Consider the following 72089-nt stretch of genomic DNA (forward strand, 5'->3'; position numbering starts at 1 on the left):
TGATAGGCTTTCTTAACCATAGAGGTTATACTGCGCTTTTGTGATGCAAAAGTCACTTCACCACAAACATAGCAGAAGTTATCTGCACTGTTCACGCAAGTATGAGGCATCTCTGCTCACTTTGGCTAAACAGAAACGTGTCCCTTTGCAAAATCAAACACTGACAAATAAGAGAGCATGACACTGTATGATTTCTAGAGCTGATATAGGGCAATTTGTTCAGCAGAGTGATGTAAGCTTCGTTATGATTGCATCATCCATGACTTCTAGGAATAACATGATGCAATTCATATCACGTATGACGTAATACCAGCTTCAGATTGCATCATTCATTGTTTTGCCTAAAACGCAAGTACTGTCCAAACCCAGTCATAGATTTATTCATAGATCCAGTCAAAGATGTATTTTAGTCATTTCTGGTTTAAACTGAGATCCCTTCCCTTTATAACTCACTTATCGTCCGCTATTCCCAAGTCAAGGGTCGTATATACTGACCCAATAGCATAACTTGAAAACTAGAGCCAATCAACAATTTTCAGCATCATTTTCGTTCTCAGTGACCCAGAATTAGTAAAGTTTGACGACATTTATTTCAGAAGCATTTCGCCTGTAGAGCAGTGTAATCAGAGTGGAGTAGAGTGGAAGAGTTACTTCTCGTGTCTTGCTTACAACACTCCTGCTAATACATCCCAGCATGTTTCCTTTTTTTGCAATAGTGTTACACTGTTGACTCACATTTAGCTTGTGCTCCACTATGACCCCCAGATCCCTTTCTGCAGTACTCCTTCCTAGGCAGTCATTTCCCATTTTGTATGGGTGCAACTGATTGTTCCTTCCAGTCAAGGCTCTGGAGTGGTGTACACTCTAGTGGGAACACACACTTCTGCCCTTCCTTTATCCAACCTGCAGAAAAAACATATCCCCTTTTGCCCCATCTTCTCCAACTTGTCCTTGTTCTAGTCCTGTCTCCTTCCTGTCCTGCTTTCCCCGCCCCCCAGCCCCCCCCCCCCCGTCCTATTTTCCACAGGTAACCCCATCCCATCTCCAATCCTCAGGCATCTCAGCCCAGTCCCAGACCCCACTTATTGGCTCCTCATCTGATCTGTCTCTCCCCCACACCCTGACCTCCAGTCACTCTCTGCCTTCCCTATACAATTCCTCATCCCCACTGACTTCCAACCTCAATCTCCCTCCCCAGGCTCCTCATCCAATCTCAGTATCCCCCCAAAGCTCCATGTCCCAGTCTCCTTTCCCAGGCAGTTGCAGTTCTTCCCCCACACACTGACTCCTCAGAAAATCTGGTTTTTTTTCTCCTCCAACCTCCCGCCCCCTGGTTCTCAGTTCCAGTCTCCCCCGAGCTCCTCATCTGATCTCATTTCCTCCACCACAAATCTACTGGCTGCCTGTCCCCCATTTCCCTGCCACATTTCCAGTCTCCTTGCTCAGCCAGATCCAGTCTGCCCTTAGTAGGCTTCTTCTCCAGAGGCTGGCAGAGCTAATTCCCAGAAGATACCAGCAGGAGGCGCCACAGGGGTGAGTCCCACATCGCTACACTATCCCTTAGTCTTTTAATCTGAAAAATATAGAAGGATTTTTTATTTTAAAAATTCTTTGGTTTCAACTGACAAATATTTATCCTCCTCATATTATACCAGCTAAAATGATAAGCTGCTTCCAGTAAAGACACGCTCGAAAGTGCAAGCCTGTTCCGGACTGCACAGCCAGAATGAGGTACATGTTAGACAGAGACATATGGGGGCAGAATTATGAGTTATATATTGACTCTACTTTCTGTAAAGGTGTGCTTATGTTGACCCCCCCCCCCCCAATCCATACCTGTTCCAGCACCCACAGTTGTGAAAATACCACTCCCCTGATCAGAGATTCTCCAATTTTCTTCGAAAGCAGTTTATTAACTCCAGTTTAGAGTTTATTAACTGGAAGAGTTGTGGTTTCTCATGCTAACCAAGACCTACACTCTTATAATCATTATGAAATTATCAATAACAACTTTAATCTGTAGGTTAAAAAACCTGCTGGTAAACAAAATACCATGCATATTTTTCATTTGTTTCTTTCTCCAAATGCCCTACCCTATGTCACAGATCAATGGTCTGGAAAATTTCAGTTTAAAAAAAACAAAAACATAGCTCCATCAGTAATGGTGTCAGAATAATCTGAGGTCAACATCTGCTATTTTCTCCCTCCTTCATATCCCCTAACTGCAAAGTTTATTGCAAAGTTTTTAAATATTTAGGAATCAATTTTGTATGCAAACCTTTACTCATATTAGCAGTCTGATTGATTTCAAAGGATCTACTCATGTAAGTAAGGAAGACTCACAAGTAAGACTTTGTTGGGTGAGGTCCTGTATATAGAGATATTTTTAAGCTTTCCCAGTTATAAGATGGATGCATTTTACATACACTGAAAAAAACTATACTTTTTCAAGGGTACTTTTGCAGTTCCAGTGGTCTAGAGAAATATAACAAATAATCATCTTATATTTCCTATTAACCTGAAACACACATTTATCCCAAGTATCAGAGGGGTAGCCGTGTTAGTCTGGTAGAAATGTGTAAAAGCAGCAAAGAGTCTTGTGGCACCTTATAGACTAACAGACGTTTGGGAGCATGAGCTTTCGTGGATGAATACCCACTTCGTCAGATGCATCCGACAAAGTGGGTATTCATCCACGAAAGCTCATGCTCCCAAACGTCTGTTAGTCTATAAGGTGCCACAAGACTCTTTGCTGCTTTTACACATTTATCCCAAGTTCTCTCACAGATATGTAATAATCATAGCATTCTAAACAGAATGTTATATTATCAAAACTCTGTTAAGAGAACATTAAGTTATCTTCTAGCATGCACTCAAGTACAAGCCACTCCAAAAGCAAGGTGAGGTGCGTGATGGGCTTGGCCCTGTCCCCCACTCACAAGCCAGCAGCAGTAGCTATCCCTGGAGGGGAAGAGCCGCTGCACTCTGCTAAAAGGTGCTGCAGTAAGTATCCCACCATGTGGATCTGAGAGACTGAGTACACTTGATACATTTCTTCCCGGAGCAGGCATGCTTCATTCAGTGAGCAAACTTTTAGTAGATTTTAAAGGTTTCTTAAGTAGCATGCACCCAAGTTAGCTACACATGCAGGCAGAGTGCCATCTACCTGCCTATGGATTGTTGGTAGATTGTTATTAAAAATAGGACTGAGTTGTTTTTTAAAATCTATTGCAGATACACAATGTACAATTCCCAAAGGCTCATCATTTGGCCAAATCATAGACATTTTTCACCAGGTCATTCCGACACATTTCACCAAGGGCTCTTCTCCTTAATTTTCTACTTTCTAATCACATCTCTCTATTAGAACTGTTGAAAAGGTCAGACAATTTTTATAATGGGAAAGGTACTTTTTGCTCTCTCTCAAAAACAACATTGTTTTTGATGAAGCATTTCAAAAATATCCATCCTAAGACAAAGTCATGGCTGAAACATTTCAACCCAACAGATAAACATTATAAGTGTCTGAAAACAGGAGGTTTAAATGGCAACTTTAGCTAAAGCTGATGCTAGCACTCCTGTTATATTTAGTGTATGTCTTCACTAGCAATGTTAAAGCGCTGCCGTGGCAGCACTTTTATGTGGCTGTGTAGATGCAGCAGCAACGCTGGGAGAGGGCTCTCTCAGTGCTGTAAAAAAACCACCCCCCACGAGGGGAGTGGCTCCCAGTGTTAGTGCACTGTCTACACTGCCATGTTACAGTGCTGAAACTTGCAGCACTCAGGGGGATGTTTTTTTCACACCCGTGAGCGAGAAAGTTGCAGCGCTGTAAAGTGGTAGTGTAGACAAGGCCTAAATACCTTTTTTTCCCACAGGCACTGCACCATACTGCTACAAGTAACAGCAATATAGAAAATGATGGCCTAAAGAACACAAGGTTTGATCCTATATCATTGAAGTTATCAGTACAGTAGACATTGACTTTAACGGGAGCTAGATCAGGCAACAGAGGTGAAACCCAAAACATGAAAGATAGCTGAAATGTAAATGTCTCCCACAAGATCCGTTTTCTTGTTTGCAGAAGTGCCTTCTTCAGGAATAAAATATGGATGTGATATGTTTCTAGACCTCAATTTAGCCAAGGTTGAAATCTTGCCAGCCCAGTTAAACAGCCATAAAATTGGATTTGACAGTACAGATACTAATCACAAAAGAGTACGACTGTTATGATACTTATGAACTTGCTGGATTCTAACTAGATCAAAGTGCCAGAAGGGGTTACTCAGCACCTTGATGAAACAGGATGAGAGACCGGGTTAACCTAACTAGGCCTTTAAAAAAACAAGTATTGTGGAAGCCCTGCAGAATTCCAGCTGTCACTCATTGCAAATTCAGGAGTCATTTAATGTCACCACTGCTGTAGGTGGGCAGGAGCTGAACTCCAGCAATTTCACAACTTTACTTTTTCTGAAATAAAAGCCCCTTCCTCTTTCACTTGAATGTGAAAATGGCGCTTGGATTAAAGGTATGAAACAAAATGTCAAACAATACTCTTTGTAAGGGAGAAGAAAAGGGGCGGGGGACGAAGAGAGAGAGAGAGAGAGAGAGAGAGAGAGTGTGTGTGTGTGTGTGTGTGTGTGTCAGAGAGAGAGTTGTTGCATCATGACAGATACTCCCCCATGTTTCTATGTGATGCTCGTCTCCTTTCAGAAGCTGATTACCCTTATACTGGGATTTTATTAAAATATTTTTATTTTGGGATAAATTCAGGTGAGGGTCAACAAATCAGACACTAATCTGATTGTAGTCAGAACGCCTCACTGCTCAACTTTAGTTTGTGTTATGCAGTGTTGTTGTAGTTGAATGGGTCCCAGGACATCAGAAACACAAGGTGGGTGAGGTAATAACATTTATTGGATCAACTTCTGTTGGTCCAATAAACGATATTACCTCACCCATCTTGTCTCTTTAGTTTGCACTGTCCTTTTCAGCAGGGAGGCAGCCAGATATTGCATAGGGAAAGCAGTCTAGAAACATATTGAATGATGATGATGATGATTGATGATGAGTGGTATGGGACATGCACTGTTTCACATGGACAGGTCTTTCTTCTATGTACAAAATGACTGGAGTCACAATTAAGCTTAAAAAGTGCTGGCAGCATCTGTTTCCTCACATCTCAGTGTGATATATGTGTAGTAGTCAAGTGATCTCAATACACTGGTCAAAAGGGTTAATTGTCCTAGAATGTGAAGGAGAAAGTGTGATAGTATGAGGGGAAAGTGGTCACTGAGGCAACATACATTACTGAATCAATGGCCAGCAATTGAAGAACAGACTCACACAGCAGGCAGCTAATGATGAGACAAAGATTACAGCTAGCCATGTCTTGCTGGTATGAGCATCAACTTACACATAACAGTGCTGATGTTGTACAAAACACAGAGCAGAGGGGCCACAGTGGTAAGACTAGTAATAGAGAGGGAGGGAGAAAGACTGGGAAAATAAATTGTATAAGCTCAGATAATATTAATTCACCAGACTAATTCCTTTAAATTCTAGGCTGGGATTTGAGGGATTTATTTGAGCTGTACTTGGGACTTTAATGCTTTTTTGTCTTAGATGAGCTCTCTGTTGCAGAGCAGTCCATAAAATTTAAGGCTTTTTTTTTCTTTTCTTTTTTTTTCAAGTTTACAGTGTCTACCCTTATTGTCATGTTCATGGGGCCAGTAACACACATTCAGCTATGACTGTTGAACCTATAAAAAATGTGTCATGTTGAATTGTGAAGATGAAGTATAACACAGTGAGATATGTTCAGCTTCCTAATGCCTTAAGAATATTATGTTCACTGTATAGTTATCACACACTCATTTCTGCGAGGCATGCTGTTTCTTGTACATGTCAGCTGAAACGACAGGAGCTCTATTCAAAGACAGATGATGCACCTCCTGCTGTGCTAGCAAACAGACACTCAACGAGACTTGACTTTCACTGCTAACAGGCATGGACATGGAACTTTGTATATGAAGCCTCAAACTGAATGAATGTGTTGAGAAGCCCAAATCTTCAGACTCCAAGCAGGAGTCTCTGCTTCTTAGTCAGCCAGCTCAAAATGTCTCAGTTGGCCTTGTTCTTTCCAGATCTTTAATGCAAACTGTGAATCCAGGAAAGACTTGAAATATGCAGAGATATAACCTGACTACAGATAAAAGACTTTGTAACCTCTTGGAGATCAAATAGCCTTTGTTTAATAAACTAAGTGATTTAAATCCCTATTAAAGACAGATTTAAGGGGTCAGGAGACAGAAGAAATTCACTTTGGTGTTACAACCTGGTGCTTTTAAATGCCAACATAACTGGAATAAGTAAAATACTGTGTGTATTGAACTATGAGTATTCCTTTATAGTAGGGCTGTTGATTAAATCACAGTTAACTCACACGATTAACTAAAAAAAATAATCACGGTTAAAAAAATTAATCGTGATTAATCGCAGTTTTAATTGCAATGTTAAACAATAGAATACCAATTGAAAATTATTAAATATTTTGGATGTTTTTCTACTTTTTCAAATATATGGATTTCAATAATAACACAGATACAAAGTGTATGCTGCTCACTTTATATTATTTTTATTAAATATTTGCATTGTAAGAGTGATAAACAAAAGAAATAGTATTTCAATTCACCTCATAGAAGTACCGTAGTGAAATCTCTATCATGAAAATGCAACTTACAAACGTAGATTTTTTTTTGTTACATAACTGCACTCAAAAACAAAACAATGTAAAACTTTAGAGCCTACAAGTCCACTCAGTCCTACTTCTTGTTCAGCCAATCGCTAAGACAAACAAATTTGTTTACATTTACGGGAGATAATGCTGTCTGCTTCTTATTTACAGTGTCCCTGAAAGCGAGAACAGGCATTCACATGGCACTTTTGTAGCCAGCATTGTAAGGTATTTACATGCCAGATATGCTAAACATTTGTATACCCCTTCATTCCAGAGGACGTTTCCATGCTGACAATGCTCGTTAAAAAAATAATGCATTAATTAAACCTGTGACTGAATTCCTTGGGGGGAGAATTGTATGTCTCCTGCTCTGTGTTTTACCTGCATTCTGCCATATACAGTATTTCATGTTATAGCAGTCTCGGATGATGACCCAGCATGTTGTTCATTTTAAGACCACTTTCACTGCAGATTTGACAAAATGCAAGGAAGGTACTAATGTGAGATTTCTAAAGATAGCTACAGCACTCAACCCAAGGTTTAAGAATCTGAAGTGCCTTCCAAAATCTAAGCGAGAGGAGATGTGGAGCATGCTTTCAGAAGTCTTAAAGAAGCAACACTCTAATGCAGAAACTACAGAATCTTAACCACACAAAAAAGAAAATCAACCTTCTGCTGGTGGCATCTAACTCAGATAATGAAAATGAACATTCATCAGTCTGCACTGCTTTGGATAGTTATTGAGCAGAACCCATCATCAGCATGGACGCATGTCCTCTGGAATGGTGGGCGAAGCATGACAGTGCATATGAATCTTTAGCATGTCTAGCATGTAAATATCTTACAACACTGACTAAAACAGTGCTATGCAAACACTGTTCTCACTTTCAGGTGACACTGTAAACAGGAAACAGGCAGCATTGTCTCCTGCACATGTAAACAAACTTGTTTATCTGAGCGACTGGCTGAACAAGAAGGTAGGACTGAGAGGACTTGTAGGCTCTAAAGTTTTACATTGTTTTATTTTTGAATGCAGTCATTGTTTGTGCATAATTCTATATTTGTAAGTTCAACTTTCATGATAAAGAGATTACACTACACTAGTTGTATTAAGTTAATTGAAAAATACTATTTCTTTTATTTTACAGTGCAAATATTTATAATAAAAAAGTGAGCACTGTACACACTTTGTATTCTGTGTTGAAATTGAAATCAATATATTTGAAAATGTGGAAAACGCATTTAATCGCGCAATTAATCGTGATTATTTTTTTAATTGTTTGATACCTCTACTTTATAGTTAGCATAATGGCTTGAAGTGGATCCAGCTGATCAGCTTAAGTCATTAATTGGAAGTCTGCTCTGTTCCGATCAAGGAGACTGAATGGAAACGGTGTGGGGATTTTGGCTTATTGTTTCTGAAGTTAAACTGAGGCATAAAACACATCTATTACGTTACTTCAGATATTATATATGGGGTCCGCAAACAGCAGTGCTGAAACAATTTTTATAGTGGGTGTGCTGAGAGCCATTGAACCAAACTACAAACCCTGTATATAATAGAAACCATTTCAAACCGAGGGGTGCAGCAGCACCCCCAGCACCTATGCCTGCAAACCTTAATCAGTCATTATGGAGGAAAAACTGTCATTTAAATCAAAAGAGTTTTGCTTCAGAAAAGACCATAGGTTTTAGCCCCCTTCATGTATGCATTACCTATGTGCGACCACCTAATGTCCGGTGGATGAGCATCTGTCGAAATGCTGCTGAGAAGCAGTGTCATCCAGAGGCGTTGCTGCCAAAATGCCGCTGATTTTCGACAGCATTTCGGCAGCGATGCCTCTGCTTCTCAGCGGCATTTCGGTGGCGACGCCTATTGACATTGCCGCTTCTTGGCGGCATTTCAGCGGATGCTCGTCTGCCGGCCACGGTCCTCGGTGGCTTGTTGTCTGGCGTCTGCCAAACAAAAAAGGTTGGGGACCACTGTCCTAAAGGATTTGTTCTCAAAGAGGCAACTGAGAGAAAGAAGCCTAGCATTTTGGCTTCTTCTGGACCTCTACAAGAGGATCTTTATAGTATTCTCAATAGTTTATATAATTTGAATAAATCACTGAGTCCAACTGAGTCTTTGCCTAATTATCTCATTCCACTATATCTTTTCAGTCACTATTATCTATACAATTATGTACATTAATAATCAACTCTATTACAGAATAAGCGTCTACTCTATAGATATGTTTTATGCTAGAAAATATAGCTACGGGGCCTGATTCTATTATCATTTATAGTGGTGTGAATCAGGAGTAACTCTATTGAAGTGAATGGAGTTACACTGGTTTAAATTGGGTGTAAATTTGAGGAGCACAAACCCGAATAAGGAGAGTATTTTACAGAGCAATATTTAGCAAGTGTATTCCATGTAATCAGTGTGAATTGGAATCTTTTTTTCTTAGGAATATATTTTAACATATTTACTTCAGGGTATGTCCTTTCTTGTAGCTCCCAGGTTCTGTTTTGAAATTAAATTTTATTTTATTTTATTTTATTTTGCATTTAGAGAGTCACACACTTTAAAATTAAACTGAACATTCAAGAAAATCTCACAGCACTCATTGCATATCCTTAGGTTCTCAGACAGGAAAAGGGAATGTTTCAATACCTTCTACAAATCTGAGCTTGAACTTGATATAATTTAAGTACAGCTTTAAAAAAAAACAGCAGTTGAAAGCACTGAAGAATGAGATAAGCAATACTTGATGTTATCTGTGACAGGAAGAGTCTATCTACATTTTCATACAAAAATGTCTCATTTATTTTTAAAACATTCAGAGACAGATGGGTTTTCTTTCATTTTTCTGTTTCCCTGCAAATTGACTGGCCTGCTTTTTCTAGGCATGTCATCGGGAAAGGTAATGTATTTACAGACTGAGGTATTGGGGAAAATGATGCAAATGAGGAGAACTGAAGTAAAGCTGAGCTTTTTCTTCCATTTGCTATTCAAGACATTTGACTTGAAAAAAAGCTGCCACCACTCTTGCAATCCACTGAAATCCTTGCTTACAGGTCAGTACTGGTGTTCAATAGTCCACATCTGGCATTACTCAGAATACAATCTTTGTGGGGCAGGAAATCCAGATCTGAAATACCTTTGAAAAAGTATGGAAGAGGGCTCTGGCATTCTCACTTGAAAATGTAACATGATGATGTAAACAAAGGGATGGATTTTGCCTCACCCTTACAAAAGTGCAAGCAACCTTCCTCCTCCTCTTCACATCTCTACACAGAAGCAAGCCACAACTGCAACCTGTAGGTACTCCTGAAGGGAGATGGGACAACACTGCATCCTTCAAAGGAATGGAGCAGTAGATATGCTCCCAAGAGTTCAGGAGACATCATTCCTCCTTGAGGTTCTGAAATGCTCCAATAAGATCTGTACACCTCTGCAATTCCTTCAGCAAAATCTTAGATAATATTAAGAGGAAAGTTTCTTACTGTACAGCCAAAGAAACACACAGTCCAAAGTATCAGAGAGGGGAGAGACGCATATCACTTTATCCAATATTCTGCCAGTGGAAGATATGACTCCATACTACATACATATTCTCAAGTTCTTTATGCAGTCTAGTTTTAAACATCTCACGTGATAGGACGTCTATCCCTTACCTTAAAATACTATTTTAGAATAAGAGACCTTATTAAGAAGTTTTTTTTAAATGCTCAAGCTCGCCATAAACCTTGATGACCAAAGGGGTATAATAAGCCAGGCTGGCATAAGGGAGTAGCGAGCAGGGCAACTGCCGGGGCTCCACACCACAGGGGGGCCCCACGCGACTGGGGCTCGGGCTTTGGCTTTTGCCCCACATGACCAGTGCTCAGGCTTCGGCTTCAGAAACATTGCGGAAACCCAATGTGTGAGCAGGTAAGGGAGAGATGGGGGGGGGTGCGCGCGCGCACTCGTTTGTTTCTGCTCTGGGCCCCAGTGAGTATAAAGCCAGCCCTGATAACAAGAAACTTTTGGTTCTATTTCTTTGGTCACCAGTAAAATCTCCCCACTTGCTCCTTGGTGTTTATGTGGGTTACATTTATGTCCTTCAAATAGCTGCAGAGAAGCTGTCAATGTAGCCCTCTTTAGTCATCATTTAGCCAAGTTACATATTTTGATTTTTATAATATTGTCTCCTAAATCAATCTCTCCAGCTCCTATTCTGAATTCCCTCCAAGAGCTGTCAACAGATTTTATCTCCTATCAGATCATTTGAGATAAATAGGGTTCATATATTTGATCATTCCCTATATGTTCTTGGAAGTTGGTGAGGGACAGGACTTCCTAAATTAACACAAAACTGCATCAATATCATCTTTGTAATTGGCATTTAAAGATCTATCAATTCTGTCAGTGCACCCATGCATCGAGCTATCATTTTTAGAGAGCCCATTCCAATAGAATTTTTTTAGTTTCTCTTTGAGTTTCTGTTTTTGTTCTAGATGAATGGCTCTTTATTGAGGTCACAGGGTATTAAGAGGATTTTTTGTATCAACTCAGCAGTTTGTTTAGTTGTTGGGCAATGTTGCCTTTTTGATCATTTTGGTTATCTTTATTTACAGACCATTGTATTTTAATACTAGGTTGTGATTGGAGACAAACGAAGAAATGCTCAATCTCTGATGTGAGCAGGTATCTTTCCCCAACTGCTATAACAAAGTCCATACACTGTGTAGAGCAGTGGTTCTCAATCCACGGCCTATAGGCCGCTTACAGCCAACTCAGCACACAGCTGTGGCCCATGTGACATCCTCAAGGCCATACAAATAGTATATGGATTGTGTGGATGCGGCCCACGATGGTACATAGGTTGAGAACCACTGGTGTAGAGTCAGAAGCTAACCCCATTTCTAGGCTCCAACATCATTAACAAAAATTCGTAATTTAGCTCAAGCTGTCTCCCTTGGGCTGCCTGCGCCTACATTTCCTATCATGAGGCTGCTCAGGCCACAAGAAGAGTTTTTGTAGGATTTGGGGAGTTTGAGCTTGACATTGCCATGCTAGGTTACGTGAACCAGTGGTTCTCAGCCAGAGGTACACGTAACCCTAGGGGTATGCAGAAGTCTTCCAGGAAGTACGTCAACCTTTCTAGATATTTGCCTAGTTTTACAACAGGCTACCTAAAAAGCACTAGAGAAGTCAGTACCAAACTAAAATTTCATACAGACAATAACTTTATACTGCTCTACATAATATACGCTGAAATGTAAGTACAATATTTATATTCCAATTGATTTATTGTATAATTATATGGTAAAATGAGAAAGCAAGCAATTTCTCAGTAATAGTGTGCTGTGACACTTTTGTATTTTTATGTCAGATTTTGTAAGCAAGTAGGTTTTAAGTAAGGTGTAACTTGAGGGTGGGGGGGATGCAAGACAAATCAGACTCCTGAAAGGGATACAATTGTCTGGAAAGGTCGAGAACCACTGTTTTATTTTTGTACAGGCACTTTCTCTTGCAAACTACTGGAAACGGGAGGGATAGCTCAGTAGTTTGAGCATTGGCCTGCTAAACCCAGGGTTGTGAGTTCAATCCTTGAGGGGGTCATTTAGCAATCAGGGGAACTGTCAGGGACAGTACTTGGTCCTGCTCTAGTGAAAGCAGGGAGCTGGACCCAATGACCTTTCAAGGTCCCTTCCAGCTCTATGAGATAACTATATCTCTTTATTATATTATAATCCTTATTTAAGCCACTGTAATATGTCAGTGTGGATTTCAAATAAAAATGATAGCCTGGAAGAAGGCTATTCATAATGTAATGTTTGGTTCTAGCCAAAAATTACATAGAATATTTAATTTTAAAAGAACACTTTAACCTAGACATTTTGTTTAAAGCAGCAACAGAAATGCAAGAGGATTATCAAAGAAAATCAGCATTAAGATTGTTTACTTGTTGAAGATATGCCTGTTGTACACCCTGCAGGCTTCATATTAGAGCATTCCTCTAAAATGTAAGCATGTGCCTATATTAGCACAAATCAAACAGGTTCAGATTTACCTTGAAGGGAAATAATAGCAAATCAACTCAAAAAACCCTTTGGGCTATAGAAATAATGCAGCAATAAACACCCATCTGTCATCTAATTCTACCTATTCTACCTAATTCTGCATTAAGATGGGCATGTTAGCCATTTGAATCCCAAATGACATCTGATCTTGAATAAATAATTATTGCTTTCCTGTTCCCATGGGTCTGAAAATCAGAGTCCAATTTTCAGAGGTGCTGATAACTCATACTCTGATTTAAGTCAATGAGAGCTGCAGGTGCTCAGCACTTCTGAAAATCAATTTTAATAAAAAGGGACAGAAACAAAACAATCAGAAGGTAGAATCCTTTTAGAACAGCTATGTAAATTGTAATCTCATGGTACTATTAAATAAAAGGAATTCTTTATTTACATATTTGATTTGCTTGTATTTTAAATTATGAAAAAAACAACTTGCATTTGAACTATAGTTTTGAAATTATTATACAAAACACAAATGGGCTTAATGTGTGACATTTCCTAACAGATTATCACCCTCCATCTATATAAAGAAATGCTAAGAATTGCTGTTCCATCAAACACTTGAATTTACACAAACAGCTCTCTGAATACTTTAGAAATCATTTTCAGTTGGCACTTTTAGAAAAAATACTTCAAAACCGAGTTAAGTTATGCTGTAACTTGAGTGACTGCAACATCTGACCCCCAAAAAGCCCAACCATATTTTTCAAGTGTCAATCTACGTGCCAAATATGAATTTCCTAACCTTCAGCTTTAAAGAACCACAGCAAAAAGGTTAGAGTCAAGACTATAGTGCATTTTGTGAAGAGATATCATAGATTCAGAGATATCAGAGAGGGAAAAGACTTGTTTAAGAGACATTGCTGAAATAAAATCATATTTAGATGAAGTTTCCTCTCCTGTTGCTAACATTATTTTAAATAATTGAAACTGAGAGAAAAATTTACACTAGTTTACTTCACATTATTGATGCTTTTGTATTTTGTTAGAAATGAGCCTGCACTGGGCTCTGAACTTCCTAGCTAATCCTTCTCTATAATGGGCTGAATGAATTTTGGGAACCTTCACATCCTGATCCAAACCCTGTAGCCTGGAGCTCTCTCTACATGAAGTTACTCTGAGCCACCACATGCCCTCTGCATGGGATTAGCTAAACACTTAAAAGGAAACAAATCAATTTAAAAACCACACTGTTGTCTGAAAATGTTTCATCTACCACTATTACACCCAACACCGAATGTCACTAACTAGAAGAGACTCAAGAGAAGAAGTATTCCTTTTTTTTCTCCCTAGTTTGCTTCCTTTGTGCATTTGACAGCGGTTTATATATAGACAGCAACACTGTTTCCTTTTTTGGTTTGGGTCTTTAAACACAGCAACAGGGGAGAGGGATTTTTTTTTGTTTTTTTTGTTTTTTGTGTTTTTTTTTTTTTAAGGAAAATGCAAATGTAAAATCACAAAACTTTGCAGGGAAGCTCCAGAGCACGGCAGAACAGAATACATCGCGCTCACACATACGCACACACACAATGTACCAGACACTTACAGTGGGAGTCAGCAAGCATAAACAGGAAGTGCTTGCACTCAGGGGGAATGATAGGTGGGTAGAAAGTGGGATGCTTCATCCCAAGTACTCTGCTCTGTAATGGCTCCCAAGATCTGTGTCTTCATATACAAAGCGATGCACAAACATGCACAAGCTATTTCTCCTACAGGCTATGAAAGATGAGAGAGGTTGATGTTATTTCTACTTTTAAAATTCCTGAAAGGCATTCAGATGATGTTGTCATGAGAACTGTATAAAGTACTTGCACAGATCAGACAGACAGATCTGCTTCAGCAGACAATCACCCTATGCTAATGCTCTCAATACAGTCACTTTTCAGAACAGATCTGTAGCTGGTGTAAATCAGTGTCGCTCTACCAACTAAGGCTCTGGCCCTTCATATCTGAAAACTTGATGCTTCCTGAGCTCCTTTTCTTGACACGACACTTAGCTCATGAAACAAGAGTTCATCATAAATCTTCATACATCAAGTATCACTGTGTTGCTTGCCGATGGCATGCCCTAGGGGTTAGGCCAAGCCTTTGCACTCACCCAGCCTCTGGTCTGAAATGTCCAGGCAATCTGGTCATTAAAGGTTCAGCACTCTGGCTGAGTCCTGGAGAGTCCACTCCTCCGGGGTTGTTAACAAACCCAAAAAAGAAATTAACACTAATGAACAGTCCAGTGGGCTTGGTAAGGCTCTCTTTCTTCAGAGGACTTCTGGTAAGTTGTGGCCCCAACCACCAAAAGTGGGTCAGCACTGGGCTTTCCTCTGTTCCTTCAGGGAAAGAGCCATCAGGCAGCGGTCATCTAAGAAGTTCTTGCCCTCTGCCAGCCCGTTATCAGAAGCTGAGGACTAGGGGCCTGCTCTCCTCTCTGGTATGCCCTCAACTGTGCTGTGTTCTCTCCTTTTAAGCTCCTCCTTCCAAATCTTAGATCTCTTGCAGGTGTGACGAGGTGGGGCTGACTGAGCCCACAACAGTTTATTAATCCTGTGTGCTCAGCATGGGGCTTATATACTCCATCACACAAAAATAAAAATAATTGATTTTAAATCTCATAGACCTCCTCCCATAAAAGAACAAGTAGTAGCAAGGTACAAAACTCATACATTGTTGGCAACATCACAGCACTGAAGTGCCTGTGAGGAAACTGGAAATGGAAAAAAAAAAAAAAGTTTTAATCCTGCATCCCTGCACAGAGCTGATGCAGGAAGGAAAGAAGAAAAGGCAAAACATTAATGAATCATGGGACTTTCTTTTCAGCAATGGACACAGAAGAGCTACTTGCCTATTAAAAGCAAGGCTGTTTGGAGTCTAGACACTTTGGCAATTGGCTAATTCACTGATATGAAAAAATTACCCCTTTAGAGCCACCCAAATCTATTAGACTCCTGAGGATGTGCTGAGAAAGAGAGAATTATACAAGGTTGATGCCACTTGCACTCAACTCTGAAATGAATAATCTACTATGTACAGTGATGAGATACACATATTAGTTATACAAAACTGGCCTAACAAGTATCTAACTTACCAGTATCTTATAGAATCCAGGATACACTCAGAATGATTTTATTACTCATGCATCATTTGATGTTTGACATACATCTTAGTTATTTGCAGTTTATTGCAAATATATCATTATATATGCTACAGTGAAATGAATGCTTATTAAAATCTAGCAAATAAGATTTAGGGTCTTTGTCAAAAATCACTTGTTATTTTCCTGTAACTTAAAGTCAAGAATAAGGTAAGGCATAAATATTGCACACAAAAAAAACCCATATAGAATGAATCTGTTTAAAGAAAAAATATTTTCAAATATTTATTCTACCTTTTGAAAAAGTTTTAAAAACAGGATGGATGAGGTACAAACATCATATTTTGTGAACCTTTAGAATCCCAATTTACAGGGGCAATAGTGCAAGATTTCTCCTCTTCCAGTACAGATAGAAAGATAAACATACTCAGATATCTGTATTTAATCAGTCTATGTCCAATGTACTATAGAGAATAGGTAGTAGGATGATGAAGTGTCACAGTATGTGGATATCTCTAATTTACCATTTGAAAAAGCCTACAGTTAACAAACAGGCTTGCTAGTAATGTATTTAAAACCATACCTGACATAATAAATGAAACAGAATAAATGTATACAGCAAGTGAGACTTCCAGGGAACAGGGGGAGACTTCGCACTTTTGCTGACAGTGACTTTACTGTCAGTGGCCTGTCTCTCTTGAAGGCAGCTGTCAATCACAGGCCATCTTTCTCTCCCACAGGAGTTCATTGTGCCCGCAGACAGTTGTGGAATAACTGCTCCTGGGCGTCAGAGCGGCAGATGGAGTGTATCTGTCAATCATTGTCACTAATTATTAACTTCTGTCACTCAGAGAAAGGCAACATATCTCTGCCTGATCCTCTGTGATTTGATCTGCTACGCCACCTCGGAGACAGACAGTTCAACCTTTCATTATGTGTCACACACACAGCGCTGTGCTGGGTCAGTCCCCGTGACTCAGTGTTCCAGCAGAATTCTATTTTAGCCACATAACATTACAGGAGAAACTTACATGAAGAATGCTCCTCTGTGTTCAAATACAACGGTCACTCATTTTCAGTAAACATTTTGAAGTGAGATAAATGGAGAGGTGCCAGCCTCTATTAGGATTCAAATGAACAAGCTAAACGAATATGCCAATTAACTCATTTTCATATGATGTGTCTGCTATTTATTAATTATTAAAACATTAATTATTTTATCTCAAACAAATAAATAAATACCAAAAATAATGCTAAAAGGTATACCAGACTGAAATTTATTCTGGCAATGGAATTATCTTATTGTATAGATACCATATAGATACCAAAGTGACAGAGGCCTTATAAATAGCTACAATAGATAGATATCATTGTCCCTTCTTTAGATAGCTCAGAAAAATTACTTTGAACATTATAATCAAATCATTTCTTGACTGAACCTACATTTGTCAGAATCCTTTCCTTACTCTGCAATTTTAGATGCTATTGTTTATTTCACTGTTTTAATAAAAGTCCCCATGATGACATCAGATGTTCTCAGCTCACTGCTGGAGAAAGCCTTCTTCAGGCCTACACGTAATCTTCACAAAGGAAGGCTGGACTGGAACCTATCCATGCTTGCCCACTACAGCTTAAAGTTGTGACACTGCTCAAATACATAACTAAGCAGATTGAAATTAATTTTGACCCTCACAGGTGAAGGCTAAAATTTTCAAAAGTGCTTAAATGACTTAGGCTCCTAAGTCATATTTTCAAAGGAGACTGAGGGCCAGATTATCAAAAGTGTGTGGCACTTAAATATGTAGATAGACACCTAGTAGGGTTTTCAAAAGCACCTAGGTACCTAACTTCCAGGATTCAGACACCCAGGTGCTTTTGAAAAATCTCACCAGGCAATATCTGTATCTTTAGGCACCTAAATACTTCAAAAATCTGGTCCACAAAACACTTAAGTACCAATGACTTCCAGTGAGTTTAGGTTCAAAAGTACCTAGGTAAAATCTGAAAATGGGACTTGAGTAAAATTTTCAAAAGCACTGAACTTCTGAGTCACACATAACACAGTTTATACAAAATCTAGTTACTTTTTTTAAACAAGGAGTTAAAACTTGTAACTTACAAATATTAGTTGCAATCTATTCCATGAAATACAGAGTAATATTTCTATTTACTGTTATCTTTCGACATCCTTCTGGCTGCTGCAGCTAGTCTTCAGCTGAGAAGATAACCCATCTCACATTTGTGAGATGCAGGCTGTCCCATTTGTAAAGCTCTCTTTCCCTTTGGAATGTGGCCCAGCGTACCACAAAACCAAAACCTTCAGCTTCACACCAATCATGCAGCCTATGGTTCACTTCCAGTATTATCTGTATTCTGCCTTTTCTTGCTCATGGGACTGGAAGGATCTCTGTGAAGATCACTTGAACTTTCCTTTTCTTTACTTCTCTTCCAACACCCTGAAGTCTTCTTTAATCTGTGCAGTTCCATGAGATATCAAATACAACTGGTTTAGTTTCTGATGAGATTATAAATTTGGTTGATAAAGATACCTGTATATATGCAATGTACTTAGACTTTTATAAGACCTTTGATTTAGGCGCATGACACTGATGAAAAATTAGCACTATACAGTAACAGTAAAGCACATGTGAAATGGATTAAGAACTGTCTGACAGGTCTCAAAGAGTAGTCATCAATGGGGAATCCTCACTGAATGGAGGTGTTTCTAATAAGGTTCCACAGTGATTGCTACTACGCCCAATGCTTTCAACATTTTTATCACTCATCCTGAAACAAATATAAAATCACTGCTGATAACATTTGCAGATAACACAAAGATAGGTGGACTGGTAAATAAGGATGAGGACAGGACAGTCATATACAGTGTAATCTGGCTCCATTGATAACCTGGGCCATTCAAAAAAATTGTTTTAATACAGCCAAATGCAAAGTTATACCTTTAGGAACAAGGAATGCAGACCATACTTACAGTCCATCCCTGCCCCCAGGGACTGGAAAGTAGAGGCTCTGGAAAGGATTTAGGAGTCATAGGGGATGAGCACCTGAACATGGAATCCCCATGCAAAACTGTGGCACAAAGGGCTAATTCAATCCTTGGTTCTATAAAGAGGGACGTATCGAGTAGGAATAGGAATAGGGACATGACTAACTTCTGTATATAGCATTGGTGAGGTCACTATTAAAATATTACACCCATTTCTGGTGTCCACATTTTTAAAGAGATGTTGAAAAACTGCAGAGTGTGGAGTGGGAGGGGGACACAAAAATTGTTTCAAGGCTAGAGAAGATGCCTTACAGTGAGAGACTTAAAGAGCTCAATCTATTTAGCTTATCAAAAAGAAGATTGAGAGGTGATTTGATTACAGTATATAAATACCTTTATGGGCAGAATATTCCAGCCACTAAAGGTTTCTTCAATCTGATGGAGAATGGCATAACATGAATCAATGGCTAAAAACTGAAGTCAGACAAAATTCAAATTAGAAATTAGGCAAAAATATATGAGTGAGGATGATTAACCACTGGAACAAACTACCAAGGGAAGTGAGGGATTCTCCACCTCTTGATGTCTTCAAGTCAAGACTGGATGCTTTTCTGTAAGATATGCTTTACTCAAGCACATGTTATTGGGCTCAATGGGAGAAATTTTATGTCCTGCATTATAAAAGAAGTCAGACTAGAAGATTTAATTGTCCTAGATAGATTTTTAAGGCCAAAAACCTATGAATCCTTCAGCCCAATACCATTCAACCTACCTACCACATCTGACTGGCTATTCACAAAATTATATTACTCAATCTCTCCTGTCTTGCCCAAAGAACACAGCACCAGTTTGGAATCAAGTCTCCAAAGCTTCATTTTAGAATTTAAGTTTCTTGATTAAATATGTTCCTGTGAATTCATACTTAAAGTTAGGATGAGATGGGTTAGAAATCTGCCATTAATCCATCATTCTCCCCAAGAAACACTGTAGGGTTCTGATACTGTTCGATCCAGATCCAAACTACCTATTGTTTTAGTTTTACTTTTGTTAACCTGACCAATGAGGTTCTGCAAACACATAACTATACTAGTTTTGCTCATCTCTATTCAAAATCCTCAATCACATTTCCATCATCTTCCAATCCTTCTGAATTCACTACACTCAGACATCAGAGTGACAAGAACAGGATAAATGATAGGAAGACTAAAGGGAAAACTTCTGGTGAAAATTTCATTGCAGTCTCTCAATTAACATTTTTACTCTTTCAGTTCATGCTCTTGTGCACCATTTAAAGAAAAAATGTCAATGTCTTCTATTATAAGGACTTTTTGCTTCAGCTCTTACTGGAAAAAGAAACCAAGTGACAAATAGAGACCATCTCTACAGAATACTTCTCTATTTCAGCTCCTGACAATCTGCTGTCATTACAACTAGAAGCACATTTTATTTGCTTTCATAACCTTTGACAACTAGAATCACTAACAATATTTTTGTTGAAGAAACTTTTATAAAATATTACAATCAATTCAATTGCATTAACACATTTGAACCTCTAAGTTCAACACAGTGGAAAACACAATACTATTTTATTACATCAGCTGTCTGGTCACATATATATCATCTATAACTAAAATCAGAAGTATGGTGAGTCCTCTTTATCTAGAGTTTGCAAAAGGAATTATCTGACAGCTGAAAATGAAAAACTACTAATAAGCATTATGGTTTATTGAAAAATTTAAACAATGAGATTAAGGAAACTTTTGCAATATTAAGGAATGTATATGATACTATTTTACCTTGCTTGAAGAATTCCTCTGGGATTTCTTATGCTGTTATACCACAACTAAACTGTAGTATTATGTTAAGGAGTTCTGCCATTCTTCCTATATTCAGAACACATTTAAAATTAGGAGGGAATTGTCCTTCAGCATATTGCACTTCGCTAAATTGTTTATCTTTTTATTGGAACCATTTACCCCTCCAAATAACCAGAATAGAGGAACGAGAGGCAAAGCTCTACCTAACACTTCAATCTTTTAGTGCCTTAGGAGATACATTTTTAAAGACTTTTAAAAACATTTTTTCTGAAGGCACACATTTAAGGATTGTGAAAAGGAAGCCTTTGTGGAGAGATTTTGCTGAGTGGGAAATCAGTGGAGGGGGTAGAGCCGACGGGAGAGAAGCAGAGAAAAGCCCAATTACCTCACTTATTGCTAACAGAAAGAACGGAAGAAAAAGAAAAACCACTGCCCTACACTCACTCAAGAAATGAGCTGAGGGGGAGAGAGAGTTGGGAGGCCAGAGTAAACAATGAAGTTGAGCAAACACTAAAAACATGTTTCCATGACTATTAATGCAAATAAAACCAATGATTTTGATGCTTTAGTATTTACAACTAATATCTGGGCGAAATTTCATCCTCAAATAAATATACTTGTTTGAGTGCAACTGAGTAAACATGGTCACATGTAAATACAGAGGCTGGCACAAAAAGCAACACCTATTTGTGCCAGAAATGATAAAAATGACAGTCTTCAAACCAAGGAACAGAAAATACCGTTCTATTTCAGTGACCAACCGCACAGATCAGATAGTGAATACTGCTTAATACTCACAACTCCTTTGTAAGCAATTTTTGGGCTCAAGTTTCTTTGCACAATGTTCACTGGACAATTATGAATAGGGCACTACCAAATTCATGGTCCATTTTGGTCAATTTCACAGTCAAGGCTTCTAGAGTCATGAAATTTACATGCAAATCTCAAATATTTTTATAGATATCTATGTGTGTACACACACACACACACACACAGATACAGTTGAGGAAAAAGGCTGGAAAACATGAACCCTAAAGGCTCAAAAACAGAAGGTGGAAAGGGACACAGAATTTGGTATTGCTTAATATTCCAAAATTTTAGGGGACCTGACTCATGATTTTTTTAGTGATTGGGGTTGGCAATACCGTCACTAACTTCTCCTCATAGACTAAGAATTTGTCTGCTTTTCTCCTAAACCAAGCAATCATCTGGTGATCCATCACTATTTCTTGGCAACACAGCTTCTGCATCTCCTTTACCACAAAATTTCAAGCATACATACTTGATGCTTCTTATGCCATTGTGAGTGGAAAGCTGTTTCAGTAGAAAAATCTAAAAACTAGCAATTAGGAGTCCTGGGTTCTATTGTTGGATCTTATAATGATGATCTATAAAAACTTGGGCAATTCACTTGGCCTCTCTGTGCCTTAGTTCCACCTCCCCCTCCCTTTGTAAGCCTTCTGATTCTTCCCTCTAACCTGCAAACATCTACACAGTATATAGCAAATGACCCTCTGATAGGGTAAAAGACATGAGAACCTTTGAACACCAATCCAGATTTTGATATTGTATTCCTCATGATGATATTTGAATTCCTACTTTAGGAAAGACAGAGGAAGAACAATACAATTAAGAACATCTTAAAACTATCATTGTTAAAAATGAAATAGTGTGGCAGTTGCACAAAACAGAAGTTCCCCTACCAAACAGGTACAGAATCGGAGCCAAACAGATCCTATTCAGTTTCAAGGCCATGTCTTGGGAGAGTATTTTACATGCAAACATCCAGCATTATGTTCAGTGCAAAGGTTTTAATAGGCTACTTATATATAGTATTATAATTTCTATGTGGTCATTAACATGATGGACAGCAGTAGTGGTAAATATCATTTATCAGACTATTGCTTTTCCCAGGCTAATAGGTAAGTACCCCTCTAATATTGGAGAACAATCCTTCTGTACTATCTATTTCAAAGCATCTCACACCCAACCTAATGAAAGGGCCACTGTAGCTCTAGCAAGTCTTTTTTTTATTCCCCAGAGAACTGAGAAGAGCAATAAAAAACCCTTCTTACCAAATAAAGCAGAGATGTTTTGTACCATTACAGAAAATGCGCCAAACCTGATAGTCCTAATGTTTGATTCTGAATATGACTGTCATGAAACAAGTGCAAGCCTTCAGCAACCGCGGCTGCCTGATTAGTCTCACAGTCACTCCAACGAGCTATCAGCTTCCCAGCATGAAGTTCTACTGCATCACTGCTCCAAGCCTTTAGGCAAAGGATTCTAATAATGAGTCACAGTGCCGTGACTGAGGCCACACTTCTGCTCTGGTAAGCTGCTTGCTGAGAGGGACTGCATGCTCCCTCATTATCATTTTATAGGGTTTTTTTTATTTGTTCTTTTGTATTCATTTTCCTTCCCCCAAATGCTTAGTACATTACAGTCAGAGTACTTAGTGTTACCACCAAGGCAGAAGGAATATGCCCTGGTTTAATAACCTTCTATTATGAGGTACTGTTATAAAAAAACCTTATGATCAGTCCAAGCATTATAGAAAGAATCAGGTTTGTCCTATACCAGCTTCTGGCAAAATCGATAAATAGACACTATTATAACAATGTGATTGATGTTATCATGAGAAAATATTTTATACATCTGTCTCTCTTTCATGTATGGTGTCCCAAATGAGTCAGTTATTCGGTATGAGATTTGTGGGTGTAGCTATGCAGTAATTATGTAAGTTATATGGTAAATAGAAGGTAAAGGAGAAAGGAACTTAGAGCAGGAACACAAGAGACATATAGGCCTAGATTTATAAGAATAGCTTAAAAAGTTAGCATATTTATAAGCCTTATACCCAAACAGGAGTAGGGTATAACAGTGATCTTAAGTCACAAGATGACACAAGGCTTTGTTTATTGTTTTGCAATAAGCACAAGTGTTGAAAGTTGTTGATAGGTAGCCACAAGAATGCAGTTTGTACCAATCTGGGGTATTTTTGGAGGGGAATATCAGCAGATGTTTAACCACAACAGTAATCCAATGGACATATATGTTAATAAGCATAACCTAATTAATATACTAACCTATAGGATAAGGACACCCTAATATTATGAGGGCGAGGAAGTTAAGGTATGGTGAAGGAGGAAAGAGCTACACGTAGATATGCATGATGGACATCAAGGCCTATAAAATATCCAGTCTTAAGTACAGCTGTTGAAGTTCTTCACTGGCATGCCAAAGTCAGACTAGGATTTGCCTCAACCCTTAGAGCTCTCATCACAGATAGAGTGAGTATATACCTGTAATGGTGAAGGTCATCCTAGAGTGCTATATTATAGATTCATAGACTCTAGGACTGGAAGGGACCTCGAGAGGTCATCGAGTCCAGTCCCCTGCCCTCATGGCAGGACCAAATACTGTAGACCATCCCTGATAGACATTTATCTAACCTACTCTTAAATATCTCCAGAGATGGGGATTCTACAACCTCCCTAGGCAATTTATTCCAGTGTTTAACCACCCTGACAGGATCTTTTTCCTAATGTCCAACCTAAACTTCCCTTGCTGCAATTTAAGCCCATTGCTTCTTGTTCTATCCTTAGAGGCTAAGGTGAACAAGTTTTCTCCCTCCTCCCTATGACACCCTTTTAAATACTTGAAAACTGCTATCATGTCCCCCCCCAGTCTTCTCTTTTGCAAACTAAACAAACCCAATTCCTTCAGACTTCCTTCATAGTCATGTTCTCTAGCCCTTTAATCATTCTTGTTATTCTTCTCTGGACCCTCTCCAATTTCTCCACATCCTTCTTGAAATGCGGTGCCCAGAACTGGACACAATACTCCAGTTGAGGCCTAACCAGCGCAGAGTAGAGCGGAAGAATGACTTCTCGTGTCTTGCTCACAACACACCTGTTAATGCATCCCAGAATCACGTTTGCTTTTTTTGCAACAGCATCACACTGTTGACTCACATTTAGTTTGTGGTCCACTATAACCCCTAGATTCCTTTCTGCAGTACTCCTTCCTAGACAGTCTCTTCCCATTCTGTATGTGTGAAACTGATTGTTCCTTCCTAAGTGGAGCACTTTGCATTTATTTGTCTTTATTAAACTTCATCCTGTTTACCTCAGACCATTTCTCCAATTTGTCCAGATCATTTTGAATTATGACCCTGTCCTCCAAAGCAGTTGCAATCCCTCCCAGTTTGGCATCAACTGCAAACTTAATAAGCGTACTTTCTATGCCAATATCTAAGTCGTTGATGAAGATATTGAATAGAGCCAGTCCCAAAACAGACACCTGCGGAACCCCACTTGTTATACCTTTCCAGCAGGATTGGGAACCATTAATAACTACTCTCTGAGTAGTTCTCTCTCTTTACTTTCTGGATTTCTTTATTTATTGAACTAATCATTGTAGTAATAAAAGTTTTACAGTTACAAAAGGTTTTCTCTGAGTATGACCATTGTTGGCTCCCAAAGCAGTAACTCTGATAATACTGGGCCTGAACTAGGGACAAGAACCTTCCAAATGACAGAATGCTAATGGGGAATTTCAATCAATAATCAATAGATCAGGCAACTGGGGATAAAGGATTATATCACTAGATTCTATGATAACAGAAGCATTAGAATGCAGATAGAGAGACCAGAGAATATGGTAGAAGTGAAACAATACAGACTAGTACAGTTCTGAGCAACTGACTCTTTAAAAGATAGACGAATGAGAGATTCTAGAAAATAATAACTATGACTAACCTGACCAATCACTTTAAGGAAGTGGAGGTTGGGTAGGGAGATATGATAACTGCAAGTATCTGGATAGTGTAACACTGAAAAGGGAGAAGAATTACCTAGGGTGGTCCAAGTGGTAAAACAAAATAATAGGATTAAATAATGTGAAGGCAAATTCAGGATAAGCAACAGAAAAGAAAGCTATTAAACTCTGGAACCTCCATCACATATGTTATTTAAAATGCATAAAGATAATGAGACTACACTACAGCAAACAATCCTGCACTGGCCAGTGGAACAGACAAGAGCCTAACACAGCTTTTACAGGTTTCAGACTGGTAGCCGTGTTAGTCTGTATCAGCAAAAAGAATGAGTACTTGTGGCACCTTAGCTGCATGCATCCGATGAAGTGGGTTTTAGCCCACACAAGCTTATGCTCAAATAAATTTGTTAGTCTCTAAGGTGCAAAAGTACTTCTCGTTCTTTTTACAGCTTTTACATTATTTCCTAAAAGCCTCTACACCCAAGATAAACCGCTCCACAGAGTTATGGCTCTGCCTATGTTTGTGAAAAATATCAACTTTTCCAAATCACTAGTGAGTTCATAGTTTTTTTCATTCTAAAACTACAAAGTACTCACTGCAAACACAGTCAGAAAAACAGAGCCCATGTACTCATAATTAGGTGTGGGATTTGGCATCTGACAAGGATTCTAGAGTTAGCTAAAGTACTCTCTTATCTGCATGCTTTCTGTACGCCACAGCCTGAAGGAGTACATGGAAACAGGAGAAGGAGCACAGTAAGAAAATATTGGAGGGTGAGAGGGAAAGAGCTCAAACCTTTTCAGCCCTCTCTAAATAAAAACCAGGGGGTATGTGGGATGTTGTACAAACAGATTGACAGAGGAATTCATATATTTGTGCTGATCTGCAATTTGGCAACTAGAATATATGATTGTTGAGGAAAGTTCTACCTCTCTTGTTACTTATACGGTTCTCATCACAATAGTGTTGGAGCACCAGAGAGTTCTTATGTGAACAAAGTAAAGAAGGGAGCTCTGAGGAACCTGCAATTTCAGCTTATTGACATTTAACTATTTAATCATATGGACTGCATCCTATAAATTTCACCTTGCGCTGGAATGAAGCTTCAAACTCAAAAGAAGCTTACCTAAATCCAGTTTTGCAAGATTTCAGGTGAAAACCATAAATAATTCCCAGCTCAAGAAAGGCTCCTGCAAAATTCAGTCCAGGCTGATCTGAAAAGTTAGTGAAACTCTGCAAATTTGACCCAAGCTTTGGGTTAACAACAAAAGCCTGTTGTGCACCTCTAAATAAAGTCACTGGTACATCTAGTCAGTGGTCACACTTCCCAGGCACCTCCCCCCAACCCCACTTTTTTTTTGGCTTATTCTTTATTAAGCTGGAAGTTAGACCAGACTGAGACTAAAATGCTCAATTCCCCTCATGAGTCACTAATTTTACTAGTTCTCATTTTCTTTTACTATTAAGCATTCATTCAGAATGCAAAGCAGGAAGAAATGGTAGAAAGCACTTATTTTGACAGTATCACATGTTTTCCAGGAAGTCCACACCAACATTACTATTGTTACGTACAAAATAGAGAAAGGAAAGTATAAAAAATAAAACAAAATATTGGACCAGATCATCCTCCGGTATAAATCAACCACTGAGGCCAAATGAGTTACACAAATTTATATGAGTGGAGGATCTGTCTCATAATAAACAGGACAAGGATTAAATGAAACCAAGCAAAGGTTTGAAGCACAGTGTTATTAAAAAGTCACATGAGTATGAATTAAGCTAAAGAGGCAAATAGGTAAAATAGGCAAGAGAAATACACTAGGGAAAAATTCCAGAGTTGCACACCAATCCTCACTCCTTATTCTCTGCACCTAACACAAGGACAGAGAGAGTGAGAGAAAGAGCACAGCCTTCTTACAAATACATAAAGCACCTAGCATTGTCAGAAATAAATACTAACCAAAAGTAGTAGTAATATTTTCCAGAAAGTGGGACAGTACCACAGATACACTAAACACAACAGCAGAATCTCATGTCTAGCCTGGATTTGGATGATGAGGATTGATCCACATAGCAGTGACTGGGACATTTCCTTTCTTACTTGTAATTTTCTCATCTTTTTCATTCTTTTTGAGACCAAACTTCATTCCACATTAGCAGCATATGGCAGTGGGCTGGGGAGAGGAGGCTTCACAGAGATACAGAACACAAGAAAGAAAAAGAAAATGTGTGAAAAAAATTAGATGATGAGATTGTGTTCAGAGTTTCTTATGCCGTGAAAAAAACTCAATGCCCAATGTGCCTATACAATACATGTAGCAGTAAGGGACAGTGCATGAAACAGGCGTCTATGTTCAACCCACACAGAAACTAAGACAGAAATATCTACCACCACCACATCACCCACACTGTAAAACAACTTACTTTCCACAAACAAATACAGTGTAGGAGATAAAGGAATAACGAAACTTGGCTTTGATATTAGTGCATCATTCCAATACTTCATACCCCACATGGTTCAGGTGGCACTAACTGCTAGACTGGAGAATGCAAAGAAAAACTGAGGAAATGGGGAGGGGTTTGGGAGCATAAATATCTTTTACAAGTCTACTGTTCCAAATCCATAACACATGTTTGAAAGTATGTTTGGTAAGATACAATTATGGGCTTGATTCATCCCTTCCAGTGTAAGAGTATGTACACTGCTCTCCCACAACCCACAGGAGGTGCTGTGTCCCAGGGTGATTCAATCCCAGGAGAGCAGAGTGGTTCTTATGCCATGTAAAAAAATCAACTCACTTTTCCTGGTGGATATTTTATGATGCATGCATAGAATGTAGTATGTCTATGAAAATACAAATGCCCATCACAAGAGACCCAAAAAATGGAAAGTAGTATAGGGTTGAAGGGTTAAAAGAATCAAAAGAAAAATTTGGAGAAGGAGCAGATCTTGGGAGACCAGATGCCACAAAGCAAAGCTACTTTCACTTAATAAAACCAAAACATAAAAATTGAGAATGCAGGGAGGATTAAGTATTTTAAAGGGTTACAACAGACAGCTATTACAGACAGCTCCAGGAAATGGCATAGAGAGGGGAGCAGGTCCAACTGGGATAAATGATGTGTCTAAGTGGTAAATTATGTCCTCACTACTACAACCCCATCTAAAATCAGTGGAGTTGCATGGATGTAAATGACAGAAGAAACTGATGCAAAATGTCCAATGCCTGACACTAATGAACATCCCTTTTCATATCATTGAGTAAAAACAGTGCCCACTCAAGAAAGGGAAGTATGCAAGTATCACCCAGGTTATTATTTTGCATCCTTAGTAATGTTCACTATGACACTAGACTACAAAACTTTTCTGCATTATTTTTCCATTTACTTCATTAGAATGGATTTATACCCCTCATAATTGGACATAGGAGCTATAGTCCTATAGACTTTATTTTTTAAAAGGTTAAGTGTCTATAATAAATGGCCAAATCTGATCTTTTGAACCTGTGCCCTGTACGACAATAACCACCTTGACACTGATTGTTTCAATGCATCACAGGTCAGATTCCTCAAATTTACTTTGCCACAGCTCTGTTGATGCAGGCTGTACCCTATACATTTCCCAGGTTAACAGCTACAGTTCAAAAACCTTAAGGAGAAAAATTAAAAGAAGAATTTACAAGTTAGAGACCACTGGTATTGTAATGGTACTACTGAGGTATTCTCACCATTAGCACCACAAGTGTATTGCTGTTCTCAATATCAGAAGATTTTCACCATGTGATCTGCATGGAGAAATGCCAGCTCCTACAATTCTTTTTAACAGTCTCTTGCACGTCAAAATTCAAACTCTATCAACTATCACACTTAAAATGTGACTTGTTTATGGGGTCATAGTTTTAATATTTCTTTTGATATTTTATTGTTTTCTATAGCTTGAATGTCCAATAAAAGCAGGTGTTCTTCACTCTAAAGATTTGGCTCTGAACCTGATAATGCATACTCCAAACAGGAAAATCTTGATGAAAAATAATAAACCTTAATCTCGTTAGGATCCCTTGGCAAGGGGGCAGGGCTAATTCATGGAGAACAGGGGTTTAAAAAACCAGCTCCTAAACCACCAGAAGAGTTAGTGACTAGGAGCAGCAAACAGGGTTGTGCAAGGCAGTTTAGGCCTGGTCTACACTGGTGGTGGGGGAGGGGATCGATCTAAGATACGCAATTTCAGCTACGAGAATAGCGTAGCTGAACATGACGTATCTTAAATCAACTTAGAATCACTTACTGCGTCCTCGCGATGCGGGATCGACAGCCGCTGCTCCCTCGTCGACTTTGCTTCCACCTCTCGCCGAGCTGGAGTTCAGCAGTCGACGGGAGCGCAATTGGGGATCCATTTATTGCATCTACACTACATGTGATCAATCGATCCCTGATAGGTCGATTGCTACCTGCCGGTAGATGTACCCTTAGAGAGGGAGTGCGAAAAGTAGATACACCTAACACGCTAAACTTAGGCCAATAAACCACCCTTTAAAAACAAACAAACAACCAAACAAAAAACCCTCCAAGAGTAGAATGCAGGTAGAAGTCAGGCAGCAGAGTGGGGCTTATCCACTTTATCACACTGAATGCTGCATTTACAATTACCTGCCTTGTGGACAAGTGGCATGTGTGTGCATCCAGTGCAAGCAGTTATTGCCCTCAGAGACCAAGTACAGGCTTTTAAAACCAAAGTGCCTGAACTGGAAGAAGCAAGAGAGACAGAGAGGTACACAGATGAGACTTTCTGGGACCCAGTACAGTGGTCCCTGTTCCAGTTTGACAACCTATGTGCTGTTGAGGAGGATGAAAGTCTTACGAAAGGAGAACATCAAGCTGAAGCAGAGTGACACTCCTTCCTGATGATGTCATGGTATCCTCTCACACTGAGGATACTCCTCTGGGAGAGGAGACCCCAGTTATTAGGAAGAGACAGGTAATACCAATGTGTGATTCAATTATTAGAAATATAGATAGTTGGGTTTGTGATAAATGGGAGAACTGATTGTGAATTCCCTGTCGGGTGCCAAGGTTGGGGATCTCGCAAGATACCTAGACAGACGTATCTGCAGTACTGGGAAGGAGCTGGTGGTTGTGGTACATGTAGGTACCAATGACATAGGGAAGGATAGGAGAGAGGTCCTGGAGGACAAATTTAGGCTGCGAGGTAAGAGACTAAAGTGCAAGACCTCCATGGCAGCATTCTGTGAAATGCTTCCAGTTTCATAGGCAGAAGCAGTTAGACAGCCAGAACTGCAGGGTATCAATGTGTGGATGAGACAGTGGTGTTGGGTGGAATGATTTAGGTTTATCAGGAACCGAGAAACTTTTTGGGAAAGGAAGAGCCTATACCAGAAGGATGGGCTCCACTTAAACCAAAACAGAACCAGACTGCTGGCATGTAAAATTAAAAAGATTATAGGGGAGTTTTATACTAATTGCTGGGGAAAGCCAACAGGTGTGGAGGAGCACATGATTCAGATGGAGACATCCCTCAGGGGAGGATTTATTAAAGGGGATACTCTATAACCTAATAAAGGGGACAGGATAGAAGTACAGGTAGGAACTGAAGAGGAACCGTTGAACAAAAAAGACTCCCATTCAATTACATTGTATGAAGGAAGACAGATATTGACAAATTTTTAAGAGCTTGTATACAAATGCTGGAATTATAAATACTAAGATGAGTGAACTTAAGGGTCTGGTATTAAATGAGGATGTTGATAAACTAGACATCACAGAAATTTGATGGAACAATTATAATTAATGGGACACAGTAAAACAGAGTATAAAATATATAGGCATGACAGAGTAGGTAGTGCTGGTGGAGGAATGGCACTATATGTGAAAGAAGCAGTGGCACCACTGTATGCTCTCTAATGTAGCCACTGTAAGTTGACAGGAGAGAGCTGTCCCATTGGCTTAACTACTCCAGCCTCTGTGAGCAGCAGATGCTGTCCCAAATGAGCGCTTATGTCGGTGTAACTTATGTCGCTCATTGTGGATAGTTGTCTGAAAACATCTGCTCAATGTACAGCAGCAATCGAAAAAGCTAACAATGTTAGGAACCATTAGGAAAGGGACAGGTAAGATAGAAAATATCATGCCACTCTATCAAGGTACGCTGACATCTTGAATAATCAGCAAAGAATCCTGTGGCACCTTGATAGACTAACAGACGTTTTGCAGCATGAGCTTTCGTGGGTGAATACCCACTGGCCGGATGCAAGAGTGGAAATTTTCCAGGGGCAGGTAAATATAAGCAAGCAAGAAGCAAGCTAGAGATAACGAGGTTAGATCAATCAGGGAGGATGAGGCCCTGTTCCAGCAGCTGAGGTGTGAAAACCAAGGAAGGAGAAACTGGTTCTGTAGTTGGCAAGCCATTCACAGTCTTTGTTTAATCCTAAACTGATGGTGTCAAATTTGCAAATGAACTGAAGCTCAGCAGTTTCTCTTAGAAGTCTGGTCCTAAAGTTTTTTTGCTGGAGGATGGCCACCTTAAGATCTGCTATTGAATAATGTGCACATTTCTGGTGCCCCGTCTCAAAAGTGATATTAGAATTGGAATAGGCACAGAGAAGGGCAAACAAAAAGATTAAGGGTATGGAACAGCTTTCATCACATGAGGAAATATTAAAAAGACTGTGACAGATTGGGTCACAGAGACCCCCTTGGGAACTGCCACCTGATGTGCTGAGATTAACTCTAAACCGGTTTTCCCTGGCAGCTTGGGACTTCAGTACCCTGTCTTGTTGAGCCAGACACGCTAGCCTGTTGCAAACACAGACCCAGGTCTGAACCATGTCCCCCAAAAGCTGCAGACTTAACTGAAAACAGCTTAAGAAGTACTCCTGTCTCCAGCACCCAGATACCCAGTTCCCAATGGGGTCCAAACCCCAAATAAATCCATTTTTCTCTGTATAAAGCTTATACAGGCATAATGGCGCAGACTCACCACTGCTGGTGCCTCCTGCTGGTTGCTCTGGAGCGCCCCCTGCGGGTGGTGTCTTGCCTGTTGTCTATCCTACTCAGCTGTTTTGGACCCATGTTACTCCCCCACTCCGCGGTGAAATCTAGTCTTTTGTGTACTTTTACCTTGTACTATACAGATTTCACAGGGGAGACCAGCGTTTCTCATATTGGGTGTCCTGACCCAAAAGGGAGTTGCAGGGGGGTCACAAGGTTATTTTAGGTAGGTCATGGTATTTCCACCCTTACTTCTGCTCTGACTTCAGATCTTGGCAACCAGAGAGCGGCAGCTGTTGGCCAGGCACCCAGCTCTTATTTCTGTACTGATGCCTTCAGAGTTGGGTGGCCAAACAGAGGCGGCTGCTGACTGAAGGCCGAGCTCTAAAGGTTGCAGCACAAAAGTAAGGATGGCAATACCATATCATGCCATCCTTACTTCTGTGCTGCTGCTGGTGGCGACTCTGCCTTCAGAGCTGGGCTCCCGGCCCGCAGCCACTGCTCCAGCTGCTCAGCTCTGAAGGCAGTGCTGCCACTAGCAGCAATGCACAAGTAAGGGTAGCAGTACTGCAACCTCCCCCACACACACAATAACCTTTGAACTCCCTCAAAACTCCTTTTTCGGTCAGGACCCCTACAATTACAACACTGTGAAATTTCAGATTTAAATAGCTGAAATTATTACATTTATTATTTTTAAAATCCTATGACCTTGAAATTGACCAAAACCGACTGTGAAGTTGGTAGGGCACTACTGATGAGGTGGGTATCAACAACTGAAGAATGACAGCAAAGATCGTCTGATTTGCACTCATTAGCTATCAGATATACACCCACACCCCTTTATCCAGTTCATGCTTGTTTCAATAATTTTGTACTCTGCAAAAAAGAGTCATTGGTGATGAGAGGGGAAAGGTAAAGTCATCAAAATAGTTGTTTCACAAAATTACAAAGTTTCTATAGAAAGTTTTATTATTTATATACCAGTAGCACCTAGAGGCCCCAACCAAGGTCAGAATCTCATTGTAGTAGCTGGTGTACGTAATGCTTAGTAACTCTCCCTGTCCTGGAGAGTTTGCAATCTAAAAAAGATAACACAAAAAGAACATATGATAATCTCCATTTTACAGATGAGGAACTGAGGCAGAGAGATAAAGTGACTTCCCCAAATACACACATGGAATCCAGATCCCATGGCTCCCAGTCCACTAAATTAAGCATAAGATCATCCTTTCTTTCTCAGCTGTAATTCATCCTTCAAATTGGGGTGGGAGGTAGGGAAATAATGTGTAAATATTGCCCCTTCCTCCAAACAACACAATCCTGCTATCAACATTATTTTAATGTAGATTGCGGAAAACTTTTAAGGGATAAAAGAATATAAATTTCTGCCCACTGTAAAATTCAGAAAAAGTGAAAAAGAATTTAGTTTCATATAAAGTAAGCTCACACTGTATCATGCTACAAATAAATAAAAAGTACTGCTGGCCATTTGTTAAAATGGACCAAACTTGAACTCCCTGGACTGCTCCATAAAGTTACATGGATCTCTAAAAACAAATATAAATTAGCCTTAATATAAATATAAATGAAATAGGAATATATTCTCATCTATCAAAAAGTTTTCATTCTCACACTTATGCAGGAAGGTAAAACAAATTCAGAAAAATAGCATGTTTTCCCCGGAGCCATAATTTATTACACTGAAAAATATTAAGAAATTCAGACTAGAGAGGTTATATTAACCTTTGGTTAGTCAAAGTTAATGCAAATATTTAGGTTTCAAAGAACTGTATGTAAAAAGAATTCAAGAAGTACCAATTCAACTGTGGGTTGGGACCCCAAAGCGGACCACGACCCTGTTTTAATAGGGTCACCAGGGCTGGCATGAGACTTGCTGGGGTCCGGGGCCAAACGAAGCCCGAGCCTCACCACCCAGGGCCGAAGCCGAAGCCCGAGGCAGGGTTCAGGCTTTGGCTTCAGCTCTGGGTGGTGGGGCTTAGGCTACAGGCCCTTTGCCTGGGGCTGAAGCCCTGGGGCTTGGGCTTTGGCCATTCCACCTGGGGCACCAGGGCTCGGGCGGGCTCAAGCTTCGGTCCCCCCCTTCCTGGGGTCTTGTGATTTTTGTTGTCAGAAGAGGGTCACGGTGCAATGAAGTTTGAGAACCCCTGAATTAGATCAACACCTGCAGCAGAAAGCCTAGAGAAGGAGCTGAAGCTATCGGGATTCCCACCACTGAATATATAAGCAACTTGGCACTTTCCATTTACACCATCTACAGGAATAAGAGTGGGCGCTAATAGTGAACACTGTCATAGGATGTAGCACACTTCAAATTTTACTCCAAAAAACCCTCATTTTCATGGCAACTTGGTAAGGACAGCAGTCATGAAAATGTACAACAGCCATTCAGGGCCGCCCAGAGGATTCCGGGGTCTTCGGCGGCGGGCCCTTCCGTTCCGGGACCGCCGCCAAAGTGCCCGAAGACCCGCGGCGGGAGCCCCCGCCGCGGGTCTTCGGGGCACTTCGGCGGCGGGTCCCGGAACGGAAGGGGCCCCCCGCCGCCGAAGACTGGGCTGTGCTTCGGCGGCGGGTCCCGATTCTTCTCGCCCGCCCGCGGCCCCAGCCCCGGCTTCGCCCGCCCTCCCGGCCGCGGCCCCGCCCCCGGCTTCGCCCGCCCTCCCGGCCGCCCTCCTGGCCCCGGCTTCGCCCGCTCGCCCGCCCTCCCGGCCGCGGCCGCGGCTTCTCCCGCCCGCCCTCCCGGCTGCGGCCCCGGCCCCGGCCCCGGCTTCTCCCGCCCTCCCGGCCGCGGCCCCGGCTTCGCCGGCTTCGCCCGCTCGCCCTCCCTCCCGGCCGCGGCCCCGGCTTCGCCCGCTCGCCCTCCCTCCCTGCCCCTTACCGAGCGCGTCACCGGCGGGGCCTGAGCTCAGTCCTGCTCAGAGCCGCGTGGTGAGGGGGCGGGGCTGTGAACTCCACGCCGAGCGGAGGCAGCTGCCCCGCCCCCTCCCCACGCCGCTCTGAGCGGGGCGGGGCTCAGGCCCCGTTGGAGCTCCCAGCCCCGCCCCCTCACCACGCGGATCGGGGCGGGGCTCAGGGGCTCGGCCGGAGGTTCGGCGCTTGATGCGCCGAGGCTCCAGGAGAGGGGCGGAGGCGGGAGCCTCCGCTCTTCTCTTGGGGGCCCCTGCGGAGCCCGGGGCCCAGGGCAAATTGCCCCTTTTGCCCCCCCCTCTGGGCGGCCCTGCAGCCATTTCATACTCTTTACCTGGAGACTGGCAGTTAAACTCCTTTGTCTCCAGGATTGATACGAGTACAAAATAAATGCTCACCATCTTTAGCATACAAATGGTGGTCCAAGGATTAATGAAATTAACTCATTTATTAACTGTGCTGGTCATAGCTACCGCAGATATATCTTGGGACAAACAGAGCATCTCAGTATCTAAACACAAAACAAAGAATGAGCAAATAGTATTGCCGTAACATTTACAATGCAGAGTTCGAATACAAAAGAAACAATAGACTCCATAAAGGAGAATGTAAAATGGTATTCTTCAGCAGAATGCCTGAATGACAACCACATTAGGTTTAGCATCTGCAAGTCAGCATTAAAGGCTCAGCCCAGATGCGCTGAGAAGCATGCTGCATAGCCAAATCTGTGGTAAAGACAAGAGTGACATCACAACTGAAGATAACTGCTGTAAGCAGTAAACTGAGAAAACTTTAGACTAAATATATACTGTGAACATAACACATAGGAAGAAGGTCACTTGATAATGTCACAACTTCAGTTTTTATGAACAGTCCTGCTTTAGGTGAAATATTTAACTATAGTGGGCGGGTGGATGGGGAGACAGAGAAACTGAATTTCTCTTAAAGTTATGACTTGAAATTCTATTTTGATCATGTAGTTTCTACTGTGCTCTGTCTCCAGTCAGTATCATGTATTCTTCAATGTAGATTTGTTCACCTCTAGTCTGCCCTGTGATGTGATTTCAGGACTATATTAGATACAATTTTAGGACTGCATCAGATTAGGATTGTTTCAAACTGGTAAATAAATTCTGTTCTCAGGAGCCAAAAAATCTTACCGTGTTATAGGTGAAACCGTGTTACCTTGCTATATCAAACTTGCTTTAATCCACTGGAGTGCGCAGCCCGCCTCCCAGAGCACTGCTTTACCACATTATATCCAAATTTGTATTATATCGGGTCGCATTATATCGAGGTAGAGATGTATTGATATAGCTTTTAGACTATAAAAAATCTTAGGTATCACTTCATGCTGATTTGTGCCCTGTCTTAATCAAATAATAAAAGTATCCCTGTGTACGGACAGAAACAGCTGATTTACAAACGAACAGCTCCTCCTAATAATGCCACTTCTGCTGCTTGAGACACGCTGCGATTGATACTTCTGCACCTCTCTGAGCAGTAACTCAAGGAATGTATTTCATAACTGCACAATTCAGTAAGAAAAAGCTCCATTTCAACAAACCTCATGAGAAAAGGAAACTCTTTTTATGGATACTTTGTCACTAGAGTCTTAAGGAGACACCATTGACATTTTTTAAAATCACACAACTTTAAAAATATCTGAAAAGGTTTAATTGTTACAAGTTACATGTATGTTTACTTTGTGCATATGACAGCACTTTATGTATAGTCAGTTCAGCATGTTATTGATATGCATCTTTCACAGAGGAAGAGAAAAGAAAAGCATTTTTTAAAACAGATCATTTTCTTGTAAAAATAATGCATATTGGCAGGGGAAGGTTTAATATTTTTAACACATTTAATGAAATGTATTAGAGTTCTAACCAATTGCATTTGTTGTTGTATTGTTGTGAAACAAGATCCACTACTCTGCTGATATTCTGGCTGGCATAATTGAATATTATATACACAAGAAATCTCAGTGGTGAATGGCTTTTACTTTCTACTATCTATGCAGTTATGCAGTTATTTTTTACTTGTCCGCTGATAAAAGAAAGAGGTCTAATATACTGGAGAAATTGTTCAAAAACTACTACTGCTTGCAAAAGTTAATACTTCTCCTTCCCCTGTAATGCAAGCATGGGTTACTGGTAGTATAAGTTTTGGCCAGGTTCATAGATTCATATTAATAACTTCCAAGGCCAGAAGGGACCATTGTGATCATCTAGTTTGACCTTCTCTCTAACACAGGCCAGAGAATGTGCCCAAAATAATTCCTAAAGCAGAACTTTTAGAAAAATTTCAAATCTTGATTTAAAAATTTTCAGTGATGGAAGATCCACCACAATCCTGGGTAAATTGTTCAACAGTTAATTACTCTCTGTGGCAAATTCAGGCCAATTAACTACCTGGAGAGGGGTAACAATTAGCCAGGAAGGCTTAGCCAGCAAAATAAGGTTCAGCTGGGGCAGGGGTTGGAAAGAAACTAATCAGGTTCAGCTGGCCCCAGTTGCTAGAGACCCTTTTAAACCCTCCCTGACAAGGAAGCCAGGGGGGAAGGAGGACGAGAGAAGCAGGGCAGCTGCCAGCAAGGAGGGACAGCTGAACTCTGAGACTCGCTGCAGGACGGAGGGCATTCTCCCCAGGGGAGGAAAAGAAACTAGAACTAGGAGGCTGGCTGAGAAGGAATCAGCCCGGCCTTGGGAGATTGAGAAGGGTTTTTTTTCCCTTGTGCCTAGCCTGTGCCTCTGAAGCTAGGACGGACTGAGCTAACAAGCAGAGGGGCAGGTATTTTGCCACACGTGGTGTCAGGAGTGGGATCGCCCAGTGAGTGAGGCTCCATGGCAAGCCGTAACTGGGCAGGGTGAAGACCGCAAAAAACAACAAAAAAAAAAAACATTTTTTTCTTCTTCTAAAATGGAGGATGTGCTGAAGGCACTGATGCAGGCCACTGCGCTCAACAAGAGGCCACCCGAGTGCAGGTGGCTGCCCAGCGGAGTCCGTACGGGTGCAACAGGAGACCAACCAGCTGTTGATGAGCCAGGCAGCCCAAGATCGAGCAAACCTGACCGAGGTAGTGAATCAGTTGAAGGCCCTGACCACGATGACGCAGGGGGCCCAGGGGACCCGACCGCTACGGGCAAGCAACTACTTGCAGAAGATGATACCAGAGGACGATGTAGAGGCATATCTCCTCGCGTTCGAGAGGACGGCCGGGCGGGAGGCCTGGCCACAGGACCAGTGGGCCGGTCTGCTGGCTCCATTTCTATGCGGGGAGGCCCAGAAAGCCTACTTTGACATGCCCGCGGAAGCAGCCATGGATTACTCTCGGCTGAAGGCGGAGATCCTGGCGAGGGCAGGCCTGACGCCTGCCATAAGGGCCCAGCGCTTCCACGAGTGGAAGTACCGGGAGGACAAACCCCCGAGGTCCCAGTTATTCGATCTGATACACCTTGCTCGGAAGTGGCTCCGCCCCGAGGCCCATGGTCCGGAGAAGGTATTAGAACTACTGGTATTGGACAGATACATGAGAGGGTTGCCGCCGGACATACGGGGGTGGGTCTGCCAAAACGACCCCTCCTCTTATGATGATCTGGTTGCTCGTGGAGAGACACTTGGCAGCCCAAGAACTATCTCAGACCCCCGGGGGAGGGAGGCGCCAATATCAGAGGCCAGCCTCTACGCCGAGGCCCCCGTTCGCCCTAGCCCCGAGCCGGAAAATGGAGGGGAGGCAGGAGGTGAAGGAACCACCGGCAGGCCCGGAAAGACTGGAGGACTGGGGAAGAAGGGCTCCGGGAATGCGTCCCGGCAGCCCGAAAAATAGGGGGCTGCCCAAGGGGGGATACCGATGTTATGCCTGTGGTGAACTAGGGCACATTGCTGCCCAATGCCCTAACCTTGGGGAGCCTATGCAGTGCGAACTAGGGGAAATAGGGGGACCGTGTGGGCTAATCAGTCTGGTCGGGGACACGATGGTCCCTCATAGATACATTCGGCCCGTTAAGCTGAACGGGATAGGGACCACCGCATTAATAGACTCAGGCAGTGCGATTACGCTGGTCTCTGGGAAGCTGGTCAAGCCGGGCCAACTATCCCAGGCCCCGCGCTCGGGAATATCCTGTGTACATGGGGATGTCGGCTACTACCCGACCGTCCCTGTACGCATTGAGGTGCTCGGAAACCCCACCGAGGTGACGGTAGGAGTCGTTCCGAAACTCCCTTACCCTGTCCTTATCGGACGGGACTTCCCGGGATTTGATGGCCTACTCCCCGGGAAAGAGGAGGAAGGGTGGGAGAACCCTGGGGGCCCAGGGGCGGCCCAGATGGGGGACCCTCTCCCCGCTTTCCATGAGTTTGGCCAGGACGTGTTCTCCCCACCGGGGAAGCCCAGGAAACCTCGGAGGGAACGGAGGGCCGACAAAAGGAGGGGGACGAGGATCCTGACCCGGTACCTGACGCCTACATTGGTGGGGGAAAGAAGGGGCGCAGCTGACAGCGGGGCCAGGCCCGCCGACTCCAGCCCATTTGTTGGGCCAGGTTCCCCGAAGGCTATCTCTGAGGGAGAGGGGGAGGAGGACCCTCCCGAAATGGGGCCCATAGGGGCCGCACGTGGGACTTTTGGTCAGGATCAGGCCAATGATCCCCTATACCATAACATTTTTAAAGAAGTAGTCGAGGTGAACGGGGTCCCGGTGGAGGGAAGAGCTAAGGGACCAGGACCGTATTACATGATTAAAAAGGATTTGCTGTATAGAGTAGTCCGGGTCCAAGAGCGAGTCATCGAACAACTCTTGGTCCCCCGGAAGCATCAAAGGGCGGTAATGGACCTCGCCCACAGTCATCTGTTCGGGGCCCATCTAGGGATGGATAAGACCCTCGACCGGGTTCTACAGAGGTTTTTTTGGCCTGGCATTTATGCAGCCGTTCGGCAGTATTGTTCCTCCTGTCCGGAGTGCCAACTACATGGGCCCCGACCATGCTTGCGGGCCCCCCTGGTCCCTCTACCAATCATTGAGATCCCGTTCGAGCGTATAGCTATGGACATAGTGGGGCCACTAGAAAAGTCAGCCCGTGGCCATCGGTACATCCTAGTAGTATTGGATTATGCCACCCGATACCCCGAGGCCATCCCCCTGCGGAATACCTTGTCCAAGTCCATAGCCAACGACTTAGTCCAGATATTCTCCAGAGGAGGGATACCTAGGGAGATCCTGACAGCCCAAGGGACCCCTTTGTTTCCAAGCTGATGAAGGACTTGTGCGACCTGCTCCACATACGGACCCTCCGAACGCCGGTCTACCACCCCAGACCGATGGCCTCGTTGAGCGCTTTAACAAGACGTTGAAAAACATGTTGCGGAAGGTGATCAGCTGCGATGGAAAAGACTGGGACACCCTGCTACCATACGTGCTGTTTGCCGTCCGGGAAGTACCTCAGGCCTCCACGGGATTCTCCCCCTTCGAGCTGTTATATGGTCGGCACCCCAGGGGCATACTGGACCTGGCTAAAGAAGACTGGGAAGAGCAGCCAAACCCGGGGAGAAACATTGTGGAACATGTGCTACAAATGAGAGACCGGATCGCCAGGGTCACCCCCCTAGTACGCGAACACATGGAGAAGGCCCAAGGGGCACAACGGACCTACTACAACCGTCAAGCAAAGGCCCGGAAGTTCCAGGTGGGGGACCGGGTGATGGTGCTCCTACCCACGGCAGAGAGCAAGCTCCTGGCCAGATGGCAGGGACCCTATGAGGTAATTGAGGCGGTAGGGGAAGTTAACTACAAGGTCCGACAGCCAGGTCGCCGGAAGCTGGAGCAGATCTATCACATAAATCTGCTGAAACCCTGGCAGGATAGAGAAACCCTGGTAACGGGGTTGGGGGCGCCACCCCCTAAAGACGATCGGCCCAACCAGGTGGGAATATCCCGGGAGCTGACCCCAGAACAACGATCCGAGGCGGTCAGCCTGGTCGAACGCAACCAAGACGTGTTCTCGGAGAAGCCCGGTCGAACCACGGAAGTTCACCATCACATCTTCACAGAGCCCGGGTGAAGGTGCACGTCAAGCCATACCGGATCCCGGAGGCCAAAAGAGAGGAAATTCGGAAAGAGGTCAGGAAGATGCTGGCCCTAGGGGTTATTGAAGAGTCTCATAGCCAGTGGTCCAGTCCCGTGGTTCTGGTGCCAAAGCCAGACGGCAGTATGAGATTCTGCAACGACTTCCGCAAGCTGAACGAGGTATCCCGGTTTGACGCCTACCCCTTACCCAGGATCGACGAACTGATCGACAGATTAGGAAAGGCCCGGTTCATGTCTACCCTGGACCTTACCAAGGGCTATTGGCAGATCCTCTGGCGAAGACCGACAAGGAGAAGACGGCCTTTGCAACCCCGGAAGGACTATATCAATACACCGTTCTTCCTTTGGATTACATGGGGCCCCGCTACCTTCCAGCGGCTGATGGATAAGCTGTTACGGACCCATAGGGAGTACGCTGCTGCCTATCTTGATGATGTCATCATATATAGCCCGACTGGGAGACGATCTCGAAAGGTAGAGGCAGTATTAGATACCCTGAGAAGGGCCGGGCTGACCGCGAACCTCCAAGTGTTCGATCGGGTTAGCTGAAGCCAAATACCTGGGGTATGTAGTGGGCGGGCGTGGTGAGGCCCCAGCTCAACAAGCTAGACGCCATATTGAAGTGGCCCCGCCACTGCGGAAGAAGCAGGTCCGAGCGCCTGGGACTCGTGGGGTACTATAGGCGGTTCATTCCCACTTTGCCACCAGGGCATGCCCCTTAACGGACCTGACCAGGCTCGGGCCCGGACATAGTGAAATGGTCTGCTGCGCCGGCCGCTTTTGTGGATCTACGAACGCCCTCTGCACGGACCCTGTCCTAGTAGCCCCAGACTGGGGCAGGAGTTCGCCCTACAGACGGACGCCGGAAGTAGGCCTGGGGCAGTGCTTTCCCAAATGGTCGGAGATGACGAACACCCCGTCCTCTACCTCAGTAGAAAGCTCCTGCCTAGAGAACGGAAGTACGCCATCGTGGAGAAGGAATGTCTGGCGTAAAGTGGGCCGAAAGCCTCCGCTATTATTTACTGGGACGGAGATTTGCCCTAGTCACGGACCATGCCCGTTGCAATGGATGCACCAGAACAAGGACAAGAACGCGCGAGTGACGAGATGGTTCCTGTCGCTCAGCCCTTCCACTTCACGGTTCGGCACCGGTCCGGTCTCAACATGGCAATGCGGATGGCCTGTCAAGGGTACATTGTTTTCCGACCCAAGTGGCCCAACCCCGTAGTGTTGAGCAGGGGGGGGGGATATGTGGCAAATTCAGGCCAATTAACTACCTGGAGAGGGGTAACAATTAGCCAGGAAGGCTTAGCCAGCAAAATAAGGTTCAGCTGGGGCAGGGGTTGGAAAGAAACTAATCAGGTTCAGCTGGCCCCAGTTGCTAGAGACCTTTTTAAACCCTCCCTGACAAGGAAGCCAGGGGGGAAGGAGGACGAGAGAAGCAGGGCAGCTGCCAGCAAGGAGGGACAGCTGAACTCTGAGACTCGCTGCAGGACGGAGGGCATTCTCCCCAGGGGAGGAAAAGAAACTAGAACTAGGAGGCTGGCTGAGAAGGAATCAGCCCGGCCTTGGGAGATTGAGAAGGGTTTTTTTTCCCTTGTGCCTAGCCTGTGCCTCTGAAGCTAGGACGGACTGAGCTAACAAGCAGAGGGGCAGGTATTTTGCCACACTCTCACTGTTAATAATTTATGCCTACTTTCCAGTCTGAATTTGTCTAGCTTCAACTTCCAGCCACTGGATCATATTACACCTTTATCTACTTCACTGAAGAGCCAATTAATATTTGTTTACTATGTAGATATTTATAGACTGTAATCAAATCATCCCTTAACCTTCTCTTTGTTAAACTAAATAGATTCAGCTCTTTCGTTCTATCACTATAAGGCATGTTTCCTAATCCTTTAATCATTCTTGTGGCTCTTCTCTGAATTCTCTCCAATTTATCAATATCCTTCTTGAATTGTGGACACCATAACTGGCCATAGTGTTCAAGCAGTGGTTGCAGCAGTGCCAAATACATAGGTAAAATAAACTCTCTACTCTTACTCAAAATTCCAGTTTAAGCATCCCAGGATCATATTAGTTCTTTTGGCGACAGTGTCACACTAGGAGCTCACATTCAGCTGCTTATCCACCCCATCCTCCCTAATCTTTTTCAGAGTCACTGCTTCACAGAATAGAGTTTCCAATCCTGTAAACATGGCCTACATTCTTCATTCCTAGATGTATATATTGACATTTAGCCACATTAATGGACATAATGTTTGCTTGCATCCAGCTGACCAAGTGATCCAGATAACTCTGAATCAGTGACTTGTTCTCTTCATTATTTACCACCACCCTCAATATTTGTCTAATCTGCAAACTGTATCAGTGATAATTTTATGTTTTTTTCCAGGTCATTAATAAAAACGTTGCACAGTGGAGGACCAAGAAGCAATCATTGCAGGACCCTGTTGGAAACGCACCCATTAAAATGTAATTGTAAATGGGAAATTACATTGGTGACCTATGCAGTGTTGTTGTGGCTGTGTCAGTCCCAGGATATTAGAGAGACAAGATTGTTTGACCTTGTATTTAGCTGTGACACTATGAGTACCTTTCCCAGACCTCAGGAAGAGTTCTGTGTAGCTCGAAAGCTTGTTTCTCTCACCAACAGAAGTTGGGCCACTAAAAGATATTACCTCGCTCACCTGGTCTCTCTAATTTTGTGACCTATAAGTTAGTCAGCTTTTAATGCATTTAATGTGTGCCATGTTAATTTTATACTTTATAATTTTAATTAAACTATTACATCAACACTATTACCTTTATCAACCAAACTTGTAATCTTATCAAAAAAGACATCTAGCTAGTCTGACAGGATCTATTTTTCCATAAACCCATGCTGATTGGCATTAATTATATTAACCTTCTTGAATTCTTTATTAATTAAGTCCCATACCAGCCTCTCCATTATCTTGCCCAGGATCGATGTCAGACTGACAGGGCTATAATTACCTGGGTGACCCCGTTTAACCTTTTTAATTTGTCTGATCCTGGGAACAGTCTGTCTTGCACACCAGACTTTTACAAAATGTTGTGAATGATCACTAATTTATGGCACTTCTGTTTCCTGCCTCTTTCCCCCATTCCAGTTTATGTGTCTCTCACTGCAGTCAAAATAATGTCCCCATTCTTCAATTAGATCTGTACAGGCAGACCAGAATCTTGAACCTGCACAGAGGCCAACAAAGTTAAAGTGGCAGTCCAGGTACACAAGCGTCTATTCGACTGGATCAGATTACTAGACTGAGGCCTAAATCTACCCATTATGCATCAAGAAACCTACTTTTTAATTTATGGCAGAATTGAATACAATCAGCTAAATGTTCTGACCTTCATTTTTCTTCACAGCCTCTTGTAAAAGGGAATGTGACAAATTATCTCATCGATATAATCAAAACACCACAATTACTAGCGAGGTGACCATTCCATGTAAACGACTGTTTTAGATGTTCAAAATGTTCTCAGACATTTCTGTTTCAGTCTGAAATTTCTCATGTTTGGCCTTAGATCAAACCTGAAATTGTTTTTTTAATTGTGAAGAAAATCCTCCAGCTGTTTTTGAGTTAGGCAAGTATGAAAAGAACACTCGTCTGCATCAAAAAGTTTTCTGAGTGTTGTTTTACATAAGGATCCACTATACATTGGTTTCCTTACTAATCTGAATATGCCTGCAAGTGTGTTCAAACTTCCTGATATCTGATCTGTTTCAGAGCTTGAAGGGATTCTAGAGGACTTCACATGAAGGAGACAGACAGATATGAGTGAGGGGTATCCAGCAGTTTTTAAGACCTGCATATGTTTCTGGATATGGTGAAAACAAGGCATAGAAACATTAAGTAACTTGTTCAAGGTTATTCCATGAGTTCTGCCAGAAAACCCAGGTCTCCAGATTTTTAAGGCTTGTATTTAGTCCATTAGACAATAGCAGTCCAGTAAACGGTATCTATATTCTTTAAAGATCTTGGACCTATTACTAAGGGGGAGCACAGTGCAGTGCCCTTATCCTGCCAATATAACCCTCCACCATGAGGCTTATAGAATTCTAAAGTCCATGTTACGACAAATTGAAAAAAAGCATATTGCAAATATAGAAGCACATAATGAGATGGAAAGACTATCGGGGTCAGAAGAAGTTTTATAGAGAGAGAGGAAATAATTTATGGTTGAGCTGGTCTGAACAAGTTTGCTCTCACCTGGTTGTGAAAGCTACAGAAAACTGGGCTTGCTCTGAATTTCAACAAGATGACATTTTAAAAAATGAATACGTAGATCATGAATGTCTTCTGTGTACTGCCCTATTGCTTAAAGGCCTCTAAAAGAACTTATGTTTAACACAAATTTGATTTTCCTTTAGCTCAATATGTAACCTTATTGCTTTGGGATGCAGAGACCTCTGGTTCAGTTTCTTGCTGGGATGGAAAAACCACCAATATAACTAAGTCTTTGTTTGTTATTTAAGTCTTTTGGCTCCAATCCTGCTTCCACTGAAGTCAGTGGGAGTAGAACTTGGCCCTGGGATACCCATATTCCAATGCGTAATCCGTAGTTTTCCTCTTTTATTTCTTTCCCTTTTATTTTCCTTTAAAAAAAATGGGATAATTCCAAGGAAGGTATTATATTAATTGAACGTTAAAGTTGAAACTTTAAATGCATAAAAATGAGGGAAAATAAAAATTAATGTAATCACCATACACATAAAGGCATACCTCTATCAGATTATTCAGTAATACAAAGCATCATCTAAGCACAAAGAAACCAACAATGCTGCTGTGGGAATTTAACTCTATAAATACTTGAACTGGGTGTTAAAATTCTCAACCGAAACCTTCATTAACTTGTGGGTTTTTTTTAATTGAACAACATTAATTGGGAAAAATCTCATCAAGCAGAAACACAATTGAGAAGAATACAATTTAGAAGGAAACTAATGCACTTAACTAAGCTCTATTGTTATAGGATCTCTTTTACCAAGTATAATCTGAAACTGAATGCAGCACCACAAACAATAAATAGAAACATAGTTCTGTCAGTGGTGCTGGGACAATTTTTATAGTAGGGGTGCAGAGAGTCATTGAACCAAACTGTAAACCATGTATAGGACAGAAACCACTTCAAGCCAGTGGGTGCACCAGCACCCTCAGTACCCCTAGTTCCAGTACCTATGAGTTCTATATATTGTTTCCTTAGTATTATGCCATAATCCATCAACCTGCAAATAAAAGTAAATGCCTGGTATAAAGGGGTCAGATTTTAAGGTCCCTACTCTATACTAATTTCTTCACTATGTGAATAGAAATGTGGTTGTGTTCTGCTGCCTTGAAAAATGTTTTCTATTTTTCAAACTGTGAGCAAGGAAAAAATCTCTTTTTTTTTGGTTAGCTTATATCTGACATGTTTGAGTGATCGCACTCTCTTTTCAGAGGCAGCTGCTTACATAGCAGCTGCTTCTGACGAGTGAGATTACTATCAACACCAAGGCAGAGACACAGTCAGTAACTCTGTAACCTCCCTCTCTCCCTGGCATTTTCAACTTTTTTACAACATAGTTCACAGACTGCTAAGCTACATGAATCTTTGCAAGATTGACAGAAAGTCAGTTTTTCCATCTCTCCAAACAGTCTCTCTGGTTAGAAATGTTCTTCTAAAAGATCTGCTCTATAAATTGTTTTGGGGAAGTTCTATGGACTGTGTTAGACAAGAGGTCACAATGGTCCCTTCTGTCCTTGCAATCCATTAAATAAGCTGAAATTTCAAGATCATCTACTGTAAATAAAAGCATTCTTTACATATCAGCCAAGAAAGTCAAATATAAACCATGAAGATTTTCTAGGTCTTAGGATCCTTTTGTTAGTTTTTTATTGACTGCACATCTATTACCTCCTCATTGAGTATCTGAGTGTTCCCATGCAATTAAGCTACACAAGCACAAAAGCAAAGTTAAACGTCCTGTCCCAAACACAGTTCTGCAACAATTACTGTTCTGTGTGAAATTTTACAGTTAACTTATTCAATCATAAATTCATTTACTCGTTAAGACTGATCTGCTGAGAGTTATTACAAGCTAAGTTAAGTTGATAGACCCCATTAAAGTGCAGTACTGTCATGGAATTTGTGATCTTAACAGTAGTGCCTGTGATGGATACCAATTACATTGCCATTTTCCACAAAAAGTCTGCATGACATAGAAGTTATTATGAATGACTGATAAGATCACTGAATATTTTACATCATGATTTTTCAAACATGATTCATCTCTAATCATGGAGTGAGCATAACTACTTATCTCTTATATTATGACCTACTGTATGCGGGAGAGTCAGACTAAATCAGTCAACTCTCATCAGTATGAGCTAATTATTGATGCTTGTGGAAGTTGGCATCTCTCCTCACTATAGTAGGATGCTTGATCATTTTAACCATCTCCCCTTCAGAAGCAATAGCCAACTCACTGGGAAAGAAAGCCTCTTTTCCAGACAGTAAATTTTTATTTATGTATTTTTGATATCACATTAGCTGTGAGCTCATTTAGTTGCCTCCATGTTTAGTTTCTTATGGAGTTACTCGTACAGATACATATTAACAGGGGCGGCTCTAGGAATTGAGCCGCCCCAAGCAGGGCGGCACGCCGCGGGGGGTGCTCTGGCAGTCGCCGGTCCCGCGGCTCCGGTGGACCTCCTGCAGGCACGCCTGCGGATGCTCCACCGAAGCTGCGGGACCAGCGGACTCTCCGCAGGCATGCCTGCGAGAGGTCCACCAGAGCTGCCTGCCGCCCTCCCGCGGCGTGCTGCCCCAAGCGCGCGCTTGGCGCGCTGGGGTCTGGAGCCGGCCCTGCATATTAACATTACAGGATTAGTGGTAAGGTCAAAAGGAGTATACCACTATGTCAGAGTCTTCTATTTGTGGAAATAGTTAATTTCTGAGAGAAGAGTATGAAGAAATAAAATTACTTCACCCAGATATTACTGCATATAAGAATTTTAAAAACAAACCAAAAAGCATTCTGAAATCACCAAAGTATTTACATTTTTGTTATGAACTCTATTTTTACCACTATCTAGAAAACTGGAAGAAACAATAATAGAACTCTCTTCTGTACTTAACTGAGGCCACTGCAGTAAATATGAGAGAGTAGAGCCCAGCTCCCACATTCCATACAGATTTAATGCTCTTATTACATGAAGCCAACTCTCAAACACTGTGATTGCTAATTTTCTTCATTACAGAAAAATAATACAAACAATGCTAGTAATATTTACAAACATATCAAATGTTTGAGTTCTACTGCCTACAAGTAACTTAGAACTTCATGATGCATTCATTAGAACAGCCCTGCTCAAAGCAAGCACTGCCTCAGTTAAACTCATGTCATTACTTCAATGAAATGACCAGGAATAACAGAAGGTAGAATATTATGCCTAAATAACAAGGGTGAAAGTTCTGATCTCCTTAAAGTCAGTGACAAAACTCCCATTGACTCCAGCTGGGCCAGGATGTCACCCCAGACTCTTACTATGCCTTTTCTAAACCTTTTATTTGTACTCACCAACCATGTGACTTACAGAAAGTTAGGAAGCCAAGATCTAGGCCAAAAGCCTCAGAAGTAGAGACTTAAAGTTAAGCTCCTAAGTCCTTATTTAGGCACGTGGGAGAAAGCAAAACCACAGCAGTTAAAAAGCTTAACTTAGTTTAAGGCTTAATCAACTATAACATAAGTAAAGCAAAGTGATCATAAAGCTATCCTGCTCTTTACCCAGTTCTGGTGCGCAAACAGGCTGTTTCTATCTTCATCAACTCCATGTTGGTTTGATCTGGTGAGGGGCCTGCACTGCTCCACAACTCCTCCTTTTTTAAACATGCATCCTTTATACATCTTGTCTCGCAACATCACACTGGTGCAAATTATGAAAACTACCTAATCTATAAATATTCTATTCAAGATATATTTTCCTACGCACTAACCCAAAATCCTTTTAACGAATGCATTTTTACTTATCCTGATAAAATTCTGATTGGTACCTCCCTATCTTTATTAGTTATTGCTATCCTCCTCCTTACTCATTTTTGTTGCTTTCATGTATTTCATTATTTCTTACAACAGTTGTCTTATTCTTCCTTATCTGTTTCTTGTTTGCAGTGTTGTTGTAACTGTATTGGTTGCAGGTTATTAGAGAGACAAAATGGGTGAAGCAATATCTTTTATTGGACCAACTTCTGTTGGTGGAAGAGACAAGCTTATGACCTTGAAGTTACTGGTTGGCTAGTTTTGCACAGTCAATATCCATCCTCCTTAATCTGTCAGGGTACGTCTACACTACGGGATTATTCCGATTTTACATAAACTGCTTTAGTAAAACAGATTGTATAAAATCGAGTGCACGCGGCCACACTAAGCACATTAATTCGGCGGTGTGCGTCCATGGTCCGAGGCTAGCATCAATTTCTGGAGTGTTGCACTGTGGGTAGCTATTCCATAGCTATCCCATAGTTCCCGCAGTCTCCGCCCCTTGGAATTCTGGGTTGAGATCCCAGTGCCTGATGGGGCAAAAATCATTGTCGCGGGTGGTTCTGGGTAAATGTCGTCAGTCACTCCTTCCTCTGGGAAAGCAACGGCAGAGAATCATTTCACGCCCTTTTTCCCTGGATTGCCCTGGCAGACGCCATTAGCATGGCAACCACTGAGCCTGTTTTGCCTTTTGTCACTGTCACCGTATGTGTACTATATGCCGCTGACAGAGGCAATTCAGCAGTGCTACACAGCAGCATTCATTTGCTTTTGCATGATAGCAGAGATGGTTATCAGCCGTTCTGTACCATCTACAATGCCATTGTAAATTGGCAATGAGATGATGGTTACCAGTCCTTCTGTGCTGTACCATCTGCTGCTGTCATAGGTGCCCTTGGCTGAGATCGGCCGGGGGCGCAAAACATAAAAATGGGAATGACTCCCTGAGTCAATCCCTCCTTTATGGTATCTAAAAATAGAATCAGTCCTGCCTAGAATATGGGGCAAGTGTACTAGAGAACCAGTGTATCAGAGAACCAGAGAGCACAGCCGCTCTGTGTCAGATCCCGCAGAAATGATGAGCTGTATGCCATTCACAGGGGGTGTCCCTGCAACAACCCCACCAGTTGATTCCCTCCTCCCCCAGCCTTCCTGGGCTACCGTTGCAGTGTCCCCCCATTTGTGTGATGAAGTAATAAAGAATGCAGGAATAAGAAACAGTGACTTGTTAGTGAGATAAAATGAGGGGAAGGCAGCATCCCGCTGCTATGATAGTCCAGACAGGACATTAAGCAGTGTGGGGGAGAGGAGCCCAGCATCCCGCTGCTATGATAGTCCAGGCAGAACAGAATCTTTTCTTTACACATGAAGGGCGGGGGCTGATGGAGCTCAGCCCCCTGTTGCTATGATGAAGACGGTTACCAGCCGTTCTGTACCATCTACTGGGAAGTAGTAGCACTCATGGGCTGATGATGAGGACGGATACCAGTCCTTCTGCACTATACCATCTGCCACAAGGCTGATGATGACGACAGATATCAGTCATATTGTACCATCAGCCACCAAGGAGGGGGGGCGAGGATGCTACAGTTCAGTGCCGCAGCATCGCGTCTACCAGCAGCATTCAGTAGACATAGGGTGACATTTAAAAGAGTCAAGAGACTACTTTTTCCCTTTTCCTTCTGGGGGTGGGTGGAGGGGGTAGATTGACGAGCTATGCCCTGAACCACCGCGGACAATGTGTTTGACCCTACAGGCATTGGGAGCTCAGCCAAGAATGCAAATGCTTTTCGGAGACTGCAGGAACTGTGGGATAGCTTGAGTCCTCAGTCCCCCCTCTGTCCCTCCATGAGTGTCCATTTGATTCTTTGGCTTTCCGTTACACTTATCATGCATCAGCGTGCTGAGTCCCTGCTGTGCCCTCTGTCTGGAGATTTTTTTAAAATGCTCTGAATTTTCGTCATCTGTAACGGAGCTCTGATAGAACAGATTTGTCTGCCCATACAGCGATCACATCCGTATGGTCCATGCTGGAGCTCTTTTTGGTTTTGAGACTGCATCGCCACCCGTGCAGATCAGAGCTCCACGCTGGGCAAGCAGGAAATGATATTAAAAAGTTTGCGGGGCTTTTCATGTCTACCTGGCCACTGCATCCGAGTTCTGATTGCTGTCCAGAGCGGTCAGTGGTGCACTGTGGGATACCGCCCGGAGGCCAATACCGTCGATTTGCGGCCACACTAACCCTAATCTGATATGGTAATACCGATATTAGCGCTACTCCTCCCATTGGGGAGGAGTACAGAAACCGGTTTAAAGAGCCCTTTATATCGATATAAAGGGCCTCTTAGTGTGGACGGGTGTGGCGTTAAATCGGTTTAATGCTCCTAAAACCGGTTTAAACATGTAGTGTAGACCAGGCCTAAGACCAGTTAGATCTACACCTGGCTATTAAATCACATATTTGTCTGATTTGTTTTGGCCTGTTAATTACACAGACAAAGAATCCACTGCAGATAAGACGTAAACCAACTCTCTGATTTTCACAACATTTGAAATTGTTTTAGCAGAGTTTTAAAAGCTGTGTCAACAAACACTTACACACAGCAGAAAAGTTCCCTTTTATATATTTAAGAGTGCTATAATAAAATATATCTACATCTCTAACATTATTTAATATACATTTATTTTAGGGCTGTCAAATGATTTAAAAAATCGCAGTTAATCACAAGATTAAAAAATAGTCACAATTAATCACAGTTTTAATTGCACTGTTAAACAATAATAGAATACCAATTTAAATTTATTATAAAAATTTTTGGATGTTTTTCTACATTTTCACATATATTGATTTCAATTACAAGAATACAAAGTTTACAATGCTCACATTATATTATTTTTATTTAAAATATTTGCAATGTAAAAAGATAAACAAAAGAAATAGTATTTTTTAATTCACCTCATACAAGTCCACTGGGTCCTACTTCTTGTTTAGCCAGTTGTTAAGACAATCAAGTTTGTTTCCATTTACAGGAGATAATGCTGCCAGCTTCTTATTTACAATGACACCTGAAAGTGAGAATAGGCATTCGTGTGGCACTGTTGTAGCCAGTGTTGTAAGGTATTTACGTGCCAGATATGTTAAACGTTTGTGTGCCCCTTCATGCTTCGACTTGTAGGCTCTAAAGCAGGGGTAGGCAACCTATGGCACGTGTGCCAAAGGCGGCATGCAAGCTGATTTTCAGTGGCACTCACACTGCCCAGGTCCTGGCCACTGGGCTGGGGGGCTCTGCGTTTTAATTTAATTTTAAATGAAGCTTCTTAAACATTTTAAAAACCTTATTTACTTTACATACAATAGTTTAGTTATATATTATAGACTTATAGAAAGAGACCTTCTAAAAACATTCAAATATATTACTAGCACGCGAAACCTTAAATTAGAGTGAATAAATGAAGACTCGGCACACTGCTTCTGAAAGGTTGCTGACCCCTGCTTTAAAGTTTTTTGTTTTGGTTTTGAGTGCAGTTATGTTAAAAAAAAATCTACATTTGTACATTGCACTTTCATAATAAAGAGATTGCACTACAGTACTTGTATGAGCTGAATTGAAAAATACTGTTTCTTTTGTTTATCTTCTATTACAGTGCAAATATTTTAAATAAAAATACAAAGTGAGTACTGCACACTTTGTATTTTGTCAAGTATTCACCACGAAGGCGCATGCTCCAATACGTCTGTTAGTCTATAAGGTGCCACAGGACTCTCTGCTGCTTTTGTATTTTGTGTTGTAATTGAAATCAATATATTTGAAAAGGTAGAAAAACATTCAAGAATATTTATAATACATTTAAATCGTTATTTTTATTAACAGTGCGATTAATCGCAACTATTTTTTAAATCTAGTTAATTTGTTTTGCATCAATCACATGCATTAACTGCGATTAATTGATAGCCCTAATCTATTTAACACAGTTCTTTAAACATATCTTTACACACATAAAAAAGGCTGATTTTCCAAGTGCTGAGCAGACAGAAGCTCCCACTCACTTTTGAAAATGAGGCCCATTGCTTTCTGTGCCTAAATAAGGACTTAAGCTCCTAACTTTACACTCCATTTTTTAGAATTTTGGCCAGGGCTCATCACCTGTGACTCTGGTTCCTGCTCCATAAAGCTCACCACATAAACAGCAGTTGTATCTAAACATGTGTAGTACAGTCCTCCCCCTTAAGAGATATTTCCACACAGTCAGAGGTCTTTGCTTAGGGAACGGGAACAGACTGGGCGTTGGCAGATGGCAATACACCTTGTCCCCCTATAATCCTGTATAAACTGGAAAAGATACTAGAGCTCCAACAAGGGTCTAAGGGCACACCCATGTCGTTCTGGGACTGACATGCTTTGAGGGCTTGGACAAGTCACAACTGCTGTTCTTCATTCTCACCATCAATAAAACACATATACTGATATTGAGATATCCATCTACTGCACAAAGGCATTGTGAAGGTTCATTAGTTAAAGCACAAAATAAGTGCTAAATGTTATTATAAGCACTTAAATACAAAGGTGATCAGTGCCTTAGTAATACCCATGACATATATGTAGTGTGGCAGAGCTCTGACCTTGCTCCTGTGGGTCCTGCGCTTCTAGGCGGTTTATGCTGCCTCAGTGGCTCACTGTGACCCTCCCCGTAGCCCTTCTCTCTCTAGGGCCAGGGTTACAGTCTACTGAGCCCTTTTCATCATAGGCTGCAAGGAGGTTGGTGAGAGAACTCCCACAGTCTCTGTTCAGCCTCCTGTCCTGACACGGACCTGACTTCCCCTTCCAGGAGCTGTTCCTGTAGTGGTGGGTTGGGGGGAACCCGGGCCCGCCCTCTACTCCGGGTTCCAGCCCAGGGACCCTAATGGTAGCAGTTGTTGGCAGCCAACCTTTCACTGCCAGAGTTGCTACATTTCCCTGGGCCACTTCCCCACAGCTCTCCTGCTTCTCCCTTCTTCACCCTTACCTTAGGGCTCCTTTAACGATGTTTTAGGGTGTCTTCAGTAACCAGCCCTTCAGCCGCACTTCCTCTCCTCTGGCTCCCTGGCTCCCCTGCCTGACTGGAGTGAGCCCTTTTTATAGTAACAGCAGGGCCTTAATTAGAGTCAGGTGGTCACATTAACTGAATGGCCTCACCTGACTCTTTACAGGTTAATTAGAGTCAGGTGTTCTCATTAGCCTGGAGCAGCCCCTGCTCTGGTCAGTCAGGGAACAGAAAACTGTTAATCCAGTGGCCAGTATATCTGCCTTCAGCTATTCTGCTGTACCCAACTGGCCTGAGTCTATCACAGTAGTCACAACAGCTCTGTAGCGTGGCTCTGAAACCACTGGCTCTTTTCATATAAACCAGGGGTAGGCAACCTATGGCACGTGCGCCGCCTTGATTTTCAGTGGCACTCACAGTGCCCAGGTCCTGGCCATTGGTGATAGACAAATGTCCACAGGAATCAAGAGTTAATTTAAGCCTCATATTTGCAAAATCAAGCCAGAAATCCTGTGAGAAAATATTCTAGGACCTCCTGTTTCAGACTGAACTAGAAATATTGCAAAAACAATCTCTCATGGTATTTTTTTCCATTTCCAGTCAGAGCTAGAAAAGGCAGGTGAAGGGGAAAAAATAACGAGAGGGAAGGAGGTTAAGTAAACTAAACGTATCTAAACTTTTCCAGTAACTGACAACCACATCCAGAGGGTCCCCTTGAAGATGTGTATTTGATCTATGGTCTGCATTAATTTTAAGTGGTACAATAATATTTTGTTGAAAAGTAAATCCAAATGTTTTAAAGTAACATTCACTATCAACTTTATAGTTAAAACTGTTTACAGATTTGGCAATATTTTAAAATACAGAAAAATGTGCTTCTCTCTTTTTTGTTCTAGGTTACATTATATCCATGAGATAGATGGAAACATCTAATATAGAAAATCCTGAAGAAACTTATTTTTTTTATTTGTTTGTTATCAGGAAACAGTCATCACCTGGAAAGAGAGGCTTTTAGATGGAATTGGAGATGACACAATGATTAATTCATCACTCTTTGAGTTGTGAAGAACCAGGTTTGAATCGGTCTGAGATTCCAAATAAACTATGGTTGGTGGTCTCTGCAGTTTTTGGCAGCAAGAACATTACGCCAATGACTAAAGTGGACAATATTCCCACTGACAGAAAGCTTTTGTATAATTTAAATCCAAGAGAAAAGGAATTCTATAAGAATACCGCCTCACCGCATACAACAGGGAGGTGACCCACCTTCATTCATACATACCAGGCCCTTGGTCCAGCCTTAAACAGTATAGGCCTAGCTTCACATAAGTGACTTGCCTCATTTCGTAGTGCACATAACTGGGAAGATTAAGTTGTAAATAGGGGCCTGACAAATGGTACATTGAGTCAGGCTGTCTGTGCTAAGATAAACAGCAACACCCTGATGCTAGGGACTATGGACAAGGTAAACCTGGAATGTAAAGATCAAGTTCCATGTGAATGGCACATGGACAGAGCATGCTGTACAGGGATTGGTTCCTGCAGCGTGACCAAGCCAATCAAAGAATGTGTGATTTAACTTATAGAAAATGAAATGTAATGCGTAAATGTATATAAAGAAAGAGGTTGTCTGTGTAACTTTGGATGTGTGGTACACCCGATACCCACACCCTAAGTTTGAGTCAGTGTAGGTTTACTGTATGCCAAATAAAGGAACCTGAGTCAAACTGAGTGTTTTGGATCCCAGAACAGGACAAGGTGTTCTGGATAAGCTGAGTGGCGAAGGTCTCAGAGGAAATCCCAATGCACAGTTTAGCAGAGTTGCCAAGCTGCTCCAATTTGCTTCTCCATATAAAGAGAAAAATTTCTTAACACATAGATGGAGAAGTATTACAGGAGTTGTCCAGGTTGTTAGAACCATATTTTTGATCATGGATTTTCATGAATTTTCATTATTGCCCATTTTCATTATTGTCAGAGTCGGATGCCACCAGAGCACCCTCTTGTGGCCTGAGGTTGCTCTGCAGACCCACTGCTGTCAATCTTCCTCCTTTTCAGGGTTCCCCAACTAAACTGAACACAGATCAGTTTCGCAGGGCCTTCATCTCTGCCCTCAGGGGTGTCTCCTCCAAACTACTGCCAGGCTTCCTGTCTCTGGCAATCCCTCCCTTTCTCTGCAGTTCCTCCCAATCTCTGAGCTCCACTCATCACTTCCACTTCCTGCTACTATTTACAGGGAGACAAGTGATTTGACTCGGGTGTGCCTCTTCAGTAACCAGGGTTGTCTGGGCCAAGGCCTTTGGCCATAAAAGGTACAATTACAGGTACTGTTACAATTATCATCACTGAAAACATACTTAAACAGAAAACATTTTAAATTCTACAGTGCTAAGTAGGGCTTTCCCCTGAGTAGTGATACACACAGGGCATATCTGCTGACATGTGTCCGCAGCAAGGTTACAATGGCATGGTCATACATACTATACATTCTTATTTGTTGTAAAGATGTGGATGGCTAGAAACTTATCTCTGGCCCTACTATCCTATGTAAAACAACTTTGCCTAATAAAATATGAGAAGAGAACAAGACAGCCATCTAGAGGGCAAGCAAAGGAAATCATCATCCTCCCTAAATCGCAAGTGATCCCACTAGCACAGTGGCCCTCAAGTTACACCTCATTTAAAACCTACTTGCTTACAAAATCTGACATAAAAATACAAAAATGTCACAGCTACTATTACTGAAAATTTGTTTACTTTTTCATTTTTCTCATCTAAATATAAAACAAATCAACTGGAATATAAAATATTGTACTTACATTTCAGTGTATAGTATATAGAGCAGTATAAAGTTATTGTCTGTATGAAATCTTAGTTTCATACTGACTTCTCTAGTGCTTTTTAGGTAGCCTGTTGTAAAACTAGGCAAATATCTAGAAGAGCTGATGTACCCCCGGAAGACCTCTGAGTACCTCCAAGGGTATGTGTACCCTGATTGAGAACCACAGCAACAGGAGCACAAGTCACAACTGAAAAAGATTAACAAGACTAAGCAGAAACAGCATTCATGTGCTAATCCCATTTGAAAGATTTTAAGAGGAATCCTACAAGTCTTTTTTTTCCCTTTTTAATAGAAGCTAAGGTAAACAACTTTCAAACTGCCAGTATCTTTCTATTTCATTTTACAAACCTTATCTGCTATGTTTAAATAAATTGTTTGATACCTCTCAGTATACGTGTTAAAAGTCAAACTACACAGTAATTGCAGAAAACCTAGTTTGAAATATTTAGAGCTATAATTGTACACATTATAAAATACTGTGGAAGAAAAAATAAAGATCTAACAAAAAGAAATATGAGGGAATTCACTCAGCTTTGTATCCATTTTTAAAAGTGTGTAAGAGAATGCAAAATTTAAAGAATACCATCATCATTAGCTATACAAATAATTAAAGTAATTTCTAAATGATCTTGACAGATTCCCTGAATAGACACTTAACATTAACACTTTTTAAAACAACCCCCCGCCGACGAAGACCGGGAGCAGAAGAAGCTCCTGCACCCGGCCCCACGAGAGTTTTCCGGCCCCCAGAGCGAGTGAAGGACCTCGCGCCCGGGGCCCCGAAAAACTCTGGTGGGGGCCCCTGTGGGGCTCGGGGCCTGGGGCAAATTGCCCCTCTTGCCCCCCCCCCCCCCTCTGGGCGGCCCTGCTGAAACCCCAGGTCACTGCAGAGCTGAAATGAAGCACAGCGCTGGTGGCAGTGGCAGGTGTATGGGAATCTTCACAGCTGCTTTCTAGCCTTATCTATCCAGTCTACCAGACTGTTAATTTGGCACCCTTCAAACAGGATTAAATCAAGTGAATTTCATTTATTTAAATGAGAAGATTCTTTTCTCTCATTTACTGGTAAATTATAGAAAACAGATTGTGCAGGAAATGGTTTCTTTGGGTAATATTTAAATGCAAGATAAACTGTCATCAAAAAGGAAAAAACCTAAAAAATTATATTGGATTCAGTGAGTATTATCTGCTCAGGTGCCAAAAATCTTTAATTTCTAAAACAGTGTTGTCCTAACATGGACAATTATAATGGGTTTAACACTATTTGAGCCAAAGTGCTGTGGCTCTCTCTCAGAGAGAGAATGTTTTAACAGTCTCCAAAGGAGGCAGCCAAACTGAATACAGTAAAAAACAGCTTCATAAAGGCTCTGACAGACACACATCCATGTAATGGACAACACTTTGCAAACAAAAAACAAATTATAAAAAAGAAACTGTGACTCAGCGGTGTAAAGTGAAATGACAGGCATCTGACTGAAAAGGATGTTAGAGTAATACTTTACACACACAATAAAAAAAACCTCACTTATGTGTGCATTATGTATGTGTATATAAGATTTTAACCGGTTAGTCATTAAACAGAGCAAATTGGGTTATGCTTCTCAGTTAATTAATGCTCCTTTAAATCGTAATGCCTTTTAAAAATACGGAACATAAAAGTTACCTTTTACGTTACTTTCCAAGGTAATCTTTTGCTTGTCCAGAGTTTGTGACCTATGGTTCCCCTTGGCCTAGCACATTTGGGGCTCATTTTAAGTTCATTTCATGTACACTAATCACATTTGTTACACTTGTCAGTAGTTTACTAGAAAATTTATAGTCTCGTGGATTAAAAATATATTTATACTTCTTAGTTTTTAATCCACATTATACAAATATTTAGCTTACATTTGAGATAAATAATCCATAGAATGATCTAATTTCCCTATCAAAACTGAAGAAAGCAAAACTACAGAACAGCTGGTGAACTCTGATATGGCATTTGTTTGAATGGGACACCTCAAAAAACAAAGCATACATATAGAGACTTATGCAATCATAATACCAATCTTTCTTTGCAAATATAATTTAAAAAAAACAATAAAAATCTTAAAAACCCATTGTATTAATCACTGCTTTATATAGTAAGTTATGTTTGTCAAATGCATAACTTGCTTTTAGTTTCTCACTGATGTTACTGCATGAGAATCTAAACTTTCATTCAATAATAAGTGGGGGTGGAGTGGGGTGCGGGATTTCTAGCCCTCATGGTGGTAGAGAAAATCTTGAAAACATGGTGTGGGTGTATTCTAAAGGTTATGAAACTAAAAGACAAATTAAAAGAGCACCTCATTTATATATTTATTTTAATATGATTTTTATGACCTAACTCACGACCTTTGAACAGCTGGTTTTGGCAGTGCTGACATTACTGATGCTGAAGTGTCACCTATGCTTTGCAAACATATGGTACATATATTTCCTCATAATTTTGAGAGAGTACATTTTACCTTAAAGACAGTTAGTGAACAATAGCACTAATTCCAGACATTCACAGGAGATTAAATTTTATACAACAACAATGCACTTAAATCATCACCCAAAATGCTAATCAAACCCAACCCTTTTATGAAATTCACAGTAGTATAGCTAACTCTTACCTGTTAATGTTTATGCATTTTCACCTCCTGGGCAAACTAGGAAATGCAAACATATAAGCTGATCTACTGTGAGAGTGGCTCTTTTGAAGAATTTCTGGTACATTCAAAATAAGAAAGATCATGTGAATCAAAGGGATGCAGGGAAGCACCATCTAACTTCCTGTCTATTTATATAAGCCAAAACTTTCTAAACTATTTAAGTTCACCCATCCCCAGTATTAATCCACCAATCAGTATTGAAAAGAAAATACTTAGATCAAAAGAAAATTTTAACATACAATCAGAAAATTACAATCCAACACAATTTTCACATGAAGTTTTCTCTGCTCATAGAAAACAGTTGAATTTAATCAAAAGTATATCAAAATCCTATACTGTACTGCATAATCCAAGAACACATTATCATTAACAAAAGATTAAATAAGTCATAACAAAACACATCTTTGCAGAGATAGGAAATTAAAAAACCACCAATTTTGTTTGTCTCCCCCTATAAAAACACTTCCACTCAGTCTTCTGTAGCAGGAAAAACTCAGTTTTATACCTGGATCTATGTAAATTTTTTTAGTTCTCTTTTATTTTTATTTTTAAAAAAACCTTACCTTTCAAAAAAGAAATACATCATTGTATTCAGGAAATTAAGAGCTACAATTAAGAGCTATAACTTGCAAGCCAGCATCAGCTATTTTTTAGATTCTAGAATTGGATTGAAATGAACATATTGCATGTTCATTCGAAATCACATTTTAGTTTATTTTTATTTAGTTAGTTACATGTTTCTAGGAATACTTTATGCCTATGTATTAAAGTTCAATTTGTAATATTATACACTTTGACAAGGGGTCTTCTACATTCTAGAAGCTACATGATTCAAGGGAAAGGTGAGAAAAAGACATACAAAATAAGGGACTCAATTCTATTCTCAATTTCTCCAAAAGCCAATTAAAACAAGAAACTTAAGAGGAATATATAATAAAGTAATTGTTCTATTATTTGTTTATTAACTCACAGCTGGAGGTGGTAGTTTTATGTTGGTAAAACTAATACTTTTAAAAACTAATTCAAAATGTGTCACATTTAGATAACTGACTATTAATTATATTATATTATATTATATTATATATAACTACTATACTGACAAATGAAGATTTTGAAGGACAAAACCCTTCAGGCCTTACTCAGTCTGAACTCTCACACATGTCAGCAGGAGCCTTGACTAGGTAAGAACTGAAGGTTCAGACCCATAATTAGGAACAAAGCAATCTGTAGTATCAGTAACACAAATAAGATGTTGGTCATCCGTTCCCACTTCTCTAAAGCTGGCACTGGTGCACCACAAAATACAGCACAAGAAGAGACACAACTACAAGGAGAGCGAGCTTCCCAGTCACAGTACTCTAAAAGACCAACTGTGGCTTTAGTTCCTCTAGGCAGCTGATTAGTAATATGATGCATAAACCATCAAGAAGCTCATAGCGGTAGGAGCTATGATTTGTGCAATTTATGCATGCAAGTGACCATTGTCACATTTCTTGCTGGTGAGGTCCAGAATTACAGTCCTAGTAATGAGTAGCTATTTCTAGACACATTAGAGAACTGGACAGTTTTAGGGTCTAGTGGCCTTTGGGAAGGGAACGCTGTGTAAAATTTTCTGCTCATGCCCCCAGATCAATTGCTGGCATTATGGAAGCTTAGTGTAATTTTATTAGTATTGCTGCTTTCAAGCAGATGTTACAGACCAATAAATAAAATGAGGAGATGAAAGAGAAAAAAATTATTAGTCCCACAGAGTATGGAGAGAACTTCTCTAGAGTCTGATATCAAATTTAGAACTTGCTTGACCTGCCAAGACCAGAAACATTCACAAGTTTTTTCTTGTTCCCAGCAAGTTTCTCTTTTTTTCCTCTCACTTTCTCTTCACCTACTATCTTTTCAGAGAGCTAAAAGTTCTAAAAATAGTGAGAACATTGTGACTACTGCAAACTCTGTGTTTTAAGCTTACTGCAGACACCCAGTCCATTTATTTTTAAAGGCGTAAGGTCAAATATATATGCAAACTCTCTTACTTCTCATGCCATTTCCGTAACACTGACAAAAGAATTTATAAAAACAAATTCCTACTATATAGTCCAGAATAAAAGAATAATGTATAGAAGATTGTATTCATTCTGAAGTAATATTTCCCTTAATTTCTGAATTCCTGTATGAAGCTAAAACATGCTTCCTGCCTTGCCTTGTTTCATTTCAGAGAGCTGAAACACATAGGGTCTGCTTACTGATACTAGCAAGATATAATTGTTGCACTAAGCCCAGAAATGCTTTTAAGCTTCTTTTCACTGGTCTTCTAATGATGACCTCTTCCTTAAATTTGTGATGGTTTCAACTGGCTTTTCGATCTTCTGTGTAGCTATAAAAGGCAAAACACCTCCTCCTAACCCCATTAGGATGAAAGCTGAGGATTTTATTATTCATTTTTAATAGGAAGAAGCTGAAACTCCCTCAAGAAGTATAAAAGGTAGGTTCTTGATATATCAGATACTGAGAGGTTGCTACAAAGTCATACCTTTCCTAGACAGTCTGATAAAGAGCATCCTTTGTAAGAGAAAGTAAAAAGTTGTCTTTTTTCCCCTCTTTTTTAAACAAAAAATAATTAAATTTCAATTTGATAGGCCTAGTTTTATTCACTCTTGTTAGTCTGCTGCACAGTATTTAAACAGAGGATGTACCATAAACCTAAAATACAGCAAAGTGTTCAGGCCAAGACATTGTCTCATAACTGTCTATTAAACAGTAACATCACACTACATAAAGGTAACTAAATATAACATATCCCTCCAGCATTCTGCAGTTCATAATTGCAAGAAAACTCCTGCTGCAGACAGTGTCATTGTCCAAAAGACATTAAAGTCAATATTAGTATCAAACACCATCTGGCAAAGGAGACTGCAAACTGGAGCCAAAACTAACTGAAAACCTGGTCAGCATAGTGGCTGACTGGCAATAAAAGGAGATTTCAAGAAATGCTGCCCTGTAGCTGTTACGGAAGAAGGTGATGGTCTGAGATGCTGAAGCACAGAGCATTGTCTAAGCACTGGACATTGTCTGAATCCTTTTTTTCCTCAGCCAAGGGTTGCATTCCTCAGGGGAGTCATGAACGGCATAAGGCACTGAAACTTAAAAAATTTATTACAATCTGAAGCAGAAAAAAAACCTCAGTCCCCCACTCACCCTTACCCTTCAAGTACTTTCTGTCATCTTCTTGAAACGCACACAAACAAATTATATAAGAGTATCATTATCATTTGATTCACTTTTTAGTAAGGGTGAGTGAACATTTTTTACTTTGAATAATGAATCACCAACTTGAAAATGTTGAGAAATACTGGCCTAGAGTCAAAGTCACAAGCAGAGTATGGACAAAGCATTAGAGTAGCTTAATCTCTCCATGTGTGAAAGAAAAAAACTACAAACAAGAAAAATCCAAGTCTAACTCTACTGACTATTGTTAAATGGCAATTGATTAAAAGCGACAGAGAGTCCTGTGGCACCTTATAGACTAACAGAAGTATTGGAGCATAAGCTGTGGAATACATGGGTATTCACCCATGAAAGCTCATGTTCCAATACTTCCGTTAGTCTATATGGTGCCACAGGACTCTGTCGCTTTAGAGATCCAGACTAACACAGCTACCCCTCTGATACTTAATTCCATTAACTTAATTATACATAGGCCAATTACAATTTTATCAAAGAAAACATATAGATTAACAAAACCAAATAGTTACAAAAATGTGTGCCTCCATTTAGCTCCATACATGCATACTAGGCACATAACTAAGTGGCCTCGTTTTCATAAGCCCTGAGTACCCGGTAGCTCCTATTAACTGCAGTGATCAGTCAGGTAGGTGCTTGAGCCGAGACCTTCACTGTAAGGAAGAGGTTTTTGGAAGGCAGGGGAGGGATAGCTCAGTGGTTTGAGCATTGGCCTGCTAAACCCAGGGTTGTGAGCTCAATCCTTGAGGGGGCCACTTAGGATCTGGGGCAAAAATTGGTCCTGCTAGTGAAGGCAGGGGGCTGGACTCAATGACCTTTCAAGGTCCCTTCCAGTTCTAGGAAATTGGTATATCTCTACTTATTACTAAGGCCATTCTCCAAGAAGCCTCTATGAGTCTGAAACCCTTGGTTCACCATAGCCTATAACCCAGTCACATTATCTGGTTATGTCCCAGGCATTTGAGAAGGTGATGATCTGTAGGAGCCTAGGGGGCAGAGAGGAAACAAGCAGTCATTGTTATATAGGATAGAGTTGGGAAATCGCCAGTGTCAATTGTTGTTTGCAGTGTTGTTATAGCCATGCTGGTCCCAGGTTATTAGAGAGACAAGGTGGGTGAGGTAATGTCTTTTATTGGATCAACTTCTGCTGGTGAAAGAGACAAGCTATCAAGCTCCTTCTCCAGATGAGTTTCAAAAGAGCTCTGTGTAACTTGAAAGCTTGTCTCTGTCACCAGCAGAAGTCGATTCACACAACGCACAGTCAACCTGTGGAACTCCTTGCCAGAGGATGTTGCGAAGGCCAAGACTATAAAAGGGTTCAAAAAAGAACTAGATAAGTTCATGGAGGATATGTCCATCGATGGCTATTAGCCGGGATGGACAGGGATGGTGTCCCTAGCCTCTGTTTGCCAGAAGCTGGGAATGGGCGACAAAAGATGGATCAATTGATGATTACCTGTTCTGTTCATTCCCTCTGGGGCACCTGGCATTGGCCACTGTCAGAAGACAGGATACTGGGCTAGATGGACCTTTGGTCTGACCCAGTATGGCTGTTCTTATGATTCAATAAATGATAACTTCACTCACTTTGTCTCTCTAATGTCAATTGTTGTAGAATAGACCCGTTAATGGAATTACAGTAGAACCTCAGAGTTACGAACACCAGAGTTACAAACTGACCAGTCAACCACACACCTCATTTGGAACCAGAAGTACACATAGGCAGCAGCAGAGACAACAAAAAAAAATAAAAAAGCAAATACAGTACACTGCTGTGTTAAACGTAAACTACTAAAAAAAGAAAGGGAAAACTGTATTTTTCTTCTGCATAATAAAGTTTCAAAAGTGTATTAAGTCAATGTTCAGTTGTAAACTTTTGAAAGAACAACCATAACATTTTGTTCAGAGATAAACACCTTGGGAATGGAGGTTGTTTGTAAGGTTCTACTGTACGTTGTTTATAAATCTGAAAGAACATTTTTAAGAAAGTATCAGTGGCTAGAAGATGGTCAGCAACATCACGAGATTAGGTGGCCTGATACCACGGTGATGGGTACCAGGGAAGAACAGAGAGATCAGACAGAGTATAGTTGAGATTTTCTCTTTTCACTTAGAATTTTTCCATTACGTGGAACTCTCACAACAGTAAGGTGTCAGGCTCCACAGCAGCTCTCACCAAACATTGCAAACAAGTGCAAAAGAACTTCAAAATGACTGAGTCATACTGTACTCCAAATTCAGCCACTAAGTGCTGGGAATTCCAAGTGTCAAAAGAGCAGTTTCCCTGTATTCATCCACCCTCCATCATGGCATGTGCTCACAAATATCCAGCAGATAAATATTTTCTGACTGCTACTCAGAAATATTTAGCTCAGTGAACACAGACAATCTTCATGCTATCTGGGATGCATCCAGAATTAGAAAATAGCCGTTTCTTCCGTGTATTTGTACACTAGATTGTAGGAAGTATTTCAGAATTGTTGTGTCACTAAACATTGGGCTATATTTCATTTGTTCTACTTATTTAATACAGCTGACATTTTCATTCTGAGATCAATATGGTCATAACTATGTTGAAAATTATGGTGTAAATTATAAACTATAGTAACTTTATTTACTTTTTTTTTAAAGTACCATAAAAATTATTCTCAGGCAGGACCTAATCAATGTTATAGACTAAAAATATGCCACTCTGCATGAAGCTATAAAAAGATTAATGTACTTTTTTTTGGCAAGAAATTAGTAGCTTAATGAAGTGGATAAAAACGCTGTCACAATTTTTATTGGCTCTAAATTGCATAGTAGTGGAGGTACAGTAAGTGCCTAACACATAATGACATAATGAGTCATGACTTGAGCTGGAAGGCTAATTTGCCCTTAACTGACACAAAACCAGGGAATTAACATCACAGTAGTTTCAAGCCAATATAAGATGCATTATTTAATTTCACAGCAGGTTTTAAACAGAACTGTTAAATGTAGAAATATTGATCTATTCTTCTGTGAAATTATGGAATTGGGTGGTTTTTTTTAATGTACATCTTAAATTCTTGCTGCTGCAATGACATTTCTTTTCACAGCATCATGTGTTACAAGTGTATTCAACACGCCAAGTTTGGATATGAACAGTCCTTGTGCATCAGTCATTATTCAGACATAAGAGGGTTTGCTCAAAAACAAAAAACAAACTAATGCTAAGTTTATGAAGTGAATACTTTCAAATATCTGTTAGTCTGTTGTAAACACCTTCACGCCAAAGACTATCACTTGAAAGATACCATATGTGAACAAAAGCACACTTATGAGCAAAAAAGTGATAACTTTCAAAATAAGAAAACATTTGTCGAACAATTGATGGGAGAAGGAAAAACGGACAGCAAAGGAGCTGAACTTACAAGTAATAAAGCAGCAAGTAACATTTGGTTATATAAACTGTGTCTCGGGCCTCACTGATGTTTCTTATTTAAAACTTCTTTATTCACAAACAATCTACTGCCTAACTGAATCTGGGAAGGGTCTATGAATACTAAAGCAAGGGTATTCGGATTCTGTATTCATATGTCTATCATAGAGCTCTCCTGTTTTACAATGGGTGCATCATTATAAAATTGCTATTTATAAAGATGTACAACTGCAGATATAGATATAATAGCTGACACCATATATAGATAGATAGTATGGGTTTCATTCAGGACTCATCTGCTACACCAAGTTACGAACCATTATTTGAGTTTACATCTGGCTTAAGTCACAAGTAAAATTAGCAGTTTTTTCATCCTAGCACATAGTGGGCATTTGTCCAGACATAAAAAACCAAATAGTGCAGCATGAGTGGCAATGAAACTCAGGAGCAGTCAAGAACTGGAATGACAAAGGGTTAAACAAGTCCAGACTGAGGTGTGCTAAACATAACTGTGATTGTGGGGGGAAGAGGTTGACAGACTTACTTTATTCTAGGTAATATTACAACTTCTATACTTTAAAGCAGGGGTAGGCAACCTATGGCACGTGTGCCAAAGGCAGCACGCGAACTGATTTTCAGTGGCACTCACCCTGCCCGGATCCTGGCCACCGGACCGGGGGCCTCTGCATTTTAATTTAATTTTAAATTAAGCTTCTTAAAAATTTTAAAAACCTTATCTACTTTACATACAACAATAGTTTAGTTATATATTATAGACTTATAGAAAGAGACCTTCTAAAAACGTTCAAATATATTACTGGCACGCGAAACCTTCAATTAGAGTGAATAAATGAAGACTCGGCACATCACTTCTGAAAGGTTGCTGACCCCTGCTTTAAAGAGCATAAAATTCACTCATTTAAAATACTACATATGCATTTTGTACCCTTAGAGAGCCTGATCCTGCAAACACTTGTGCACAGAAGTAACTTTATTCTTGCAAGTAGTCCATCCACTTACTTGTGTCTTCATTTATGGCCCAGTTATCTCACACTCCTTTGCAGAAAGATGTTTGTTGAAACACTTACAAGGATTCTGACAAAAACAAAACAAAACAAAACAAAAACACAAAAAGCCAGTAACAGAAACCTGAATAAAATGGTCCAGAATAACTTACAGAATTTTAGACATAACATTAATGTTAATGATGAAAAACCTTTCCGAATACAAATGTATAGCACAGATCAAATGTCTGTTTCTAATGTGCCCATTATCAAGCTGTCTGGGTTCTCTGCCCCACTGACATTCTCTCTCATTCACAGTTTGTATTCAGTTCAAAACACAATAGTGCACCTGCTGTTTATAGAATTTTCTCTTCACTGGTAGCCTTAGAAAAATTTGTTCCTGTTTACACATACAGTAAAAGAGAATAAAAGCTTAAAAGTTATGGAGGATACTTATAGTTGCAGAACAAGGGTGATGAGACATGTTCAGCACAAGGAACTGTGTTGGGATCTCTAGGCCATCTAAATGCTTTGTGTCTCCTTTTATAATGCAGAGTAGAAAAGCCTAACATGATGGATACTAAGAAGAAAACTTTCCTTAGGCAGAACTCTATATTAGCCATGCCAAGCTATTAAAAGGGGCAATCACACAATTAATCACTCTGTTAAACAATAGAATACCATTTATTTAAGTTTTTTTGGATGTTTTATACGTTTTCAAATATATTGATTTCAATTACAACACAGAATACAAAGTGTGCAGTGTTCACTTTATATTTTTTATTACAAATATTTTCACTGTAAAAAATAAATAGTATTTTTCAATTCACTTAATACAAGTACTGTGTGCAATCTCTTTATCATGAAAGTTGAACTTACAAATGTAGAATTATGTACAAAAAAACTGCACTCAAAAATAAAACAACGTAAAACTTTAGCGCCTACAAGTCCACTCAGTCCTATTTCTTGTTCAGCCAATCGCTCAGACAAACAAGTTTGTTTACATTTACAGGAGATAATGCTGCCCACTTCTTGTTTACACTGTCACCTGAAAGTGAGAACAGGCATTCGCATGGCACTGTTGTAGCTGGCATCACAAGCTATTTACGTGCCAGATAAAGATTTATATGCCCCTTCATGATTCACCCACCATGGTGTCCCTAGGCTCTGTTTGTCAAAGGGTGGAGATGGATGGCAGGAGAGAGATCACTTGATCATTACTTGTTAGGTTCACTCCCTCTGGGCACCTGGCATTGGCCACTGTCGGTAGACAGGACACTGGGCTGGATAGACCTTTGGTCTGACCCAGTATAGCCGTTCTTATTCCAGAGGACATGTTTCCATGCTGATGACGGGTTCTGCTCAATAACATCCAAAGTAGTGCGGCCTGATGCATGTTCATTTTCCTCATCTGAGTTAGATGACATCAACAAAAGATTGATTTTCTTTTTTGATGGTTCGGGTTCTGTAGTTTCCGCATCAGACTGGTACTCTTTTAAGACTTCTGAAAACATGCTCCGCACCTCATCCCTCTCAGATTTTGGAAGGCACTTCAGATTTTTAAACCTTGGGTCGAGTGCTGTAGCTATCTTTAGAAATCTCACATTCATACCTTCTTTGCATTTTGTCAAATCTGTAGTGAAAGTGGTCTTAAATCAAACAACATGTGCTGGGTCGGCATCCAAAACCGCCATAACATGAAATATATGGCAGAATGCGCAGAAACAGACCGGGAGACATACAATTCTCCCCCAAGGAGTTCAGCCACAAATTTAATTAATGCATTATTTTTTAATGAGTGTCATCGGCATGGAAGCATGTCCTCTGGAATGGTGGCCATAGCATACGAATGTTTAACATACCTGGCATGTAAATACCTAGCAATGCCTGCTACAACAGTGCCATGCAAACACCTGTTCTCATTTTCAGGTGACATTGTCAATAAGAAGTGGGCAGCATTATCTCCTGTAAAAGTAAACAAACTTGGTCTTACTCTGTCTGAAAAGCTCTTAAGTGTTACATTGTTTTGTTTTTGAGTGCAGTTATGTAACAAAAAAAATCTACATTGGTAAGTTACACTTTCAGGATAGAGATTGCACTACAGTACTTGTATGAGGTGAATTGAAAAATACTATTTCTTTTGTTCATCATTTTTACAGTGCAAATATTTGTAATAAAAAATTAATGTGAACACTATACACTTTGTTTTCGGTGTTGTAAATTGAAATCAAATATTTGAAAATGCAGGAAAAACATCCTAAATATTTAATAAATTTCAATTGGTATTCTATTGTGTAACAGTGCAATTAAAACTGCAATTAATCATGATTAAAAAATTTTAATTGCAATTAATTTTGAGTTAATCGCAAGTTATCTGCGATTAATCAACAGACCTACTTTATATACACGTATACTGTGCTTGCGATCGTCTCTGACAAAGAAGTTGTCTGTAGCCATGTAAGTTGCTATAAGTGATCAAGTGCCATTTCCTCCTTGCCAAATCATGTGAAATTTCCGATATTATACATCATAAATTCTTAACCCTTAGAGTGATTTTTCTCCTACCTGAGAGATGACCAACTCTGAAGAGTTTTGTGGAAGCCAGTAGGTGGTATGGGCTGAAGATCATGGAAGACTTCTGGCAAATGGGAGTCGGGCTGGGTAAAGATGCACTCCAACGCCTTCTCAGCTTCCATAAACCCACCTCTTTCTCTATTCTCCTAAGATGACCCACACTCCCACCACCTTCTCTTGCTACCAAATTAGAATCCTCAGGGTGAAAACTCGCCAGAAGGGGTGGAGAGGGAGAGAGAAGTGAGGTGTGCTGGGATTCAGGCAAGTGGATGAGAAGGTACTGGAATGGAAAATAACATCAAGGTGGCAGGGCTAGTGAACAGCAGCAATAGGCACTTGGCCCAGGGTAGGGAATGAGCAGTAACCAATAATGGTAGAGAAAGGTCCTGGAAATAATTTTATTCAGGTGCACTGTTCTAAGGATCAACATATGCTCTGAGGAAAACTTACAGACACTGCTGATCTGATCTTTTGGTACATCAGCTTAGTGTGCAGATGGCACCGAGAAAATCAACTTGATGCAGACGGCGGAGGAGGACAACTTAAAAAAAAACTTACTGGAAAACTCAGACATACTACAATAGTGCCATCTAGTGAGAGAACAAGGAACAGCAAGAATAACTCCTCAATCAAAGCAATAGTGTACAACATCAACTGGAAATAGTTAGAAAACCTAAGACAAATATTTCCCATCATGGACAAAAACTGGAATTATAAAAGGTTGTATCTGTGATTTTTAAGAATTTGGTGGAAGGTCTGGGGTATGGAGGGAATGGAAAGTTATATAATTAATATATAAATATCTATATATCAATATATAAATCAAAATAAGGTCCCTTTGAATTTGAAGAGTAGCCATCTATGCCTTTCTGCAGACACGCTTAAAGAGATGGGTGGACGGTGAAACAGTGCATTTTTTTAAATAAAACGAGACAAGGACATGCATTCCAACAAGAGGACTTTGACAGATGTTTATATTATGAAATACTCAGACTGACAGGACCCTTTTCAACAGACAACTTTGTAAAGCCAATGAGGTCTTAAACTCAGAGCAGGAGGCTAGAACTCCTGAGTTTTTATCCCAGCTCTTACACTGACTAGATGTATGCCTTTAGCAAATCAACTTCTCTGAGTCAGTTTCCTTACAAGGGTGAGGGTCCAAACAAGGGTTGGGGTGAAGGCGCGGATAGTCAGATACCACATCTCTCTCAGGGTGTTGCGAGGATTAAATATTTGTACAATGCTTTGAGCTTGCCAAGTGTGATGTAAGTGATTAGAATTATTAGTAAAATAAACACATATGTGATGGCTGCTACTGTCAAAACTTAAGTGTAAATAATGCATTTTAGAACTAAGTACTGCAGAAATGGATTAGGATGAATGGCAGCAGTTCTGGCCACCAGATGGCCAAAGCATTTGCTAGAATTCTGTATAGCAGATTTAAAAAAAAAATAAAAAAAAAATCACAGAATCAGTGCTACAGTAGAAATGAACAATAAATATGTGGGCAACCAGCAAACATCAGTCAGAATATACAGGCGGTAAACATATCAGCTATATTATATCAGCAGCAATAATCATTTAATGCAGGTGCACACAGTATTTAGCGCCCAGACACAAATACATGCCAGATAAGTATATTTGCTCTTTAGACTCCACATAAGGAAAAGGCAAACTGCTGTTTTTTCTAAAAGCAACAAAGAATCCTGTGGCACCTTATAGACTAACAGACGTTCTGCAGCATGAGCTTTCGTGGGTGAATACCCACTTCTTCAGATGCAAGTTTT

The 72089-nt window shown here is 40.9% G+C and overlaps 2 long non-coding RNA genes across 4 annotated transcripts; one reads left to right on the plus strand and one right to left on the minus strand.

Moving 5' to 3' along the window:
* Positions 1-2896: 2896 nt before the first annotated feature.
* LOC120389371 lies at positions 2897-5705 on the plus strand. Of its 2 annotated transcripts, XR_005590891.1 has the most exons (3): positions 2950-3003; positions 3876-4525; positions 5691-5705. It is a non-coding gene; the product is annotated as an uncharacterized LOC120389371 (long non-coding RNA). The 2 variants fall into 2 exon arrangements; XR_005590890.1 differs by lacking the exon at positions 5691-5705 and having other exon boundaries at positions 2897-3003; positions 3876-4494.
* A 12624-nt stretch (positions 5706-18329) lies between these two features.
* LOC120389372 lies at positions 18330-35440 on the minus strand. 2 transcript variants are annotated; one of them, XR_005590892.1, is made up of 5 exons: positions 35384-35440; positions 33469-33566; positions 20676-20762; positions 19273-19314; positions 18330-18348 (listed from the first exon to the last, which is right to left on the minus strand). It is a non-coding gene; the product is annotated as an uncharacterized LOC120389372 (long non-coding RNA). The 2 variants fall into 2 exon arrangements; XR_005590893.1 differs by having other exon boundaries at positions 19273-19353.
* Between the last annotated feature and the right edge of the window lie 36649 nt (positions 35441-72089).

This window comes from Mauremys reevesii, linkage group 23 (assembly GCF_016161935.1).
Source record: "Mauremys reevesii isolate NIE-2019 linkage group 23, ASM1616193v1, whole genome shotgun sequence".
NCBI lineage: Eukaryota > Metazoa > Chordata > Testudines > Geoemydidae > Mauremys > Mauremys reevesii.